This window comes from Furipterus horrens, unplaced genomic scaffold (assembly GCF_987537825.1).
Source record: "Furipterus horrens unplaced genomic scaffold, mFurHor1.1.pri manual_scaffold_1, whole genome shotgun sequence".
Classification (NCBI taxonomy): Eukaryota; Metazoa; Chordata; class Mammalia; order Chiroptera; family Furipteridae; genus Furipterus; species Furipterus horrens.
The window spans coordinates 89,673,880-89,745,968 of NW_028327171.1; the positions used below are offsets into that span (position 1 = coordinate 89,673,880).

At 36.8% G+C, this 72,089-nt stretch overlaps 1 pseudogene; it reads left to right on the forward strand.

The window, feature by feature from the left end:
* Positions 1-34,575: 34,575 nt before the first annotated feature.
* Positions 34,576-37,081, forward strand: LOC150021455 (sorting nexin-6-like; annotated as a pseudogene).
* The last annotated feature ends 35,008 nt before the right edge of the window (positions 37,082-72,089 follow it).

Here is a 72,089-nt window from a genome sequence, read left to right on the forward strand (position 1 = left end):
AGGACTATTGTTTAATTATTCTTAGCAAAGTTGAGTATCTGTAATAGTCAGAATAGGATGAGTTACACTGCCATCAGACATAACCCTATACCTCACTGCTTTAAAATAATAAAAATTTATTTCTTGATCAGGCTACTTGAAAATGCACATTGCTGGGTACTCATCATAGGTGTTCATCTTGAATCTTGCCTGTTGTGCCAGAGAGAAAAGACCACTCTGAAGCAGCCACTGTAGCCCAGAAGTGATTCCCTTCACTTTTATTCATACTTCGTTTGCCAGACCAGTTATATAGCTCCAGACAACCATAAGAGTTAGAAAGTCTCCTGGCCAAGATGGAGGCTTAGACGGACGCGCTAGATCTCCCTCTACAACTAGAGAGGAATACAACTACTTCAAAACAAAGGATAACTAGAAATTCCAGAAAATAAAACTACACGGAAGCCCAACATATGAAGTTATAAACCAGCGGCGCCCTTTGGGCAGGTAAAAGCGAAAGGGGGCGGAGCTGTTTGCGGTCGCACCTGGGACAGCGGCGGGGAGAACAACCCTGGCTGCAGTCGAACCCCGGCAGCTTGTGACCCCAACGCTGGGGAAAGCAGCCACCACATCGCCTTGAACGGTGAGGCCCAGGGGGGCGGGAGGACGGATCCCGGTCTCCTAGCGGAATAACTGTGTGAATCCATCTTGGACCCCCGCCCCCAAAGAAAGCGCCACAGGGCTGCGAAATAGGTCGCGGACAGGCACCGGTCGCTGGATTGTGACGACAAAGCACCACAGCACAGCAAGAAAGGCTGCCGAACGGCGCAGGTCGCTGGGTCATTACGAGTACACAGGCACTGCCCCCTACAGCCGGCCCAAGAAAACAAAACGCATCTGTCAAAATGAGGCAGACAACTATAGAAATCCCGGTGACACAGCTCACCAGGCAACAGATGGAGAACCTGACAGATGAACAGATAAGAAACCTGTCAGATGCTCAGTTCTGGGCCATTGTTATCAGGTGGCTTACAGAATTAACAAAAGATCTGGAAAAAGATGAGAAAGAAGCGAAAAACACTCATAATGAAAGGAACAAAACCACATACGAGACAGATGGTGAGGAAAAAAATCCAGAGTTCATTTCAACAAACTGGAATATGGAGAAGGAACAAGCAGTCAACCAATGCAGCGAGAGGAAATGGGAAGCAACGATGAGAGGATCAGAAACCTCTGGGACAGCTATAAAAGGCCCAACATAAGAATCATTGGTTTGCCAGAGGGCGAAGAAGATGAACTAGAAATTGAAAAATTAAGTGAAAATATAATAAAGCAGAACTTCCCAAACTTGGGGAAGGAAATGAACTTACAGGTCCAGGAAGCACCGAGAGTTCCAAAACAACTGGACCCAGGGAGAACCACTCCAAGACACATTATAATCAAAATGTCAAAAGTTAAAGATAAAGAGAGAATCTTAAAAGCAGCAAGAGAGAAGAAAAGAATTATGTACAAAGGGGTCCCAATTAGACTATCAGCTGACTTCTCAAGGGAGACCCTGCAGGCAAGAAGGGACTGGCAAGAAATATTCAAAGTATTGAAAATCCAAAACCTACAACCACGAATACTCTATCCAGCGAAATTGTCATTCAGAATAGAAGGACAGAGAAAGTGTTTCCAGGACAAAATAAAACTGAAAGAGTTCATTAGATCCAAACCACTGTTATATGAGATGTTAAAGGGACTGGTTTAGAAAAAGGAGGATCAAGACAATGAAATCTAAAATGAAAACTGCATCACAAGAAACAACAGAAGCTAGGGAATTGAAACAAAGGCAAACTAAACAGGCAACGAGAGTGGAAAAAGAACTATAGGTACGGGGAACATATTGGGGGGAGGTCAACAGGGAGGGGGAATGGGGAGAGGGAGGGAGATGATATAGGAATTAAGGATCATGGTAGGAGGGAATGGAATAGACAGAGAGAGGTTGAGAAGAACTGTATGCACAACTAATGGACATGATCTAAAAGGGGGGGACAACTGGAGGGAGGGGGGCCACCGGGTGGAGGGGAACAGAGGGAAGGGAAATTGGCACAAATGTAATATTATAATCAATAAAACACATTAAAAAAAAAAAGAGTTAGAAAGTGCAAACCTGCAATGAACTTGGGGCAAGGAGAGCCAGAACAGTGCTGCTCACAACCAAAGTATCTGTTCAGGAATTCTGTTAGACTTTCCTTAAGGCATTAATATTGTTTTCGAAAGATATCTGATGGATAGCTTTCAAATTTTTAGGCCTGATAAAATTTATTTCCTTTATATTCTTCTAAAGATCTTCTTGGAGCTATGCTTCCTTGCTTGATTCCCCCCACCCCCATTTCTCCATTTTCCTTCTCCCCTGTGTTGAGCAGGCATTCCAAGAATAACAAATTTCATGTGAAAGCATAAGCTGACTCTGTATAGGCAAAGGAAATGGTTCTCTTGGGGAAAGGTCAAGGGCTTAGAAAAGATGATTCTACAATATACTTAGTTGGAGGATAAAGAACATTGCTTAAATTTTAATTTTATTCTAGTTATTTAAGTACTTCAAGAATAATGAATTAAAATAAGTGGAAATAAAATGACTGTGGAGGAAAACGTGGCCTCCATTAGCCACTTAGCAATAGTTCAAGCAGGGATGTGGATATTAGAACCTGGCTTTGTAAATTGCACTATGAAATGCTACCCAGGCCACCTCAGTTATTTCAAAGTGCCATGGATCTCTTTGCTTCCATCTGATATCCAGATGGACAGGAAGGGCTGTAGAAATGGAGTGGTAAGAGAGGATTATTTTATAGTCTGTTTCTCAGGTTCTCAGGGGGATGGGGGTGGAAGAGACAGAGACCTAAGAAATATGATTTTGCCATAGATGCTAGAATGCCTAAATATCATAAAGCAAGCTAGACTGTGGACCTTTCACCTAAATGGAATTTTATTAATAATAGTTTTCTTATTAATATTATTGTTTAAAAAACCTTCAACTTAATATTATATCAAATTCATGAATTAACTTGTATTTATTAAGTATTTGTTACTTGTTTAGCACATTGCAATGGTCAAACATGTTTTAGCTTTGAGAACATAAAATCTAAGAATTTCACAGGAGTGCTGTAATGATCACCATATTTGGGAACTGCATTTGTTGTTTTAGTGTAACAAAGATAGAGACCAGGTGTATGCTTTCACTACCAAGAAAAAAAATGGGAGTTAAAAGAGTAATGTAAATCTATGCAAGAGGCAGGTTTAAAGTGAATGGCATGATTTTCCTAACAAGTCTTAAAAGCATTGAATTCTGAATGTTCAAATGATTTCCCTCAAATATGTACACCAGATGAAATCCTGAATTCCTGAACTCTGTCATGACTCAATCACATAGTATCTTTTAGACTTACACAGTATCTGTTAACTGAAAACTAAGAGCACATCCATTTTATTCATGTTTGCTTACAATATTCTCAAGAACCATGAAGGAGAAAATCTAATCTTCAAGTTAAAGACAGAGAAACTGAGACCAGATGAGAGATCATGAAAACACCACCTATCCTGAAATAGAATTAACTTCTGTCTTGCTAACAATTTTCCCTTAGATTACATTGTTCATATGGTTCCCGAGTGACTCACTTTGTTGATATACTGAAATAATGCTGAATCTCATATAATTATGCTAACCATGCAAGATTTAATGACTGTGTAATATCCACCCCTCCAGAGATGTGATGGATGTGTCATTATCATTCTTTAGCAAATTACGGAACTGCAACTCAAAAAACAATGTAACTCTAAATGCCATACTTTAAAACTGATACTGTGAATTCTGTAGTACAGTTTTCGCTTTCTCCTTCCTAAGAAGAAACTTGCCAAACCAGTCTGTAAGGGAATTTAGACATCAGTACTAATGAAAAAGATCTGAAATTAAAACTGACATTTAAAGTTAAAGTCAAACAAGTACTCAAGTCAATAAGTAAAAATGACTTTGAATTAATGTTGTTTATGATGTATACTGAATATTATACTCTTTATGAAGGGAGAAAATTAGTTTCCCTGGCTAGACTCCGAATTGCTTTTACACAAGCTACCTGTTTGATAATGAGAGGTTGATGTATTTGAACCTTTATCCACATGAAGTCACAGGAATCAATTCAGTGAGAGGCCTGACATTTCTTGGAGTGCACCTGATGATCAGATAACATGTGTAGATATTTGCATAGACTTAAATTATGAGAAGTGTGTGATTATGCAGTCAGATAAATCATAGTTAGAAGACATGAAATTCTACCATTCAATAGTGGTCTTAGTTCAATGGCACAAGTTGTTAAATTTGTAATGGTATCTGAAGGGTCTATATAGAAAAGAAGCATGTGTTATCACAAACATAAAATCCAGGTTTCAGCTCATGTCAGATGTATAATGGTGCACAAATAAATACTTTATTATTAAAAACCAGAAGTTGGTAAGTGCTTCACAATGTGAGTGACTTCTCTGAGCCTGGAGAAGGCAGCCTAAACTAGTAATTTTATATACTCATAAAGATTAAATATTACCCATGCACTTCTAATGGAAGAAAAATGATGAAAAACTGGCATGGTGCAACAGAAAGAATACTGAAATAGAAGACAGAAAACCTGAATTCCAGTTGGGAGGGGCATGTGGCTTTGGATTTCAATCATCATAGATATTTTCCTCATTTATATAATGGTGATAACTAGTATAACAATTCTAGTGAAAATAATAAATGTGTAAAAAGCTACACAAACATGCAACATGATCATATGTATTATAAAGTTTACCTGTGCTAATGGAATATTAACATGTAGTTTATAATTATCTAGATTAACATTTGTTTTTATTCGAATTATAATGACTATTTCTTTTCTGTTTTCAAAAACATTCTCCAAAAAAGAATTTTTCCAAGTTTTCCAATAGTGATACATTTATATCAAAATAGCTCAAAAGACCCCGTGTGAAAGATAGGAGTGTAGATGAGTTACTTGTAATTGGAAACATTTTCCAGGTAAGACAACAAGGTTTTACTATAAGCACAAGCACTAGCAAACTCTGGCAAACATACCAATTTGCTGTTTGGTGAGAAGTACTATTTAGCACAGGTAAAATTTTGCATTTTTTATACATATCATCTTACAGTGCTATGGGAATTCAGGACCTGTCATAATAAGTGTTTTTAAACTTTTAATTATAAGTAAAATTCTCTGACTGATGAAGCATGAGCATACAGTCATGTGATTTATGGGTCATGTCACTTATTCCTATATCTGGAAGTGACTGATTTATTCATCCAAGGAGTTGTTTCCAAGTCAGGCCACTGCTTTGAGGACATGACTGATTTATAATCTTAGGAAATGGTGAATGGCTCATATACTTGATTTATAAGATGCATTATTGACTTATAATTCCTCTAGCTGAGACAGAAGTCAGTGCTTTCTAGTTGGGATATAAATATCTGTTTTATTATTAAAATAAGACTGATTTATTTTACTTACTTGTGTATGCAGACTTTAAATTTTAGCTATAGTCATGCTCTAACTCCCTGATTCTCGAAGAAGCCTCTTCTCTAAGGTACAGATTGTGTAATTACAATTTAGTTTATGGAAACATCTACTGCAGTCTGCACAACATTCTTTCAGAACACGATCTAACCAAGATGAATTCTTTGCTTATTTCTTTTTCCTTTTAGGGCTGAATACACAAGTCTTTGCTTGTCTTGCCTGTCACCTCTTATTGTCTGTTCTCATCATTTTTTTTTTTTTAATGTATACAATCACAACTGACAGTTTGGGGCCTTAGCTGCCACATCTGGAGCCAAAGCCTGACTTCATGGTGGCCTTGTGAATGTTATTGCTTCTGGTTAGGTTGTCTTAGGAGGGAAGTGGTCCAGTGTCTTGGAGACACATGCTCGTAAGCAGTACAGAGCAAGCTGAAAATGAAGGGCTCAGGGACAGAGTACAGTGACTCACCTGTAGACACTCAACTTGAGGAGGGCAACAGGAGCCTGGGTCAAGTCTCCAAAATTCTTCTAACTGAAGACATCTAAATTCATGACTAAGGCACAGCATGTATAGCAGTTTGGGATTCATATGGAGATCAGTTAATTGGAAGCCAGGTTTTGGCAATTCTGAGAAATAGTGGTAGTGACTAATATTTATCAAGTGCTTATTATATGCCTAGTACTGTTCTAAGTGTTTTACTTATATAAGCTCAATCTTCATCACAGTCTTTTGAGGTGGATACTAATAAAACCATTTCTCAGAGAAGTGCAGAGACCCTGGAATGTTACACATCTTACCCAAGATCAGAGAAAGAGAAAGTGACAGAGCCAGTAATTAAATATAGGTCAGAGAAAGTGGGAAGTTGGTCTCAAGCCCAGAAAAGAGGAGTTAAAAGAATAAGTGTGAGACTCTCAAGATATCAGAATTTCAGCAAAGTGGGCTGCTGCTTAAGGTGAAAGTTAATTCTTTTGTGGGTAAAGAGCTTGACTGATGCTCAAGATAACCAATTAGAATGAAGACAACTGTATTCTGTTAACTGAAATGTGTGAGGTTGGAGGCAGGCTCTGTGTGACAGGGCTAAAGAAGCATTTGGGTGGCAGCATTCATTTGGAAGATCACTCAGCCCAGTAGTACTGTGTAGTCCCAAGAACTGTGCCTGGAACAGAGTTGACTCAATGAAATATTGCTGAAAGAAAAACACTTGGGGAGAAACATTACAATATATTCCAGGTATTTGAGGCCCCATTAACTTTGTGAATATAGGCTGTTTGTATATTTATGGATTGGCTGAGGAGCCAGGGAAGGTAGATAAAGTGAGTCATGGTAGATGTTTACCATAAAATATTTAAAAATAAATGTTATAATTTTTTAAATAAACTGATTAGATAAATTTAGTCTTTAAAATTGGTCATTAAAAATTTAAAATCAATTCATTACTATGGTAAAAATAAGTGTCAATTTTTAAAGGCAGGACTTTCCTCTTTTTACCATAAAATAGCTGGGCTTGGACATAACTGCTCATCATAAACAACTTAGAAAACTGAAAAAATAACATATAAAACATCTGTTTTCAGACACTGGACATCAGGGACCACAGATCTGCTGTTGTTGTAAGAAGGGAGACACATGAGGTCAGCTTTCTGTCTCAATGCTCCTTCTCAATCTCAAAAAAAACACAGTGGTTCTGTGAAATTGGAGATACAAAAATTAGAGGTAGAGGACACAGAGGTGACTTGAATTTGCAGGATACAGTTAGAGACAGGAGGGAGTGCAGCAGAGAAAATTATAGAAACTGCATAAGAGTCATCTTGAATCTTGGCCCAAATTCTCATCTGTTGCTTAACATTTGTAACCAAAAATCAAAACCAAATAAATCAAAATCAAGAACAGGTGAGGGTGGTCTCCTTAATAAAAGTTATGCTCGTTCACTTTCCCATACTTAGGCCAGCAATTGCTGGGTCTCTGGAAGAAGGACCTTGCAAGACCATGGAAGATTATACCAGCATGATAACCCTAATCCTCCCCCAAAAGGGCCTATGGCCACTTACTTGTGTGCATGTCCATTTTGGTGATGATTACAGGCATACCTCCGAGATAGTGTGGATTTGGTTCCAGACCACCAGTTAAGCAAGTATCTCAATAAACCAGGTTGTAATCCTTTTTGCTGATGGAGGATCCTACCTTTAATTTGTAAAAAATGCAGAATTTGTGAACAGTAACAAAATGAGGTACAATAAAATGAGGCATGCCTCTACTGAACACAGGGTCTGAGTTGACATTGATACCCTAAGCTTAAAAGCATCATTACCATAATCCTGCAGAGTGGGCATCTATGTGAGTCAGGTAATAGAATCCTAACTGAAGTCCAGCTCACAGTGGGTCACTTTAGGTAGTTCCCTAGCTCTGGAGTACACAGTTGGAATTCCTGTACTTGGCAGTGGAAGTAGTACTGACATCGAGTTCCTGGTCTCTGGGGTAAATTTTATCATAGTGTAGAAGGCATACCTCTGATCATGGCTACTTCAGGTTTAAGTAAGAATTAGTTTACAATCACTTTCCATCTATTTTCTGTAAGGGCCAGACTTTCAATTAAATAGAGATATGATAGGGACCACCATTCTTGGTCCTTTCATGGTTAATAGTGATATCAACCTCTGCCACAACCTCCACCCTCACTCGGATAATATTATTTTTGAGAACCACTGCCTTAGACTGACATTATGCTGACTGGATAGGGCAAGCAAGTGGTGATTAGTATGCTGCTGGCTTTGATGAGATGCTCTAGAGGGCGGGAAGTAAGTCCTACACAGACTTAGGGAATAGCACTCAATGATGGTTTAAAGGGTCTAGTGGTCAGGGCTATGCTAGAATATCCCTTCTAAAGTAAAAGACATTGTTGAGTCTTGCATTACTACAAAATAGCCTGGCAGGTTTCTTTGGTTTCTGAAGGCAACATAATCCATACCTAGAAATACTACTTCAACCCATATAGTAGGAGGCATGAAAAGCTTTTAGTTTTGTGGGGGGACCCCAAGCAGGTCCAAAATGCAGTGCAATCATCCTGCTGCTTGATCTATACAATCCTGCAGACCTTAAGTGTTAATGGTCAGAAAAGATGCAGCGCAGAAATGACAGCAAACTCCAGTGGGAGGGGCATAATGTTAGTCTCTGGGATTCTGAAGCTTTCCATGCTCTCTACAATGTTTATGTTTATAGAACCCTGGTAAGAGACAGATTATTTTATCAGGAAAAATCACGTGACATTGTTGAGGAGCAAGTCTCCCTGCTTCTCTCTCTTGCATTTTTGCATGTAAGAGCAGAGGCACTGACCACTGACTGTCTTTATTCTGGACCATTTTTTCAACAATATTTTTATAGCAAAGAGCCTTGCAAATAGAGATCACCTTATGCCCCCACCCCCTGGAGAGCAGTGATCAAAAGGCAAGTTTGTTAATTGTCTAGTATAATAAAGGTAATAGTTCCTTTCAAGGCAAATGTCAGGCAGGTTTACTACACATGAATACCTATTAAAAAGTAGATTCCTTAAGCTCAGAATCCCTCTCTTGAAATGCAACCCACTGCTATATGCTGGTATGACCCAGCCTTCTTTGTATTTTTCTATTCACAAAGTCAGCACAGAAGTTAAACTTTGGCTGCTGGTACTGCTGTGTGGAATAACATCATTTGTCTCTTACCCATGTGTAATATTGTAATTAAGAGTAAGAAATATATATTTGGTCTTCATTCCCCTTCTGGCACAGATCTCCTAAAACCCTTGGAATTTCCTAAGTGTTGAGAGTGAACAGGTTCTCTATGTTGATGGTGACTTTTAGAAAACCCCCAAGGTTAAGGGCTGAATTGCCAATGAGGTTAACCGTGTGATTAGAATGTTGGAACTTTCAGTCCCATTCCCCGACCTCCAAGGAGAGGAGATGGGCTGGAGGTTGAATCAATCATCAATGGCCAGTGATTTAATCAATTATGCCTCTGCAGTAAAATCTCCATAACACCCCGAAATGGGGTTGAGAGAGCTTCTGGGTTGGTGAGCACTTGGATATTTGGAGAGAATAGCCAGCTAGACAGGAGAGGGCATGGAAGCTATAAATCCTACATATCCATTCCATCAGGCTGTTCCTGAGTTATATCTGTTTATAATAAACCAGTGACCTAGAAGTAAAAGGTTTCTCTGAGTCCTGTCAGCCACTCTAGCTAATTAATTGAACCCAAGGAGGAGATTATGTGAACCTTTGATGTGTAGTGAGTTGGTCAGAAGCACAGACAACAGCCTAGGTTTTTGACTAGCATCTGATGTGCAAGGGTCGGGAAGCAGTCCTGTAGGATTGAACCCCTAACCTGTAGAATCTAAGCTATGTTCGAGTACCTAGGGTCAGAATTGAGTTGTGCTCTTTGACACCCTGCTGGTGTCTGAGAATTGTTTGTTGGAGGTGCGGAGAAGCCCTTCCCCTTTGGAAATTGAGTCTCTGAACACCAATTTACCAGAACAACTCGTGTATTCTGCCAGAAGCCAGGAGACTGTGGCAGTGTGACTTGTTAGCTTGCTTATAGGGTAAAATCTCCCTTCTCAATTTCTGAGAGCCTTGACACATAAGTTCTCATTTGTTGTTTATGCCTGAGTACATTATTTTATTTTGACTCATAATGTGTGTTTCAAGTTTTATGGATCTCTGTGGTTTTTGAGAAAAACAAATGTTCAACTAAGCCATCTTTTAGGACATGAGACCTTTAAACTCCTGTCATCTTGAGAGTAGAAATTTTGTTATCTTCTCACACATCTTTTGGTTACATTCTTTCCTCTCCCTGATAAGAATTGTGACAAGTAAGGTTTCACACCACATAGGTCATGAAAATGTGTCACTGCTACTCTAGAAAGCTCAGAGAATTTCATTTCTCTCATGCTGGGGCAGACCTTTTCTATTCATATCTTGCACAACCCAGAGTTTCATTTTTGTTCTGTGATTCCTCCAAATAAAGAAAAGTTCATGTAAAAGAAGAATTCATGTAATCACTGTCTCCTATGTTTGGATGTTGTTCTGAGGATTTTAGCAGTGCTATTTTGGTGAATACTCACTGGAAAAGAGTCAAGATTTTTCAACTACTTTCACTTTTAATGAATTTTACCCATATATTGGTATATGTGTTTTTAACCCTATTTTGTTTTAATAAGCATTGATACAAATAGGACCACAGATGTGAAAAATACTAAGGATAGAGAACACAGTTCTCTGGCAGAAAATAGTAGGATAAATATTTAAAAATTCAGTATTAAATATTTAAAACTGAAATTCCACTCTCTGTTACTTACCCAAAAGAAGTGAAAGCATATATCTTCAAAAAGACTTTATCTGAATGTTCAGAACTGCATTAGTCCTAATAGTTACAAATTAAAACCAACCAAATATCCATCAAAAGGTGAATGGGTCAACAAACATGGTATCTCCATACAACGGAATGGCACCAGCAACAATAAAAAATGAAATGCTCATACTTGCAAAAACATAAATGAATCTAAAAAATAATTACACTGAGTTAAATAAGGCAGGTTAAAAAGTGTGTCTATGGTATTATTCCATTCACGAGAATTTCTAGGACAGGCAGAAATAATCTATGATGATTGAAAGCAGACCAATAGTTGTGCATGTGGGGAAGTAACTACAAAGAGATGAGAGGAATTTCTGAGGTGACACAAATGTTCTAACACTTGATTGTGATGGTGGTCAAAAGTATATACATGTTTATCAAAAATCAACTAACTACATACTTGAAATAGATGTATTTCACTGTGTGTAAATTATACTTAAATAAAATTATTTTAAAAAGAAAAAAACTAGGATTATGAAAATTAATGATGTTAACTGCCTTTATTTTAAATGTTGTGTACTTAGAAATACATTTTTTATTGTGTAAAAGAAGATTCTGTGCTGGACAGAATTGTGGTAACTATAATGAAAATAAGGGATTAGTTCTACAGCATCTGAATTTCAAAGAATTAAAACACATGCTTAAGGACTCCAAATGTTTAGAGATAAAATGTACTTTTACATGATGAATTACTTTAACGTTGTAATTCTATATATTTTCTATTATAAAATTTGCTCTTACATTAAAAATACAAGTACCAGTATATCAGAAACAGTAGTGTCACATATAGTCACACAAGCTGTACACTGCACAACTCCACGGGGTACCATTAATGAACTCTACCATATAATTTTACCACAATTTTGCTTGGCATTAGAAGTTCTTTCTAAGTGACCTTAAAATAAGAGCTGTCCCCAATAATTCTTGGCTTTAGGACACATTGGAGTCAAATGCTTTTACAGGCTTTCTTAAAGTATGACCCTTGTCAGCTCGTGATGAAGTTGTTAGCTTACCATTTAACTGAGGAAAATTCCACTTGCTCTTCCAAATATCTGGTTCTTCTTTTCTTTGTCATTGCTCAACTGAAAAAAAAGGGGATGGATTACAAGAAAAGTTGTGTGGTTGATTTATTTCATACCTCCTGACTGCATTTTAAAAATTTTTTACAATAAGGAGGGAGAAATGTTTCTTCATTGCATGTGACTAGTTTATTTTAAAATCCTTCCTCTTTGCTGATTGTAACTCAGTTCTGCATAAAATGTTTAAATTCATTAAATACTAAGTAGCTGTAGGTTCTGTGAACCTTTGATAGCCAGGTCTTTGAGAGAGACCAGAGAATCAATGTTCTTAGAAAACCTTTTCTTAAAGGGTCAAATATAAGTGTTTTGAGCTTGTGGGCTCGATGGTCTCTGCTGCAACTGCTCGCCTCTGTTCCATGGGGGAAATCTGTCATGGACATGGCTTAAATGAATGGTGTCTGGCTTCCAATAAAACTTTACAAAAACAGCTGGTTGGCACATGGGCCACAGTTTGCAGGCCACTGCATTAAATAATAGTTAAATTCCCCTAATAGTCTAACATGTTATAACTCCACTTTAATGAAATATCAAATATTATAGAAAAATACTATGTGGTTAATAACAGAAGTACCTTGTCAGAAAACTGGAACTACAAGACTGTAAGCCAAAATTTTACATGACAGGACGTTTAGCAGTTAAGATTATGTTAGAAGCAAAAAATTCAATTTTTTATCTCTCTCAGTATGTGCAGTGAAATGTATTACACATATTTCTTTGATAGGAATTAAGAATGGTATATTCAGATTAAATGAGCTTGAAGTGCAAGGTGTATTTTAAGAAGGCTTATTAAGAGCCATGTTATATTATAAAGATAAGATGCTATCATGAGTAATTTATGGAACCAGAATTTAAAACTCAAGCATGTCAAATTAGTACATAACTCATTTGAAATTGTCACAGCATATAAGTGACCTTTCTGCGGTGGTATTTCCTTTATAAAGTATTTTGAAAACACATTGTTTTTTATAAAATGAAAATTTATTTCAAAGTATGTTAAACTTGAATAAATAAATGTTTAATAAAAGCAAGGGTTATTTTCAAATTCACTGTTCTCTGACAGATGCTAAACGGCTTCATTTTTCCATTACCTCTTTTTCATAAGGTCTCTGACTACTGTCCTAGGACTCTTAAATTCTGAGCAGCTTCTGGTATCTCTCATGTAGTCTGAAGAAGGAATTCATGAGCAACAAGCCTGTAAGTTACTTGCTCGACTCCTGTTAAGACAGCTCATCAGAGGTCACTCGTAAGCAGCTGTGCTCTACAAGTCAGAAATGATGGGTCATGTGTGGTGACTAAGTATGACTCTCAGTCAGTGTTCATGAAGAGCTACTTGCCAAGAGTGCTATTTTAACTCTATGAAAAGTTATTTTAAAGGCCTCTACATCACTGAGTAATCAAAACCCTTTATAGCACCTGCCAATTTCAAAAAATGACACACAGACAGGAGCTCATTTGCTCCTTTAAGTCACAGGAAGACCTGTAAACCAATTGAGGGCTCTGAGACCTTCAGGGACAGGGTTCATTTATCCCTTAAATCCTTTCCCTCTCTTCTTGAAGGCAATTTCCTTATGAATTTCATACAAAGTTCTAATAGCACCAGTAACAATAAGCAAAGGAGCATTCTCCATTCTCCATCCCACTCTTCAATAATGTTTGATTTAATGCAAGTAGACCCTGCCTGCCTGAAATTGTATCTCAGGAGACTTGGAGTTGGAACTTTAGATAACAACACAATGTAGCAAAATAATACTGTAAAACTGGTTTGGAGGTCTCAAAGGGGAACTCATTCACACTTATGACTCCTGCTACTTCCTGGTTCCAGTCAGGGCTGAAACACCCACAGACATAAAAACTTTTCCAACTGCGTTTTGGCACATGCTTTTCCAGTTCCTGCTGGCTTAAGGAAATGTGCCAGGAGAAAAAAAATGTATCATGAGCAAGATTTTCTTTCTTTGCTTTTTCTTCTCTTAAAAACCTCCAGGACACTGTTAATGCTATCAGAGTGGCACGATTGCTTTTTCTTGGAACACAGTAAATTTCTAGAATGCCACTATTAGTACCTTTGGTAAAACTCAGAGTCAGGATGATATATGGCTGTAGAATGTGTGTATGTTAAGTTTCTAGAATTACATTAAATTTCTAGAACTATACTCAGTATCTTTGGCAGAACTCAGAGTCAGAGTAGTATGTGGGGGTAGAATGTGTGTGTGTTAAATTTCTAGCATTACATTAAATTTCTAGAACTACACTCAGTACCTTTGGCATAACTCAGAGTCAAGGTGGTGGACAGAGGTAGAATGTATGTATGTGACAGAAATGCTGAGCCTTTGAGCCAGGAGTGGATGTTTGCAAATGGTAGTTGACAGGCAGTATTGTAACTCTTTGATCTTATCTTGACTTATGTCTTTAAATTATGAATGCAGGCCCAGAACAGAAGATACCAGGTACATACCTGTTTATTTCTTACCACTGTCATACCTTCTGCAGGACCCTAGCCTTGCCAATGGTTATCCAGGGAAAAAAGATGTTACTAACTTAAGAAAATAATATTGATGAAGAATTTCAGAAAATAGAATGGCAGTTCCATACTATTCTACTTATAGTAGAAAAGCTCTAATCTCTCTACATTTATATTAATACTGGCTCGTTGGCTGACGATAGCGAGATAGAGGGTGGGGGAATATTTTTGAGGGTGTGGGTCTCCTGCCTGGGCTGTGTGTCTATGTTTTTAACAGCATCTCCACAAAAGAACTCAAGACAAAGTGGATAGAGTGACTCTCAATCAACTAGCCAGAAGGAAGATCCTACCAAAGAGCATCAGAAATACAACCAGACAGCATAAACAAATGACATAAACGGTAACCCAAGAACATCAGGCTCAGGAGATCAAAGAGACTGCACCACTGAAACCCCCAGATCTCCTATAAAGAACCTTATACCACAAAGGTGGGAAGTCAAAGCAGACAAACCCAAAAAACAAAAACAAACAAGAAGAATCCGACATGGATTCTCAATGAAAAGAAAAGAGGAATCCCCAGAAAGAGAGGTAGATGAAATAGACATAGCCCAAATGTCAGACATGGAATTCAAAACAATGGTAGTGAAGAAGCTCAATATGCTCAACAACCTCAAAAACAACTATGACAACCTCCAAGGAAGTTATCAGCAGCTCCAAGAAAATTACAGGGAACTTGCAGAGAACTACACCAGCATAAAAAAAGACATAGAAACTATTAACAAGAACCAGGAAGAATTGAAGAATTCAATCTCTGAACTGAAAAACACAGTAGAATCAGTCAAAAGCAGGCTAAAAAAAGCAGAGGATTGGATTAGTGAGTTAGAAGATAATGTAGAAAAAAATTCCCAGACAATACAGCAAAATGAAAAAAGATTGAAAAAGTATGAAGAAGAAGTAAGGGAATTACAGGCTAGCATAAGAAAAAACAGCATCAGAGTCATTGGAATTAAAGAGGGATCAGAAGAACAAGGAATAGAAAACCTGATAGGAGAAATAGTGACAAAAAATTTTCCCAACCTGATGAGAGAAAAAGTTATGCAAGTTCAGGAAGCACAGAGAGTTCCAATGAAAAGGAACCCCCCAAAACCCACTCCAAGGCACACCATAATTAAAATGGCAACATTCCAAGACAAAGAGAGAATACTGAAAGCAGCAAGAGAAAAACAGAAAATAACATACAAGGGAGATCTGATAAGGCTATCGACCGATATCTCAATGGAAACACTACAAGCCAGAAGGGAATGATCAAAAATATTTCAAGCAATGAAAAACAAAGGCCTACAACCAAGAATACTTTACCAAGCAAGGCTCTCATTCAAAATGGAGGGTTAAATAAGGAGTTTCTCAGACAAAAGAAGACTAAAAGAATACATATCCACCAAACCAGCATTGCAAAAGATGCTAAAGGGAATGTTCTAAGAAAAAAGAAGAAAAAAAGAGTAGAGGAACAGAGGTACAAAGGGAAATGAATAAATACATGTCAATAATAACCTTAAATATAAATGGATTAAATGCTCCAATTAAAAGACATAGGGTAATGGAATGGATAAGAAAACAGGACCCACATATTTGCTGTCTACAAGAAACACACCTCAAAACAAAAGATTTACATAGACTGAAAGTAAAGGGTTATAAAAAAATATTCCAAGGAAAGGGACCTGAAAAAAAAGCTGGGGTAGCAGTCCTCATATCAGACAAAATGGATTTCAAAGCAAGGGCAATAAAAGGAGACAAAGAAGGACATTTCATAATACTTAAAGGAACAATCCATCAAGAAGGTGTAACACTGATAAACACATATGCACCCAATATAGGAGCACCCAAATACATAAAGAAAATACTAGAAGATCACAAGAAGGATATTAAAAACAACACACTCATAGTAGGGGACTTCAACACTTTATTATCAACAATATACAGATCATCCAAGCAAAGAAACACCAAGGATATACAGGCATTGAACAACACACTAAACCACATATACATAACTGATATATATAGAACTTTTCATCCCAAAGAAGCAAAATATACACTCTTTTCAAATGCGTATAGGACATTTTCAAAGATAGACCACATGATAGGACACAAAACAAGCCTCAACAATTTCAAGAAAATTGAAATCATATCAAGCATCTTTTCAGACCACAATGCCTTGAAACTAAAAATCAACTTCAGGGAAAAAAAATCAAAGATGCCCAAATTCATGGAGAATGAATAACATACTATTAAATAATGAATGGGTTAACAATGACATCAAAAAAGAAATCAAGAAGTTTCTGGAAACTAATGATAATGAAAACACAATAGCCCAAAACCTATGGGACACAGCAAAAGCAGTCCTGAGAGGGAAGTTCATAGCAATACAGGCATATCTGAAAAGGATAGAAGAATCTCAGATAAAAAATCTAACCCTAAAGCTACAAGAACTAGAACAACAACAACAAACAAAGCCCAGGGCAAGAATAAGGAAGGAAATCATCAAGATGAGAGCAGAATTAAATGACATAGAGACTAAACAAACAATTCAAAAGATCAACGAAACTAGGAGCTGGTTCTTCAAAAAAATAATATCGACAAGCCTCTAGCCAGGCTCATCAAGAAAAAAGGAGAGAAGACCCAAATAAACAAAATCAGAAATGAAAGAGGAGAAATCATGACTGATACCACAGAAATACAAAGGATAGTAAGAAATTACTACAAACAACTGTATGGCAAGAAATTTGACAACCTAGAAGAAATGAACAAATTTCTAGAAACATATCACCTTCCAAAATTGAATCAAGAAGAAGTAGAAAGTCTCATCAGACCAATAACAAAGAAGGAAATTGAAACAATAATCAAAAATCTCCCTGCACACAAAAGCCCTGGACAGGATGGCTTCACAGGTGAATTTTACAAAACATTTAGAGAAGAACTAACTCCTACCCTCCTCAAACTATTCCAAAAAATCCAAGAAGAAGAAAATATCCCAAACTCGTTCTATGAAGCCAGTATTACCGTAAACCCAAAATCAGGTCAAGACACAACAAAGAAAGAAAACTACAGGCCAATATCACTGATAAACATAGATGCTAAAATCCTTAATAAAATATTGGCAAACAGGATCCAGCAATACATCAAAAAGATCATACACCATGATCAAGTGGAATTCATCCCAAGGATGCAAAGATGGTTTAATATTCACAAATCAATAAATACATCACCTAAACAAAATGAAAGACAAAAATCACATGATCCTATCAATAGATGCAGAAAAAGCATTTGATAAAGTACAACGCCCATTTATGATGAAAACACTCAGCAAAATGGGAATAGAGGGAGCATACCTTAACATAATTAAGGCTATATATGAGAAGCCTGAAGCCAACATCATACTCAATGGACAAAAACTGAAAGCATTCTCCGTGAAATCAGGAACTAGACAAGGCTGTCCACTCTCTCCACTCCTATTCAACATAGTGCTGGAAGTCCTAGCCACAGCAATCAGACAAGAAAAAGAAATAAAAGGCATTCAAATCACGAAAGAAGAAGTAAAACTATCATTATATGCAGATGACATGACAGTATACCTAGAAAACCCTATAAACTCCACTAAAAGACTACTCAATATAATAAGTGAATTTGGCAAAATAGCAGGGTACAAAATAAATATACAGAAATCTAAGGCATTTCTGTACACCAACAATAAAATATCAGAGACAGAGACAAAAAAGAAAATACCATTTACTGTAGCAACAAGAAAAATAAAGTACCTAGGAATAAACTTAACCAAAGAGATAAAAGACCTGTACTCTGAAAATTACGTAACATTGAAGAAAGAAATTAAGGAAAATACGAATAAATGGAAGCAAATACCATGTTCTTGGATGGGAAGACTCAACATCATCAAATTGGCCATACTACCCAAAACAATTTACAGATTCAATGCAATTCCTATTAAAATACCAATGACATATTTCACAGACCTAGAACAAATACTTCAAAAATTCATATGGAACCCAAAAAGACCCCAAATAACAAAAGCAATCTTGAGACAGAAGAACACAGCAGGAGGAATCACAATACCAGACATCAAACAATACTACAAAGCCACTGTAATCAAAACAGTCTGGTACTGGCATAAGAACAGATAGACATATAGATCAGTGGAACAGAACAGAGAGTCCAGAAATAAACCCAGGCCTCTATGGTCAACTAATCTTTGATAAAGGAGGAAGGAACATAAAATGGAGTGAGAAGAGCCTCTTTAACAAATGGTGCTGGGAGAACTGGATAGGGACCTGCAAAAAAATGAAACTAGACCAACTTACACCACACACGAGAATAAACTCAAGATGGATCAAAGACTTAAATGTAAGCCATGACACCATAAAAGTCCTAGAGGAAAACATAGGCAGGAAAATTTTAGGTATCCCATGTAACAATATCTTCATGGATACATCTCCTAAAGCAAGAGAAATAAAGGAAAAAATAAACAAATGGACTACATCGAACTAAAGAGTTTCTGCTCAGCAAAAGAAAACATCGGCAAGATGAAAAGGAAACCAACCATATGGGAAAACATATTTGCCAATGACATCACAGACAGGGGACCGATCTCCAAAATATATAAAGAGCTTATACAACTCAACATCAAGAAAACAAACAACCCAATTAAAAAATGGGCAAAGGACCTGAACAAACACTTCTCCAAAGATGACATATAGAAGGTCCATAGACACATGAAAAAATGCTCAACATCATTAGCCATCAGGGAGATGCAAATAAAAACCACAATGAGATACCACCTTACACCTGTCAGAATGGCCATCATCAACAAATCAACAAACAACAAGTGCTGGCGAGGATGTGGAGAAACAGGAACCCTAGTGCACTGTTGGCGGGAATGCAGACTGGTGCAGCCACTGTGGAGAACAGTATGGAATTTCCTCAAAAAACTAAAAATGGAACTGCCTTTTGAACCAGCGATTCCACTGCTAGGATTATACCGAAATATCCTAAAACCCTAATTCAAAAGAACTTATGCACCCCCTATGTTCATAGCAACACTGTTTACAATATCTAAGTGCTGGAAACAGCCTAAATGCCCACCTGCAGTTGAGTGGATCAAAAAACTGTGGTACATTTACACAATGGAATACTATGTAGCAGAAAGAAAGAAGGAACTCCTGCTATTTGCAACAACATGGATGGAACTAGAGAGAATTATACTTGGTGAAATAAGCCAGGCAAAGGAAGAAAAATACCATATGATATCACCTAATAGAGGAAACTAAAGAACACAAACAAACGAACTAAATAGGACAAAGAGCAGAATATAACAGTCAATAGGGGGTGGGGGGAGGGAGAGAAGAGGGATAAGTAAGGGAAGGGTTTAGTCAAGGAACCTGTATAAATGACTCATGGACATGGACAACGGGGAGGGATATGATTGTGGGAGAAGGGGTGGGCGGGGTGGGGGAGAGCAATGGGGGAAAATGGAACAACTGTAATTGAAAAGCAAACAAAAAAAAATTGCTAGATGCTCGATGAAATTAGCAAGGTTAGCATCTATATCAATAAAAGGTGTGTAAGCATCAGATCAAACTACTTTTACATTTTTAATGTCTTTTGTCCTAGGTCTCTTGTGAGGAACACTAATCTAAGACATGTTTTGTCTCGGTTTGTTCTGTACTTCTTTCTTGCTCCCCAAAAGAGGACTGGAAATCTCTCCAGGTATCTTCCCTGAGCTTTGGGGATGATTCTATGCCTGAGTAAATCTCAGTGTTAATGGTCTTCAAAACCTTTACTCTTCAAGCATCAGACCCAGGAAGTACAGGAGAGGGTACAGCTTATATAACAATGAATTAAGAGTTTGAGGTCAAAGTCAGAAACAGTTTTCAAAGAATTAAAATCAACATCAGATCCCAAAGCACTAACCATGCAGAAAAACAAATCTCTGAATGGTCCTAAGATGAGTTTGCTATGATTTTCTGAATAATAATTTCTGATTTCTCCTAGTATATTAAGGATTTTTCCATAAAAACCATGACTCTGGGATCCTACTCATACCATCCTCTCAGTGAAGTTGCCTTACCTAGTTGCTCAAAATGAAAAAACGACCACACTGTGTGAACATTAAAAATGCAATCACTATATAAATACATAATGATACTGCTGCCTGTCTAGGCCTTGAGTGAGGGAGGGGTTGCAGAAAATGCCAGAGGTGGTGGAACTGAAACTGCACACAGCTAGCATGGCACATGATAGATTGCCCTACCCCTGGGTAAAGGGTAAACAAGCCAGCAAGGCAGCATCGTGTTGCCCAAGCAACGAAGCTAGCATGGCCCATGGCAGCAAGAGGAGACTGCATGGAGTCTGCACAAGGATGGCAAGGGTGACCGACACAGTAAAAACACCTCCTACTCCTTTTTGAAATATGGCAGCAGGGGGAGATACAGACCTGCCAGTCTAGCCTGGTAAAAAGGCAAATTGGGTAGGGAAGTTGGGTGCCTCCAGAGTACATGGAATTTGGGGCCAGGATGTTTAAATGGGGGGAGGGCAGATTCTTGCTCCTTCTCCTTCCCCTTGCTTGCTTGGTTTAGGGCTGGCTTGTGCTGAGGTCAAGTCCTGCGTGCCGGGCCATGCCCTGGGGACACATGCCCAGGAGGTGGCCCATGGGACGCTTTAACTCTGTGCTACACAAATGGTCCTAGACTTCACCCCAAAGGCTCTGGCAGCCCTGGCTGCTGGGCCTGCGGATGGAGCCCCGCAGGAATGGCTGCAGGGGTCAGCAGCGGCCCCAAACCCCTGAGTGGGAAGCAGCTACCGCATGGAAATGGCGTCGCAGGCCTCATATGTGCGCATTCAAGGGAGGGAGCCTGAAGCCAGAGAACTGTCTGCTTAGCAGCCTTGTGCTCCGAAGGACAGATAAGAATGGAGGGGATCTCTGGGCTTGGCTTTGGGTTTCAGAACTTTTGGGAACAAGTGTGTTTTTTCTTTGCTGGCAGAAGAGAGGAGCCTGGAGCTAGTCCTCTGCTCACCAAAATTGTGCAACATTTTAATAAAGACTTTTCCTTTCCCCATTAATCTTTGTTTTATGACTGTGTTCTGTGGTGGGCGCTTTTGTTCAGTAACAGTTTGGCAACATCTAGATGGGCTGCGAACCTTAGTCAGGTCCTAGCTGCCTGTGGCAGGCTGACCCCGAGAGTGCCACAGTGAGGGTTTCCCCGTCTCAGAGAAAGTCCCTGCACCCCTACCCAAGGTGTCGGTTGCCAGAACTGCCAGGATGGTGAAAGGAGACAGGTCTAGGAAGTAAAGTGACTCCAAGACTGGGGGATCTGAACAAGCATGTATAATGGGAGCTGGACACTGTGCTATTTGGATCCACTTAGAGCCATTTGGGGTACCACTTGATGGGTCACAACTGCCATTCTGGCTATAGGCCACTTGGATGCCTGCCATTAGAGCTATGTGCCACGTGGGCATTGCACCGTTCAAGTTTCTATGCAACGGGGATTTGATGGGGACAGCTCCAGTTCTGGTGGCTAATAATTGGGCTCCAAGGGGGATCCTTTGAGCACTCAACTGGGATCTGATGGAAGCCATGAACAGGGGTCTGGGCAAGGTCTCTCCGGGTTCTAGGGGGCCACTTAAAAAACGGGTATGGGAAGAAGACATATTTTAAAAAGGGGTGAGGATTGCCCGAATTTGGGGGACTACTACTTATTCCTCTGGCCCCACACTTGGGTCCGCAGAAAGGCCACTTGACTAAGAGTGGGTGAGGAGCATCCAATTTTTGGGTGGCCATGATTTTGGGGGCCACAATTTGCAGTACTGTTTGGCAAATGATAAGATACTAAAATCTGCTTGTGAGATGGAGTTGTGGGTTCAAGTTTTGCTTATATGTTCCCAGTTTGCCCACATTTTTCTAGTCATAATTTTGATTCTATACATTCAGGACATCAGGGGCTGTTCTGTTTAAGCTACCGGAGTGAGCCCGCTGGACAGAATTTTAGTGGACTGGTATATGTACAGCTATTATCCAATGTTGAAGAAGGAATTTGTTTTCTATTGTAACACTGCTTGGCTTATGTATATTTTGGACTATGGGGAAAATGGCCTATAAATAGTTTCCTAAATTGCTATACCATCATGAAGTTGGAACTGTATTGCCAACAGTTGGAGAAGTGGAACAAGTTCCCATATGTTCAGGCATTCAGGTCATTGCACAGTAGGATTTTTGCAAGGCCTGCGTTTCAAGAAGTTATGAAACGTGTTTGAAAATCTAAGGACTTTTAGCTGCCTGATACAGAGCTGGAGTATGGTCCTTTCCATCATTAAAAGGACAAGGATTGAAAGTGAATTAGGCTAAAATGATTATTTTTGAATAGGTAAGATGTTTGTGAAAGTTTTAACTTGAAAAGAGAGAAATCTCAGTTCTTGGGTACAGTTATTGTTTTCTTGCTTTTTTATCTTATGCGGACTTGGTTTGAACTTTGCTGTTTTGTGTACACTGGGATCCTCTGTCTCTGCCATTTGGTATTTCATGCCATTTTGGTACCAGTTGATGTACCGACTGGTATGAGAGCATATCTCTGCTGTTGAGGTTTTTGTGCCATTTGTGCCTAGGAAAGGTTGTTTGGCATCAGCTGGAATATCTATTGGTGAGAGATCATGTCTCTGTGGTTGGACTGGTTAGTGTCATGGCTGGCAAGAGAATGCCTCTGCTGTTTGGGACTTTGGGCCATTTGGATCTAGTAAAAGTCATCTGGGCTACTGGTTGGTGTACCGGTTGGTATGATATAAGATTCCCACTTCCTTCTTTTTAGAAGCTTTAGTTTGAGAATATTTGCTTGAAAACTTTGTGTTTGCTTTAGGTTTTGTTTTTTTCCTATTTTGAAAAGGAATTGAAGTTTCTAAGACTTAAAAATTCACATTAAGTTGGAAAAAAATTGTATAGTTTTAATAACAGGCAAAAGGCATGAAGATGCCATCTTGGTGGATATTTGAAGGACAAGGATTTTCCTTTTTGCTTTGTATTTTTCTCCCTACCTGATCTCTCCAGATTTGGGCATTCTAAGTGAGTGAGTGATTACCTAAAGTTTCTTTGCATAAATCCGATAAAACCAGTTTCTAATTGTGGTTTTAATAACCAAGACTTTGACTGGAAAGTCATGCCTGAAGCAGGCATGTCTGGACTCTGGATGTCACCGGAGATCCTTGAGGAACTGAGACTGAATTTTGAAGCTAATGCAAGGCCACTGGAGAAATGGTCCACTACCCTATTTGGTTGTGTAGTTCATGCCAGTCTTTCCAGGTAAGGAGCCAAGGTTGCTTTCCTGAAAGATGGCAAGGAGGAAACTTAAGACACTTTGGGACCCTCAAGGCCTTGAAGAATGGATGAACTGTAGGTCAAGTCTGATGGCTGGTGTATGGCTTGGCTTCTGTGCCCTGAAGGGCTGACTAAAGCTCGTTCTAAAGGTTCCTTGTATAAGTTCAAGCAAATCAGATTTCACGAGCCTGTGTGATTAATTCTGTTCTTATTGTGTTTATGCAAATAATCAGGCAAAACTAAAACATGACTTAATGTAGCCCCTTTGATGACAATGAGGGTGATCTTAAGGAGAAAAATAGTGCTTCAAGAAAATCATAACACTCAGTTGTGGATATTGGACTCTAGTGTAGCTAACTGTCCTCAAAGTTTTGTTTTTACTTGAAAGTTGAAAAGTCTCTGTTATGCTATACAGATTTCATGTCAGCACATGATGACATCCTGGGAGGTATTAAATTTATAGGCAAGAAGAATCTGTTGATTTGTCACTGTTTAATAACATTCCAGCAAAGACTTTGCAACTGGGAGTCTTCTTAAATAACAGTATTGCAGACTCAGAGACTGGTTTATGATTTGTTGTGTTAATTAACCTTTGTGTTTTTTCTTGTTTTCATAGGGTGTATGCCTATGATCTCATTTACTTGGTTGCTTGTTTACACAGTATAGGTCTCACTTTAGAAGCCCATCAGCATCACTCCCTATGAAATAAGACTCAATGGTTTGGCTGGACTAGATGATAGGATTGGTGAAGTATGAGGTGGTGTATTGGCTTTGTGTAAAACTGCTTTCCTTTTCTGCCCTAATAGTTCAGACAGAAAGGCCCATAATTCTTCATAGGCAGGGGAAATCTTAGGATTTTCCCCATAGCCTAATCCAAGTTAAGTATAGTGGACAAAAGGGCTTCTGACAACTTCCTGGAAGAAAGCCACTCTTTTTAAATCTGGGACACTGGTGAATTAGTCCCTATCTTTGTTATGGTTCTAACTATGCCTTCTAACCTCCTGGCCAAATTTGTCACCTCCAGAATACAACAGGATGCCAACTTATCCAGCAATGCCATCCTTTGGACATCGCACACACTGCTTCCCAGAGACAGACAAATGACTTGGACTTTGCAAGATCCTACTCCCTTACATAAAGGATGCCCTCCTTTCCAGGCTCCCTTTTTTTGTTCCTGTACCCAGGGATAGGTAAAACTATTTCCTTGGCCAGCTAGAAATAGTTTTAGAAAATGAGATCTTCACCCATTTGCCTTTGTAAAATTACAAATGTCCAAAAGCATTAAAGGGGAGGATTGATACTAGTGCCTGCCCAGGCCTTGGCATGAGTGAGGAGTCACAGGAAATGCTGGAGATGGTGGGGCTGAAGTTGCTTGCTGCTAGCATGGTACTGGATAGATTTCCCTACCCCTGGGTGAAAGGGTAAACAAACCCATGCAGCCATGTCACGTTGCCCCGGCAACTGAACTAGCATGGCGCATACAGCATGAGGAGGCTTTGTACAGGCTGCACGTGGATGGTGAGGGTGACTGATGAAGGAAAATAAAACTACTCCCTTCCAGATCATGGCAGCAGGGGGAGGTGCAGATGCCAGTCTAGCCTGGCTAAAGGACAGATTGGTTAGGGAAGTTGGATGCTTCTGGAGCACATGGAATTTTGGGCCCAGGGATTTAAACAGAGGGAGGGTAGAGATGTTCCCCTTCTTCCCTTCACTCACCTGGTCAAGGGCTGGCTGGCGCTGAGGCCAGCTCTGGGCTGAACAATGGTCCTGGACCCCACTTTTATTTGGTAAAAATAATGACAAGGCAAGTCCAAATTTTACTCCAGTTTGTCAAATGTTGACCTATAAATTAGACTTTTGATATATCATGTTATCACCTTCTAATTCATGTTTATTTTAGCCTTAGTCCTTACAAAGCTCTCTTAGGTCTGGTATAAACTTTTTATTTTTAAACTTTTGCTTCAATTCACTCTTAATTACAGGCTACATTGTTTTATTTTCACAGACTTCTGAATACTTGGTTCCCAATTTAGTATGTATTTTAGTTCAGTTCCCTAAAGGTGAGTTCATCTCAACAAAACCATTCTGAATACCAGCCATGACTTTGGAGTTAAGAGACTACAGATATGACTGATCCTCAATGCCTTTTGTTGGGGAAGATTATTTTTTCTCTACCTTTTTTGTCCATGTCTTGGGTACTCACAAATTAAACTGACAAAAGACATATTAGTAAGAAAAAAGACAGATTTTTATTCACTAAGTATGTATGAAAGTTCCCAGAAAAATGTGACTCAAGGAGATGTTTAGAGTTTGGGGCATAAATCTTATCAGGAGGAGAGAAAAAAGAAGAAAGCTCTTATGGGAAAATTAATGACATCTAGGAAAGATAAATGGGAATTTAGGCAAATAGATGGGCGATATCATTTTGTGACAATGTCTGTTTAGGTGTGATGTGGGAAATTATCATCTCCAGTGATAACAGTTAATCTTCTCTGGTTGCTACCAAAGCAGGGGATTTCTCCCAATTAAATTCTTTTGAAATGCTCTACTCTTAGGTAGATAAGCAATTTCAGGAATTTAAATGTCTTCTACTCACAATAATTTTTATGCCACAGTGACATATTTTAGACTCCTTCACTTCAATCTAGTGGGAGAGGAAAAAATAGAAATGATGAGCAAGCCACAAATGCAATATGAGAACAGAGGAGGAAAAGATGAGTTCTGACAGAAAAATGTTTGGAATATCTTATAAGCGCCATGGATTACTAAACAGCCGCTAAAGTACAGGGTAGGATGGAAGAAGTTGGGGATGTGAGTCAAAAAGAGAAATGGGAGGGAAAGGAGCCTGGTGACTTCCTTGGAATAAGAATTCATTTGAAATATACCATCTTCTTTAAATAATTTTTTACCTAATTCTTAGTTTTACTTATCTATATTTGCTTTTGTTGTTTTGTCTGGATTTTAATTTATATTTTATTGAATCCAATTTTCTTTTTTGTAGTAACTACAGACCTATCTGCCACTTTGTTGCTCTGGGAACTTAAGCAACAATCTAAAAATTGTAGATAAACTAATAGCATAGTGCCTCACACATAGTGATAGGAGAACTCAAGAGTTTAAGATTTTAGCTTCAGTCATATTTGATAGGCTTAAGGGATTAATGCATGTGGAAAGTTGTTATTCTAAGAACTTGAATGCATTACCATGTGACTCCAGGAGGTTGACAAGCAATTGAATCATTATACCCTAGGGTATTTGCAAGCAATGAAGATGGTATCTGATCCAATATGTTCTAGGGAGGGAACTTCCATGTTGCAGATAAAGAATTATTGATCAACAGATAAAGAAGTACTTGGAAAATCACCACTGGACTGCAACTCTTATTTGATTAACCTGTTTTTCAAACCCCTTATCTACCCTTTCGTCTCCTTATAAAAATGTTGGCTTGAGATGAGATATTAAGATGCTTTTTGAGGGTACATAACCTGCTGTCTTCTCAGAGTGTATGCATCTGAATAAAGTGTCCATAAATATTCAATCCTTGTCTCTACTTATTGGTTCTGGCAGTGGCAGGCATCATGAATTCCAACTTTTCAGGTTTCAGTAGGACACAATATATGATAACATTCACTCACTGTTACTCATAGATCAATGTTTAAATGTTTGGTCACTTTGTAATCATCTATATATCTAATAGTATTTCCTTTATATGATGGTTTTGTTCAGATTCTAATTGATTTCAATATACTTATGTATTATAAAATATGAGCTTTTATTGCCAGCCAAGTAGGATAAAAAACCAGAATAATCAAGGTGATTAAATCTAAATTATTAGTGCTAAAGGGAATGGCAGACTGGTTAGAAAATACGTAAAGTGCTGAAGGTACTTTTGAAAGTGGCCCTTAAGGCTGTCTCCATTTTTAGAAGTTGATTAGTAGCCTGAGTGTTGTATGGAAATGGTCTAAACCTATAAACAACAGACTATTCTAACCCAGGCTTCAAACTGCAATGAAATACTCTAGCACATAGGGATTTACAGTTTGGAAAATCACTGCAGTTTTACCATACTCTTAATTTTCCCAGTCTATTCTCTCTGTGAGTTTGGCTTCAACTTAGAATTGGAAAGTCTGAAGTCTTAAAATAATCCTGATCAGAAGAAATTCTACATATGATTCAGAGAAAATAATTATTTAGCGCCTAGACAATACTTAGCTATTTCTTATGCAGAATACTGTAGTTGCCTTTACGCAGTTCTTAAAACACACACACATACACCCCTAAGATTTCTCTTCCAGATTAGGAGAGTTTGTTCCAGAATAGCCTTTCACTTCAGAGGCAGGGTGCCCCTACCTGCATGGTTGTCAATAGAATGAAGAAATGAGTATAATTGGCATTGTGCTGCATTTTGGTTACTTTAACACACCCTATCGAAATGATATTCATATACTAGCAATGTCTGCTCAAAGACAACTTTCATGAGGTAAAATGTAGCTTCACAAATCAATTAAAATGTTTAATGTACCATTCTCCCCTTTAGTCCATATTCAAGACATTTAATGACTGTAATCTGAATTTACCAATGTTCTATTTTAATATGCCTAAAGATTTAGATATTGAACTATAGGAAAATGACAAATGGTAGACCTTTTCATTGTTCCCCCACTCAAAGTTAATTGATACCACTAAGCATTCTTTATGCATGTTAATATCCACTAAGAAAAACAGTGTATATAAATTAGAGCAACAAAATGATTGTGGATAGGGACAGGAGTTTAGGGATAGTTGAATGAGCATTAGGTATCAAGACTGTATACCCTTCATGCTTCTTTGTGATACAGCTGGGTAGGATCTTAGCACCATCTACTCCAAATAGTTAGTGCAAATTCAGGCCATTAGTTGGTGACAGTTCTTCATCCAAAATGCTTACTAATCTGCCCACTTGCATTATCCTCTCTTTTCATTTTGGTAACCAATACGCAATTCTTTCCATACACATTATTTTTAGCTGAACAGAGGTTGTCTGGAGCTAATGAGTTGTAGACATACGCAGAACTGGGACCTGATATGACCCCTTAGTCAAAATAATGAAAGAAGTTTATCCTTTCATTAAAAAGAAATGGTTTTATTCATTAAGAAAATAATTTATTTTCCTGATATGGCTTTCTCATATTAATATTATTTGTGCTAATTAACTAAAAAAAATTTTGAAAAGTAAAAGAGAGACTAATATGAAGAATCTGACAATATGCATGTTGTATTGTGGGTGTGCAATGTACACACACAAGTGTATGTGTATATGTGTAGGGAGGCTATAATTAGAGCTCCTATTCTTTTCTATGATATAAAACAGAGAAAACAGATTGTTGTCTTTTCCCATTTTAACAACAAATATTAATAGAAGAACTTGTACATTATACTATAAAAGTAATGCTGAAACATTGTAATCATGAAAATAATATATTAAATAAAAACTGGAATAAACATCATGGTTAAGGCTCAAACATTAGTTTAGATCCAGCCTCTACCATCAATTTCCTGTGGTAGGGCGGAGAGATCATTTTATTCTTTTGACTCTCAGCTTTGTATTTGTATAAGGGAAGTAATACCAATAACAGCTATTTCTTAGAGTATTTATGAGATTAAATGTGATAATGCATGGAAGGCACATAGCATAGTTCCAGAACATCGTTAAGGCCTCAATAAATGTTAGACTAATTTTTTTGTGTGTGAGATTAGGCAAATTAATTATCTTTGGTCTTCATTTCATTTTCATGATTTGCCTACTTCTCTGGTGCTGAGGAAGCCCTGAATACTTTTCAGATACTTGAACATCAGGAATATCATTGATATTAATAGTTTTCCAAGAAACTTTTTTAAATTTTTTTTTAAAATACATTTTCATGACTATTACTTGGCCTACAGTCAGGGCTGACTTATACATTAGGTATAGTAAGCTCAGTAAATAGTCTAATTTCTTTCTTTTTTTAAAATTATATTTTATTGGTTATATTGTTACAATAATTCCATTTTTTTCTCCTAATAGCCTAATTTCTTTTAAAATCAGAAGCAAAAATAAACTTTTATGTAAAAAGTGTTTCAATATATAATATGAACATATTCATCTTTAAATGATTGCAGTTGTAAAATAACATTCAAATAAGTTTTTTTTTTTAATGGATAAAGAGACTTAAGAAGGAAGAATTGCCAAAGGCCTGTGAAAGTCATAACGCAGCCCTGCTTGAAATGTCTGAGTAATAGAATTTTCCCAAGGAGACATAGTGAGTCAGTTGAAAAAGCTAATAGTAGAATTTCATTTGTTATTTTCCTGCTCGATTGTTGGTGGAGGGATGAGGGGAATGATAGTGGCTAGGGGATGTGGTGCTCTTGTCTTGTTAGAATGCACTAGGCATATTTTTCCCAGACTGATATTGACACATATCATCATAGTAACATTGACATATGGAAGGACACAGTAGAAAGAAATGCAGGTGAATAAGGCCAGAGTGAGTAATTCAGATAATAAGAAAAGGGTAATAAAGATGAGGAACAGTATGAGAATCAGTATCTCATTTAATATTATAAAAATAAGTTTTAAAACCCACCAGAGATCTGAAATATAAAGTCATAGAAATATGTGCTGCTATAGATATTACAGTGGCCTCTTTGCTCAAGAGGAATTAAGCTATATTTAAAACATGCTGACATGTAAGTGCAAAGCCTAACAAAAAGAATCTGAACTTGTTGTTAAGGCAAGCCTTGGGCTTAATTCTTTGGTGTAGTTATGTGAGCTCAGTATCTGATGTCTCATAAGATAATTCTGGACATATCAGGACATGTTATACTTAACCAAGAATAAGGAAGAGTCTTTCCTCTCTTGATGCTTGGTTTTGTGGTACTATACAAAATTATATTTACAAATTGCTTTCATTAATAGTTTGGAGTTATATAACAAGTTGTGAAATGATAGAAATTTTCAAAAGATGTAAAACATAATTTCTCAAGGGCAGAGATTTCAAAATAATTGATTTTTACTATATGACAAAAATGTATATTTTAATTATGGTTTATAGCATGAACCATTAAACAATCTTGAGAACACTATTTTGAATATATTGTATCACCTGCAATTCAGTGAATCTTATAGCCTGTAATAAAAATTTAAATACCTGTAGTTGTAGATTACACTGTGTTAGGCACCAGAAATTTTGATCAACTCTGCTAATTTCAGTATAGATGAAGGAGCTAAAATTAACTCAAGAAAAAACATTTCAAGCCTCTTAACCTCAGTTTCCTTATCTGTATAGTCAAGGTAATTCCTACTTTATACATTTATTGTGAAGCCAAAGCCAGACAATGCCAATACAAGTACTCTGGAAATTGCAAGGAATAATGAAAATATAAGATGGTTATTACTGTCCTTTGGCTCAGTTTTGATAACATGGCAATTAATTGTGATTATTTCATGAGCAATATGAAATGTGAGGCTAATTTGTGGGCTTAAATTATCTGTATGTGTAATTTGATTTATTTCTATGGCAATGCCCCAGGTTATATCTTTCATAGGACCACTAAAAGCAAACATATTTAGCTAGCAACAAACTCAGTTGCCCTTTGCTGCCTATTTAGGCATTCTGCAAAGTGATTTGTTTTGCCTTTTGCAAATGTGTTATAGAGTCTCCACTGAAAATTAATTGTCAATGAAAATAATAAATGTGCAATGACAGCAAATTTATTCAGAATCTTTGGCTTCAGTAGTTAATTCAAGCCTATTCAATTTGAATGTTTTCCTTTGAGGCCATGATTATAAGATTTTTTTATAACTAAAGGACATCCCTAAAGTTAATAACCAGATGTCTAATTTTGTAGTATTAGGACCTAGATTATTTATGCAGATTATCTTTATGAATTTGTGACTGACAAAGGCAAAACTAAGTAGATGACTTTGAAAAATTCTTTGGAGCTCCAAGTTTCACCTGTAACTGTGCTAGAAGGACAGACTCTTTACTGCTTTCATATAAAGCTTGTATTTAGATTTATAACTGATTCTAATTGCATTTGTTCATATAAAAAGTCACCTGCAAGGAGACTTCCGGCCAAGATGGAGACCTAGACTGACGCACTCCATCTCCCGCCACAACTAAGAAGGAATACAACTACCGCAAAACCGGAAATAACCAGAAGTTCCAGAAAATAAATGGAAGTCCAATGTATGAAGTTATAAAGAAGTGGTGCTCATCTGGACGAGTAGGAGGCGTGAAGCCAGGACAGAGGGTCAAGCTGTGCTGGCGACGGCTGTGGGACAGTGGTAAGCAGAGACACCCATATCAAAGGGGAGGTGAGAACTGCCTGGGGAGCACCCCCGGCTGCAGACCAGATCTGTCAGCTTGTGATTCCAATGGTGGGGAAGGCAGATCTCCATTGCCTTGGACTATGAGGCCCGGAGGGGGTGGGGATGGAGGAGGAGGCTCCCGGTCTCTCAGCAGGGAGTGAATAGCAGGACTCCATCTTGGACTCCCACCCCCACACAAAACATCACAGTGTGGTGAGAAGGGTCGCCCAGTAGTGAAAAGTGCACAGGGCTCTGCCCCATATAGTGTAGGAGGTGTGACATCCCCGCCCAGGAGGCAAAGGTAAACACAAAACTGTCAGGATGGCACAGATCATGATAGAGATCCCGGTGATGCAGCTGACCAGACAGCAAATATCTAATCTAACGAAGCAGCAGATAGGAAATCTTTCTGAGGCACAGTTCAGAACTTTGGTTATAAAAATGCTTACAGACCTAACAACAGATCTAAAAACAAGACAGGGAAGGAATGAAGGCTAGACCTGCTGAAATGAATGAAAACACATATGAAACTAGTGGTGAGGGAAAGAAAACCAGGGATCAAATCAACAAATCAGAACATAGAGAAGGAACAAACAGTCAGCCAGTGCAGAAAGAGAAAATGAAAAGTGATAAAAATGAGGAGAGGCTCAGAAACCTATGGGGCAGCTATAAGCGGGCCAACATCTGAATCATAGGGTTGCCAGAAGGTGAAGAAGAACAAAAAATTGAAAAATTATGTGAACAAATAATGAAGCAGAACTTCCCTAACTTGGAGAAGGAAATAGACTTACAAGTCCAGGAAGCACAGAGAGTTCCAAAAAAACTGGGCCCAGGGAGAACCACTCCAAGACACATTATAATCAAAATGTCAAAAAGTAAGGATAAAGAGACAATCTTAAAAGCAGCAAGAGAGAGAAGAGAATTACATACAAAGGGGTCCCAATAAGACTATAAGCTGATTTCTCAAAAGAAACTCTGCAGGCAAGAAGGGACTGGCAAGAAATATTCAAAGTAATGAAAAGCAAAAATCTACAACCACAATTACTCTATCCAGTGAAGCTGTCATTCAGAACATAAGGGCAGAGAAAGTGCTTCCAGGACAAAGTAAAACCAAAGAAGTTCATCAGTTCCAAACTATTGTTATATGAAGTGTTAAAGGGACTTATTTAGGAGAAAGAGGATCAAAACTATGAACATTAAAATGAAAACTGTATCACAACAACTAACAACAGAAGCTAGGAAATTGAAACAAAGGCAGACTAAGTAGGCAACGAGAGTGGGAAAAGAATTATAGGTATGGGGAACATTTTGGGGGGGAGGTCAGTGGGGAGGGGGAAGGGGGGAAGGGATGGAGATGGTACAGGAATTAAGAAGCATAGTAGGAGGGAGTGGAGTAGACAGGAGGGTGTCGAGAAGAACTATATGTACAATTAGTGGACATGGACTAAGGAGGGGGACAACTTGGGGGAGGGGTCACTGGGTGGAGGGGAACAAAGGAAAAATAAATTGAGACAACTCTATCAGCATAAAAAAACAAACAAACAAACAAAAAAACCTGTCAGCTGCAATGAGATTGCTATTCAAGTTGGCACTGGCTCTTGTATAGAATATTTCCCCTGCTCCTCCTCCAAAAATCACGACAAAGGTAGATAATATATTACATATTTATTACAACACATGGCTACAACGAAAAGCAGGATAAACATCTCTAAAGACCAAAAGAAGAATAAAAACACTGATACTAAATGTGGCTTCATTCATGGGTCTTTTGAGTTCCAGAACAAGAAACAAGCAGAAGTGGCCTTGTATTCAACTCCTAAGGAAAAATGTGGGTGGAAGAACAGAACTAGGTTCAGTGTGTAAAAAAGGAAACCAGGCCAGGGCACTTCTGGTACCAGGCAAATATCAAGTTGTTTCCTACAGGGTTCAGAGGAAGCACAAATTGTTGCTCCCTCAAAGCTGGGCCAAAGCCCCAACTAGTTGAGTAATATTTTCTTAATATCCTTCATATTCTTGCATTATGAGAGGTCTGGTTACTAGTAAAAGGGCAAGACAGGCAAAGACAACTGTAAAACATATGGAGAAGTGAGAAAGGAGGGATTAAGCAAAATAAACACATAAATGAGGGAAGACCCATTGAAGAATGCAAACTAAAATTTCAAAGCATACAAAGAGAGCAAAACTAATAATGAAAGATAGTCATCAAACAGATTAATATGGTAGCATAATTATATTTGAGTAATTTGAAAAAAAACTTAATATATATTTTTAAAATCTTAAAATATAGAAAAGAAGGAAAGAACAAATGATTATAATACTAAAAAGACTATTAAGAAATAAAAAAATATGTGGCTATATAAAAGTACTGGGAAGAAATCCTAGAAAGAAAAACGTAGCCCTTGACATTATACAACAATAACCAAAAACCCTGCATAAACTGGATGGATGAACATCAGGCTGGAAGAACTGAAGAGAAGATAAATGAATTAGAAAGAGTACTGAGGCTTTGAGGTAGAAGATATAGAAGAAAGATACAGAAAGGGAGACTAAGGGATTAAAGTTATAATAGACTTGCAGAATGGTCTGACTTAAATTTCTTTTCCCATTAAATTTTCAGAAGAAGTGAAGATGTCAATATTTGATAACCAGACTGAAGTACTGAATCTTTAGAAAATATATATATACAAAGCTAAGCAAGATAAAGGTAAACAATTCTGCACCTTGACAAACACAGTACAACTGTGAAATGTCAAAGCTAAAGAGAAAATCTTGAAACTTTCCTGGGAGAAAAGCAAATTATCTGATAATTAGAATGAGAAGCAATAGAGGTCAGAAGACAGTGGAGTGATTGCTTCGAAGTGTTGGGGAAAAGACACCAAACTACAGTTATATGCAACCTAAACTATCATTCAAAAGTACGAATGCTAGGAATATACAAGGATGGAGTCTCAATTGCTCTCCCTCCAACCTGTCTCCTAGTCCACACTTCTTGTCTCCTTCCGTGGTGTCCTTGCCAAGCTCCCCAGTCTTGCTGGAGTCCAAACTGAATTTCTGGACTTGCACACATTACAGACCGTGGCCGATTTGTACCTACTACCCTCACTTCCAAACATGGATGTATTGCTGCGCTGTTGGGTTATACATCTTGGAGCTGTGGGTTCCATTCTTCATTCTATGAACCTTGGCCAATGGGAAATGGGAGATGAGAGAAAGTTGGGCACATACATTTTTCTTTTTCTCCCCCTTTCATGGACTGCTCCGATGTATGTTTTCTCTTTGCAAACTTTCCAGAGAAGCCTCACATAATGAGTGAATCTACTGCTGAATGGCCTACATTGTCTCTTTATAAAGCGTACTGCCGAGCGGGGCCGAGCCCAGGGCGCGGGGCAGGCATGGGGGACCTGCCAGCCTAGCACTAATGTGTCACTTTGTGTCTTCCTCACTCCGTCCCCGGTGACCCTGCAGGAAGGCCTGGACAACAGCCCCTACTTCCTCCCTCCCAGAGGAGGGCTGTGGACTTAAAACAATACATGCAGAACTTCAAAGTGATGCTGCTTTGCAGGTGGACATTTCTGATGCTCAGTGAAAGAGATAAAGTAAAATTCACTATTCACAAGAAGAGTTCATTGCCAAATTTTAAACAAAGTGAGTTTTTCATATATTGACAACATGAGGAACTTATCTGGCTTCATGATTCCTTTGTTGAAAATGAAGACTGCTGATTACAATCCCTTCAGCACCACGAAGACCTGATTTTGATGCGTCAAGGGAAAAACTACAGAAGCTTGGAGAAGGAGGAGGGTCCATGACGAAGGAGGAATTCACAAAGATGAAACAGGAACTGGAAGCTGAATATTTGGCAATATTCAAGAAGATTGTTGCAAGGCATGAAGTATTCCTGTGTCATGTGACAGCATATCCTATTTTGAGAAAAGATTTAAATTTCCATGTCTTCTTGGAATATAATCAAGATTGGAGTGTGCAAGAAAAACATAAAAGAGAAACGTGAAGATTTCTTTAAGAAGATGGTTAAAGCAGCGGGTGGAGTAATTGTTTCAGGAGTAAAGGATGTAGATGATTTCTTTGAGAATGAATGAAGATCCCTTTCAGAATATCATAACTGAGTTAAGGATGCATCTCTTAAATCTGATAGGATGACAAGATCCCACAAAAGTGCTGCAGACGATTACAATAGAATTGGTTTTTTATTATATGCTTTAGGAACTCAGGATTCTACAGCTACGTGCAAGTTTTTTCTCAAAATTTCAGAACGGTTTGATAAAATGAGAAAATAGAAAAAAGAGTGTCTGCTGATGAGGACCTCAAACTTTCTGACCTTTTAAAATATAACTTAAGAGAATCTCAAGCTGCTGAGGATCTCCTCTATTGAAGATCTAGGTCACTGGTGGATTATGAAAATGCTAATAACACACTGGATAAACAAGAGCAAAAAATAAAGATGTTCTATAGGTTGAAATGTTCCAAAAATTGTATTATCAGAAATTTGAAAAAATATTGGAATCTTCAAAACAATAACTCATAGATTTTAAGACAAAAAGAGCTGACACAGTCAGAAGAAAGTGGAACTAGCAGAGTTTAAAACGGAAGCATGCAAAGGGTAACGTACAGTTGCTGCAGAACTGCCTGGCAGTGTTCAATGGAGACACAGAAGCCACACTCCATCCTCCGTTGAAAAAGGGCTGCCTTCCTTCAGACTTTATTTCTGTTTTCCTAAAGATGTTAGGCATTTACTCTTCACTGGAAGAAAAAGAAACAGCTGACAAAGTGCATCTCCTCTCCTGCCTGAGAAAGTGTGGGGTGCTGCCGTCCACAGGGCCTGTGGTCAACGCTGCGCGCCTGCACCTGCTGTTACCCGGGGCAGTCGTCACCCCTGTGCGCCTCCTTTCCAAAAGCCCGAAGTTCAGTTTTTTTTATAGTAGCCTCTAGATCTGTGTTTATTTTATGAATAGTATTCTTTATGGCTCCCAATCTTGTTTACCTTTAAGTGATTTCTGAAGTTTAATCCTTTCAGAACATATTCTTCAAACAAGATAAAGATTGCCATTTCCTTCTGTTCATTCATGTATTCAGGTAAAGCATCTTAATCAGACTTATTTTTAATTAATGAATATTTCTTAGAAGTTTTGGGACCAACTTTATGTAATCTCTCTAAGTATGATTTCTGAAGAAAAGCAAATGCATAACTATGTTTGCCTTCAATTTGTAGATGAAACCAGCTGTTGTCAAATAAACAGCGATAACAGTAAAAAAAAAAAAAGTGTAGTGCTTAGCACTGTTTCTTATTACATTATTTGCATCTTTCTTTGCCTCATCTCTCTTAATGTTTTCATCTTCACTGCCTTGGACTTGCACCTTCTAATAAAGCATAAATACTTTAATCCCTTCTCAGGCTTTATTTTCTGGAAGTTTGAAACAAAGACAAATAGTTAATAACTGTGAATATATACTGTGGAGACCAAAGGGAAATCAATATGAAACTTCTAAGGTAAAATAAAGAAGACACTGTATTCTATTCTGGTGAACCCTTCATTTCTGAATATGTGCTTAAGAAAAATGATGTACAATCAATGCTTAATGAGCCACAAGATAATATCTTTTTTCTGCTTCCTTTACTAGTGGATGCTCTTTGATATTTTTTATCTGCAATTACATTTTTTTTACATCTTTAAAAAGTTACCTTTATTTTCTCAGCTTTCAAGTTTAGGCAAATGAAAGGGGCATAATTTCTATATTTAAAAAATAACTTTTAAAATGAAGTAATTGGTCAATGATCACCAATAATTTTTATCATTTTAAAACAAAAAAAGTAATCTGCAAGCAAAGTATATGATTTATTATAGAATCTTCTGGTATTTTACTGGCTATGTGTGATATGTGTGAAGTATGCAAATATAGTCTGGTACATTTATTTATAAAATATACTAATAATTATATAAATTACATGATTCCATCACAATATGCATCTAAAATACTACTTTCCATCAATACAGTACCTTCCTTCCTTCCCAAAATTTGTAATTTAAAAGGCTTGAAATATATGAACATACTAAATACAAGAATGCAGGTATTTAGTATGTTCCTAGCATTTATCAATATACTAAAAATTTTAATATTAAGATCTCACACCATTTTCTACAGAAGTACACAGTTACAATTACAAGTTGAGTTTACTAGCAACCAGATGAAAGTGTTATACAACAAACATAGTGATCCAGTACTTTATAGTAACAAAAAGTATGGAACTACATTACAAATCTTAGTATTCTCATTTCCATGTACTAGTTTTATAGTTTAATGTAATTGTGGTTTTGGAGGTCATTTGGATTCCTTTTTCTTTTTGCTGTTCTGATTGGGTGTCTTTTGCTTCCTTATATTCCAAATTGCTGATTTCATTCTTGGCTTCCTCTACTCTACTGTTGATTCCCTATAAATTATTCTTCATTTTAATTAGTGTATGCTTCACTTCTGACTGATTATTTTTTATGCTGTTGAGGTCCTCAAAGTTCATTGAGCATCCTAATAACTGGTATTTTGAACTCTGCATATAGTAGATTGCTTGACTCCATTTTCTTTAGTTTTTTTTTTTTTTTTTCCTAGAGTTTTGTTCTGTTCTTTCATTTGGGACATGTTTCTTTGTGTCCACATTATGGCAGTTTCCCCGTGTACTAGAGCTGCTATGTCTCCCAGGTTGGTAGAGTGGTCTAATGTAGTAGGTGTTCTGGAGGGTCCAGTGGCATAGTGTCTTGGATCATCCAAGCTGGGCACTTGAGGTGCACCCCCTGTGTGGGCTGAGTACACCCTCCTTTTGTATTTGAGCCTTGATTGTGGTTGGCACATCAATGGGAGGGATTTACCCCCCAGGCTGATCAGCTGCAAGACTGATGTGAGCACTGACCACAAATCTCTGACCAATCATGAATCATCAGCTGTGCAGGCACCCACCCTACAGAGCAGGACTTACTTCAGCAGGGCTCTGGTGTCCTCTCAGTCCACCCCTTGAGTGTGTCAGTTGTGGAGGTGATTGGGTGGTGCTTCAACATTGTCTGAAGCTGTCCCCTGGATGTGCTGGCTCTAAGGCCTCTTGGGAGGTGCAGTCCAAGGTAGTCACTGCCTGTGTTCTGCCTGGGGGCACCCAGCATAAGCTTCAAAGCAATTTGCAGATGGCTTCTACTTGTACCAGACTTGGAGGTGCCCAGGGGAGGCCAAACTGTGAACCAAGGCTGGCCGCTACTATTGCCAGGCCTGGGGTTGCTTAGTGAGAGGTATGGGGCTTGATGAGGCCAGATGTTGCTTGTTTGAGAGAATTTATGAAAATCTGAAGCATGAGTCAAGACAAGTCATTTCGATGGAAAAGCCATGAAAACCGCTTGGGTGAGCCCAAAAGCTGGGTGGGAAGGGGCCTCAGGGAATCACCAGGGTGAGACAAATAGTGTGAGCCAGGCTGATGGAGTCTCAGCTGACACCTGCCTTCTAACTCTGTGTGGGGAGGGCTCCTCAAAGGGACAATGGCCACTGCCAGCATTTTTGTCTAGGAGAAAGTCCCTCCCCATTTATCTCTGGTGCTTTTCAAGCTGCTGCCCCAGTGCTGGAGCTGAGATGGAGTGACTTCAAGTAAGTCTGTGCTTAGGCCCTTTAAGGGGATCTGTCTGGGACTCCAGAAACCCTCCATTTCCCTCAACCTCAATCTCTACTAATTTTTACAACCAGAAGTTACGGGGACTTATCTTACTGGCACTAGAACTTTGGGCTGGGGGAGTCTGGTGTGGGCTTGGGATTCCTTTATCCTCAGGTATGGAACCTCCACAGCTGATATATCCATCCTGATTTTTATCTGATATACGTGGGCGTGGGACCAGCTATTCAGTGTCTCCATCCCTACTTTCAGTCTTGATGTGGTTTCTTCTTTAATTCTATAGTTGTAAGACTTCTATTCAGCAAGATTTCAGTTGACTCTGAATGATGGTTGTTCTGTAGAGTAGTTGTAATTTTGATGTGGTTGTGGGAGGAGGCAAGTGCCATGCTTATCTATGGCATTATCTTGACTGGAAGTCGGGAGTTATTACCACTATTATTATTATTACTATTATTATTTTTACTATTTATGCAACCTGATGTTATTTTACATTCAATGAGATTTGTCTATTAAATATACTATAATATAAAGGCTTAACATAGAAGTAGAAAGTAGACTTTTTAAATTCAATTTATTGGGGTGACATTGTTAATAAAAGCATATAGGTTTCAAGTGTATGCTTCTATAACACATCATCTGCATACTGCACCATGTGCTCACCACTCAAAGCCAAGTCTCCTTCCATCACCATTTATTTCCCCTTTGCCCTTTTGCACCTCTCCCCAACCCCCTTTCCCTCTGGCAACTACCATACTCTTGTCTGTGTCTGTTTTTTGTTTTTGTTTTCTTAATCCCTTCACCATTATTTGTTGTTTTTCTTAATAAAGTATAGTAAGAGTTTCACATAAAATGATCAATGCAAGGTTAGTCACTGGGGCCCTCTTCTCCCAGCTGCCAAACCAGCATAGATTTTGATATAGTCATTTGATGATTGAAGTTTTCATTTTCTTTGAGTCACACAAGCCAGTCAACTTTAACTACTTTGACCAGTACTATCCAGTAGAAATTTTGTTGGTGATGGATACAGTCTGTGCTGTTCAGTATAGAAGCCATTGCTACATATTGCTGTTGAACACTTGAAATGTGGCTAGTGAAACTTAAAAAATTTATTTCAAATGTAAATAAACCACATTTACCTAGTGGCTACCATATTGAACTGTACAGTACTAAACTGGCAGAAATAGTGTTTTTGTAAACTATTAAACCCAGCCTGAAGTTATTTATTCCAAGACCAGTTCTGAAGAGAGCCTCTTTTCTGCCATTTTTAGCATAAAACATGTCCTGAACTACAATTGAATGATGAGAAAAATCCCATATAGGTGGAAAAAAGTGATTGTGATAAAGCTCTATAAGCCTGACCCTTAGAATAAAATAATACTATTTGGTGGACATTTTCTTTTTAAAAACTTGCTGAAAAATTTTGTTGAGTACCTTTAGTTTATTACTGCGCTATCTGGTTCACTAAACTCTACTACACAAATTAAAATAATACAACTGACTAATCAAAACCTCCTAATCAATAGTTAATTATTTGTATATCTCAACAACAGTGTTAAAGTCATGTTTTAGGAAAGTCTTATATGGAATCTCCTTCCTCTTCCTTTTGCTCAAGGATCCTTTTATAAATACATTTTTAGTGTCATGCTCATTTCACTCAATTCACTTTTCTTTTCATATTTATACATTCACTAATGTGATTATTTGATTAAAATCTTGTCTCTTCTACCAGATTCCAGGCTCTGTATATCTAGAAGCATGACTCTTCTACTCAGCTGACACAGTGTCTGACATTTAATACGTGATCAATAAAGTATTGAATGTGTCAGCTAAGCTTACTCACAGTTTGTGGAAGAAAATTGCAATATATCTTGTTTCCTGGTATGTAAAATAATCTGAATGTTCCCCAAAGGTTCTTTGCAATAATAATACTTTGTCAGTTGACTATATTTTCATTTGCACCACTTTTCCTTTTACCTTATATAATAGGTAAACCAACTCTCTTCAAATCCACTGATAATTAATGAGAAATTTAAGGAATATAATCGAGATTAATTGGAAGATTTAATTAATTGGAAGGCATTTGGAAAACCGAATGCCTATTAAGCATTAGCTTTATAAAAGTTGGCCAAATAATTAGCTTCAGAACTTTGAAGTTTAGTAGTCATTTCTTGGTGGTGTTATTCTTCTGACCGTACTCTACCCACTCATGCTAGGAAGGGACCACAGACAAGGTTAATATTTTGTGAACTTTCCCTTTACCCATTTATACTTCCATGTTTTATCCTATTACATAGTGTTTTATCATTGAAATATTTTAAAGAACGAATACAGTTCTTTCCAAAAAGGTTTCTAAAATCTGTTGGAGTGAGTTACTGACTTTATATACTTTCATAGTTGAAGTCTCTCATTTCTTTTTCTTCTTCTAATATTTTTCATAATCATCTCAGTGGCTGAATGTACCTAAATATACTTCAAATCAATAAAATTAAGATTAGCTATGAATCTAAACATTTCAGGGTTATAATTTTACAAATATTTAAAAATGAGGCAAAATTGGCTACTTAGGTTAATATCTAAAATATTTTCTTTTCAAGTGTTGGTTGCCAGTAAGTCTCTTGAAATAACTTGCTGCAATCTATATTCAGATATTTCTCAACTATCTAAAAAGCTATTCTTCAATAAAGTTTCAATGAACAACATAGGGCTTGGGTATTAGGTAATCCTTAATAAGCTCAAAACATATTAAGGAAGATGTCATAAACTGTTAGGGGTCAACCCAGTATCAATTTTGCCTTTTTTTGATAATAATAGAGTAATCCTTTAAATAATAAATTATCTAGCAAAAGACTATATTTCTGTCCTTACTTCTAGCTAAGTGTGGTCATGGGTTTTTTTTCTTTTTGCCAATGATATGTATGCAGAAATATCTTGTGGGACTATCTGGAATGCTCTGTAAAAACATTGGAAGATGCATCCTTTACCATGATCATTCTCTCTCTTCCTGCAACCTGAAAATCAGGCATAATCAATAGCACTCCAGCTGGATTGCTTTACCCAGAAAAGCTATCATTTAGAGTTGAGAGGCAGATAAAGAGCTTCCCAGACAAGAAAAAACTAATGGAGCCCATCATCACCAAACCATTATTATATGAAATGGTAAAGAGACTTATTTAAGGGAAAAAATCAGAATTATAAACAACAAAATCGCAATATACATATCTAATGAAAGTTAAATCAAAAAGAAAACTAAGCTAACAAGAAGAACAGACACAATATCATGGATACAGAGAGCATTTTGATGTTTGCCAGTTTGGGGGGGGGGATAGGTGAAGAGGTGAGGGGATTAAGAAGTACAAATAGGTAGTTACAGAATAGCTATGAGGATGTAAAGTACTGTGTAGGAAATGGAGTAGCCAAAGAACTTATATGCATGACCCATGGACATGAACAATGGTGTGGCGATTGCCTGAGGGGACTGGTGGGTGCTGGGTGTAGGGGGGAAAGAGGGAAAAGTCAGGACAACTATAATAGCAAAATCAATAAAATATAATTTAAAGAAATAAGTAACATTTATAAACATAATATTGAGGCAAAAAGGCAGAAAAGAATAACTTTTGTATGACTGCATTTATACATGATTCAAAAACAGCCTAAACAAGTGTTTTGTGTGAGATATCCGAATAGTGTTTATATTTAGGGCAACATAGTAACAGCAAGAAGACAAAGGAAAAAAAAAAAGGTCATCTAAGGCTGTGGTAGTATTCTATTTTTGATTTGTGGTCTGGCTAAATAAGTATATTCACATTGTGAAAATTCTTTGAACTTTACACTTATGGTCTTTATTTAAGAGAAAAAAATATTCCACTTAATTTGATGTCTCTGAAATTAATGTTTCTTTTAGGTTAAACTGATTTGGCAACAAAAGTAAAATGTAACCAAGATATAAACAATTTAAGAATTAATATGGGACAAATAATTTTAAATTGCTTTGGGTTCTTAGATACATAATTATATTTTTTTCCCTCAAATTTGCTAGACTCAGGAGTGCCACATTGTTGAACACAATAATGATACCATTTTATTTCTTTTTCTAGACAAACATAAAAGCACTGTTGAATACAAGGGTATTAAATATTGTAATGGTTGTTTCAATGTAGCAAAGGGTTAGTTTTCCACTCATACTTTATCACTTCTCTAATTTAAGAAATAAGGCAAGGGAAATAATATAAGTGCAAATTTTCTAATGGCATCATAGTATTTTCAAAAACAAGTATTTGAGTAAGTACAGCATTCAGTGTCCTGTATTGGCCACATTTTATGTTAAATTACTAATCATTAGGTTGTTAAATAGATATATTTTTAGAAGCACTAAATTCCAAATCTTATGAATCTGGGCAGATAACACTTTTCTTATTCATGTCCTTCTTTATGGAATTGCCCTGTTATTAGTGATTTTACTTCCTTGGTTCACAAGAACTCTTATTGAACATTAAGTCACCAGAAAAATATTCTTAATCAATGCATGAGAGTGTGTGTGTGTTGGGAGGGGGGAAAGGAATTACTTTCTGCACAGTATATAAAAAAATGTTGCCTCCCAGCTATTACAATGACTGGGATGTATTAATCTTTGATTAAACCTGTACAAATAGACACAGACTAAGACCCCTGTGGAAAATAACTATAAAGCCAGACCATACAAAAAAGCAACTCTGGGATGACATAACTCTCTAAAGAAGAGTGCACAGAAATAAACATACCATGCTGCAGAGTGCATGCTCACAGGGAAGCTGGAGGTCTAAATTAGGTTTTTCTCTCTATGGCTTTTAGTCTGGTGCTAAGTGCAGCCTATGTGGTGAGCAGAGCTGTGGCAGAGCACACATGAAAAAACCAATAATCTTTATGGTTGGGGAATCAGAAACCTGAAGCCTGGAAATTATGAATGCTGAAGAGAGTAGGGGAATCCCAGAGGTAGTGAGTCAAACAATACATTCCTAAGTTCAGCTTACCCCATTCCTTTGACCCCTGAACTATGCATGTGGCACAAAGGCTAAGCAGTTGCACTAAATAATATATCCGAACAGAAAGAAGCTACTGCTCCAGAAACAGAAGAGGTAGTTTAGGCCAAGTCAAGAATACAGGAGTGGGCAAAAGTAGGTTAATAATAATAAATAAACAATATTACAAAAGTAAACTGTTCTTTGTTCTCAGAACTGTAAATGTACCTTTGCCCACCCCTGTAAAATAACAAAATTCAAAATATCTAGAATTTAACCTTGACAATGCAAAATTATCAGAGAAGCAAAACCAAAAAAAAAAAAAAAAAAAGCTTCAAGAAAAAAAATACATAAATGAGATGAGTACCAATCTCAAAATGCTCAAAATGAAACAGATGTTGGATCTAACAAAGATTTTAAAATGACTTTTATAACTGTCATTAATAAACTCAAAACTAAAAATGTTTACGATGAAGCAAAATACCTAAAATAAAATTTTAGAACTAAAAAAATATATTTTCTGAAATATATGGTTGGACATAGCAAAATGGATATACCAGACAAAAGAGTAAATGAACGTGGAGCCTGTCAAGATGAAGAGACAACTTCCAGCCAAGATGGAGACCTAGACTGACACACTCCGTCTCCCTCCACAACTAAAAAGGAATACAACTACCACCAAACCAGAAATAGCCAGAAGTTCCAGAAAATAAAGCTACATGGAAGTCCAACCTATGAAGTTATAAACAAGTGGTGCTTGTCTGGATGGGTAGGAGAGGAGAAGCCGGGTCAGAGAGGTCAAGCTGTACTGGCAGCAGCAGCTGCGGCGAAGGCAGTGGGACGGCAGTAAGCACAGGCACCCGTATTTAAGGGGAGGCGAGAAGCGCCTGGGAATCGCCCTTGGCTGCAGACCAAACCCCTTAACTTGTGATTCCAATGCTGGGGAAGGCTGACCCCCATTGCCTTGGACTGTGGGGCCCAGAGGGGGTGGGGATGGAGGAGGAGGCTTTTGGTCTCTCAGTGGAGTGAAAGGCAGGAATCCATCTTGGACCCCTGTCCCCACGCAAAACACCACAACGTGGTGAGAAGGGTCGCCAAGTTGTGACAAATGCATGGGACTCTGCCCCCTATAGCATAGGAGGTATGACAGCCCTGCCCAGGAAGCAAAGGTAAACACAAAACTGTCAGGATGGCACAGATCATGATAGAGATCCCAGTGACGCAGCTAACCAGACAGCAAATATCTAATCTAACGAAGCAGCAGATAGGAAATCTTTCTGAGGCACAGTTCAGAACTTTGGTTATAAAAATGTTTACAGACCTAACAGCAGATCTAAAAATAAGACAGGGAAGAAATGAAGGCTAGTCCTGCTGAAATGAATGAAAACACATACGAAACTAGTGGTGAGGGAAAGAAAACCAGGGATCAAATCAACAAATCAGAACATAGGGAAGGAATAAACAGTCAGCCAGTGCAGAAAGAGAAAACGAAAAGTGAGGAAAATGAGGAGAAGCTCAGAAACCTATGGGACAGCTATAAGCAGGCCAACATCTGAATCATAGGGCTGCCAGAAGGTGAAGAAGAACAAAAAATTGAAAAATTATGTGAACAAATAATGAAGCAGAACTTCCCTAACTTGGAGAAGGAAATAGACTTATAGGTCCAGGAAGCACAGAGAGTTCCAAAAAACTGGGCCCAGGGAGAACCACTCCAAGACACATTATAATCAAAATGTCAAAAGGTAAGGATAAAGAGACAATCTTAAAAGCAGCAAGAGAGAAGAAAAGAATTACATACAAAGGGATCCCAATAAGATTATCATCTGATTTCTCAAAAGAAACTCTGCAGGCAAGAAGGGACTGGCAAGAAATATTCAAAGTAATGAAAAGCAAAAACCTACAACCACAATTATTCTATCCAGTGAAGCTTTCATTCAGAATAGTAGGGCAGAGAAAGTGCTTCCAGGACAAAGCAAAACTAAAGAAGTTCATCAGTTCCAAACCATTGTTATATGAAGTGTTAAAGGGACTTGTTTAGGAGAAAGAGGATCAAAACTATGAACATTAAAAGGAAAACTGTACCACAACAACCAACAACAGAAGCTAGGTAATCAAAACAAAGGCAAACTAGGCAATGAGAGTGGGAAATGAATTATAGGTATGGGGAACATTTCTGGGGAGGTCAGCAGGGAGGGAGATGGTACAGGAATTAAGAAGCATAGTAGGAGGGAGAGGAGTAGACAGGAAGATGTTGAGAAGAACTATACGCACAACCAATGAACATGGACTAAGTGGGGGGGCCACTGGAGGGAAGGGGGTCACTGGGTGGAGGGGAAAAAAGGGAAAATAAATTGGGACAACTGTAACATCATAATCAATAAAGCATACTAAAAAAAGTATAAATGAACTTGAAAAAACAATAAAAATCAACTAAGGTAAAATATCAACAACAATGACAACAAATAGTCTTAATGACCTGTTTTCAGAAATCAGCAAACTATGGCCCATGGGCCAAATCAGCGTGCAAGTTTAAAATGTTTTGTACATTTTCAAAATATGGTTTAAGAGAAAAATAAAAAGCACTCATTTTCATAGTAACATTATTCATAATATCTGAAAGGTGGAAGCAACCCAAGTGTCCATGAATGGATGAATGAATAAACAAAGTATAATGCATGCATACAATGAAATAGCATTCTACCTTAAAAAGGAAGAAAATTCTGATAAATACTAAAACATCTTTGAAGCTTGAGGACATTACGTTAAGTGAAAAGGCAAATACTGTATGATTTTATTTAAATGAGGTACCTAGAGTAGTGAAATTTATAAAGACAAAAAGAATGGTGGTTGCTAGGGGCTAGGGGAAGGGGGAATATATGCACTTTAATGTGGCTCTATTTACTTTTTACACTACTTTCTGGTACTAAAATTTGTATTAACTTTCTGTTGCAGTCATCGAAAGTTACTGCAAACTTTGTGGCTTTAAATAACACAAGTTTATTATCTTATAGTTCTCTGTAGGTCAGAAATATGGCACGTGGCTCATTGAAATGAACTCAAGGTATCAACAAGGTGTATTTTTTTCTGAAACCTCTAGAAGAGAATCTCTTTCCTGATCATTTGGGTTGGTGGCAGAAATCAGTTCCTTGAGGTTGTGAGATTGAGCTCTCTGTTTTCTTTCTGGAGGCAAACTGAGGGCTGTTCCCAGAACTAGATGCCACCAGCTTTTGGCTCCTTTCCTTGAGCTTCAAACTCAACAATAGTGAGTTGTCTTTCTCATGTTGCATCTCTCTGACCCCTCCACTGTGGTTAGATCTCTTTCTCACACTTAGAGAGGTTCTCTGCTTTGAAGGATTTATGAGATGAGAATGGGCCCACCCAAATAATTCAGGATGATCACCCAGTCACATCTTCAAAGTCCTTTCAGCCATGCAAGATAACATATTCACTGGTTCTGAAAATTAGAAAATGGATATCTTTAAGGACCATTTTTCTGCCTACTGCATCAACCATTTCAATGATTATATTGATCATGAATGACCAAAACACTCCAATTAAAAGACAGAGATATGAATAAATATAAAACCCAATTATATATTGACTCTATGAGGAACACTTTAAATAAAAAAAAAAACACAAAGATATTTTGTATTTTGAATGTAAATAGAGATAAAAATGATATACCATGCAAACGTTAAGAATAAGAAGGCTGCCCTGACCAGTGTGGCTTGATTGGGTGTCTTCCTTCAAACTGAAAGGTCACCAGTTTGATTCCTAGTCAGGGCACATTCCTGGGTTGCAGGTTTGGTATTTGTTGGGGGTGAGTATGAGAGGCAATGTTTTCATGTTTCTCACACAAATTATTCTCTCTCTCTCTTTCTCTTTTCTTTCCCCTCACCCTTAAAATAAGTAAATTATACCTTAAAAAAAAAGAATGAGGAGGTTGGAGTGGCTATATTTATGCCAAATAAAATAGATTACAAACAAAAAATATTACAAGAGATAAAGATAAATCCTTCATGAAGATAAATTAGTCAAGTCATCAGGAAGATATAGTAATTGCAAATAGAGTTTTAAGTGATATGAAGCAAAAATTTACATAATTAATAGACAATTACACAGTCATCATTAGAGATTTAAAAACAACTTTCTCAGCATTTAATAGGACTAGAAGGAAAAAATATCAATATAGACAGAAGATCTGAACAGTACTATGAAGCATCTTGACTTAATTTATATTTAATAAATCAGACAACTGCAGAATACATTATTTTCAAGTGCAATGATACTTTTAGCAGAATAGACCATATTCTGGGCTATAAAAGAGTCTCAATAAATTTTTACAACACCTGTACAGATTATTTTTAACAAAAAGTAATAAAGGAAAAAAATAAGAAAGCAGTGGCACATGAGTTATCAAGAAAAAGAGCCACCACTATCTTCTTTTCGGTAACAGTAGGGTTCTTTTGTGTGTGTGTGTGTGTGTGTGTGTGTGTGTGTGTGTGTGTTTCCACAAGAAGCAGTGCATTTTTTTTAATCAACAAAACTCTACAGTGAAGAAAGCTACAGGTGGGATATATGGGGTGGGAATGGGGGAAGCAAAGTATCTAACAGTAAACTGGATAATTTTGAATACATAGATTTACTTCTCTGTGTAAAATATTGAAGCCAATAAAAACTTTATTTTTGTAAAACATTGAAGCCAATAAAAACTTTTTTAAGTGCTTTTTTTTAAAAATAAAAATGCCTCAGAAGTTTTGACTTTTTAGCTGTAATACTCAAATAAAACTTTGACTTCTTAAAGACTACCACAATCAGTATCTCTCAATAGCTTTAAATTATTGGAAAAAACACCCAAATATCATCCAGAAATATTAAATCAAGACCTCTGTATTCCCATGTTTTCTGTGGTTAGTTGATAAGCTTATTTTCAATAAAAAAGGTTTTTAATGTATATATTTCTCAGTGCTGAAACATCTCATTGAAAACCAGTAACCTAAAATAAAATAATATAGATAGGAATATTTTGTGGAAATAAAATTGTTATATATTCTATTAATAAAGAGCAATATGCCATAACTTTTTTATAAATTCAATTCTAATACCTGTTTCTCTAGGATTTTAATCCAATATAATAACTAATAATTTCTCCTAAAAATGGAAGCAAACATTGCATTTCTGAAGGCACACATATTATATACTTTAATGGCACAATTTAATTATAAGGAAGTAGTAATTTAGTATTCTATTTATGAGATACCATCCTTCAGTGCTTAGGCTAGGATTCTCTTCCTCCAGAAATCCTTCTTAATTTCACCCAATATGATGGTTAATTTTATGTGTCAACTTAACTTGGCCACAGGTTGCCCAGACATTTGGTCAAATATTCTGGATGTGTTTGTGAGGGTGTTTCTGGATGAGATTAATATTTGAATGAGTAGAGCAGAATACAGCAGATTCTTGTCCAGATTGTGGGTAGGTCTCACCCAATCAATTTAAGACCTAAGTAGGACAAAAAAGTTGGGTAAGAAAGAACTTCTTCAGCCTGATTGATTGAATTGAGACATTGATCTTTTCCTGCCCTTGGACTGGAATTGCACCATTGGCTCTCCTGGATTCTAGCTTGCCAACTTCAGATTTTTGGACTTCTCAATCTCCATAACGATTTGAGTCAATTTCTTATTCATTCTCCACCTCTCTCCCTCTCTCACCCCCCACCCTCTCTCCTCTCTCTGTCTTTCTCCCCCTCCTTCCTATATCTATCTATCTATCTATCTATCTATCTATCTATCTATCATCTATTTATCTAGTGTTCTATTAATATTGTTTCTTTGAAGAACCCTAATATACCCACTATTTCTAGGTAGCTTCATCTATGAATTTATGCCCTTAGCTTCCTCTCCATCTCTCCATAGATTATATCCCTCTACATTACAATTGTATCTCAGTTTTAAATTCTGAGAAAGCAGGAGTAATGCCTCTCTTTGATATCATTTATCTATAATCCTTAGTTCAATGCCTGACCTAGTATACAATAAATAATATTTAATGAACAAATAAAAAAATAGAACAAGTTTCCAATGAGAGACATATATAGATTGCTTTCATAATGTAAGTCATTTCTTTGTGTATTTTAGCTATAATTGGCCCATAGGTAAGTTAAACCTAGGTTTGATTCTTAAGTCATTTAATCCTTCTGTTTACCTATGCAGCAATTTCTTATTTTCTGTTTACCTATTCAGTTTATAAATTTCTGAAGGAAAATAGCTTTTTAATACATATTACTCCTGGGGAAAAAAAAAAGGCATTCCAATGGATTTGAGCATTTTCATTTCCAGTTTAATATTTAAGCATTCAGGGCCTGAGTATGGAAAACAACCATCATGTAGAAGGGAAATGCTTCTTCTTTTATTCTATTCAGCCACTTGTTCAAACTGAGACAATCATATTCCCATAATATTAAAGGCAGAGATGGCTATAGGTAAATAATTATCATCGTTGAAAATTTCTGATCTCAATTCCAATTAGATCTCTTTCATAATTGCATTCATTGTCCTGGTGGAAATAATGAAATTTAACTTAGAAAATGTTTTGGGATATAGACATACATCAGTATTTTTTTTTCTTTTGTTGAGGTATGTGTACTAAGAAGAGAATGGAACTTTTATAAAGTAGGTCAACAATAGTTAAAATTACTGTTTTCTTCCTGTAAAAATGTTTTTAAAACAACACTTAAAGCCCAATGTCTTGGTTTTGAACACATCAATAGAAAATACAAACAAGAAACAGAAAGAATGGAGGGACTACAATTGATACCTCTTTACACAAAAGGGGTTATTTTTTTTTATATTGGCTTTAAAAAGTGGTACTCCCCCTCCCCTTACCCTTCAATGAAGAAGCCAATAATTCATTGTGTGTGAGCTGGAGCTGCAAGGAATTACTGAAAAAGAATTACACATGTATGTACATATATATATGAAAGTTTTATACCAAAAGAGAGAACACATTTCAAGTCAGACTTATCTGTATGCTTGGATTTAGGCACATGCATCTTTTACTGTGTACTGAATGAATGACAGTGAATACAATCCTGCATTGATGGTACCTTGCACCCAACCACATTATGAAAATATTTTTTGTATAGAAGTTGCTCAGTGTTCCATTCCTTTTATTCTCTACATTGTTGTATATAAATACCTAGTTTATAGGTATTTACAGCATGCCATTTTAGTAAGCCTCTGGAAAGTTGCTCATTTATGCACATGCTGTAGCAAGGGGAACAACCTGACATCCATTATGTTCCTCCATGCCAACAATGACATATCCCTATCAAAAGCTGATATGTCTGATTCTAAATTTTAAACTAAAGTTGTATGAAATAAGCTGTTCTTTTTTCCCAAAGACTGGAGACAATGTTTCCAGTTTGCATATAAAATTATCATTGATGCATTTTTAAAAGTTTCTTATGTAATACAATTTTTTTAAAAGCTCAATATTCACAACTAGTAGTTTTAAAAATGTTTTCTTCATTGTCCTTTTAAAAAGAGATGGCTTTATAGTCAGCTTTCTTCACTTAATACAGTATCATGAACAGTTTACCTTCTTGTTACATGCTTTTCTTTAATATCCTATTATAAGCATGAGCATACTTACCATAATCATTCCAGCTATTTACATTTTTCTTTCATAAAACACACTGTATAATAAGCTTATTTGTGTATATAAGTTAAGAAAGATACATTCTTAGGAATACAATGCTCTTTTAGTGACCTTCTTTCCTGAGTGTAAGAAATCAATTGTGTAGCCCAATTAAGTCACTTTCTTCCCAGGGCAGATAAATAAGAATGCAAGCCTTTCACACAACTACAAAACAGATTAATAACTCAGACTTGAGGTCAGTAAGCCCAGGTCTCAATTCTATTTCCAATACCTGTATGATCTTTGGGAAGTGATTTACCACCTACAGTTCTTAGTTTCCTCATCTTAAAACAGGAACAGTGACTTCTGGTTTCTGACCCAGCATGTAAGAAGCTTAGACACTGCTGCCCCATTCCAACACCAAGTAAAAAGCTGAAGAAGGTGAAAAATGAATCACTCTTCTTAGATCCATAAAAAAACTGATGTCACAGGGCAACTTGGAGAGTCTCACAGGAGGGCATGGAGAATCACCACTTAGCAGAGCAGACACCAAGGGACCCGGTGCCGCGCAGGAAAACCTGAACTGAGGAATTTCAGGATTCTCAGTGTGGGCAAGGCAGAGAGTTAAAAACTCCAGGAGATGCTGTAACTGTGGGGGGGGGGTACATTTCTGTGAGTTTACCTTCAGGAGCTCTTCCAGGTCAATCCAGAAAAATTCCCTCAAGCTTCTGGCAGGGAGAGGTAGAAAGGAACCATTTTGAAATACAATCAAACAGGACATTCTGTTCTTAACAAGCCATGCCTCCTAGAGAAATTATTTTACTAGAGCCTAATCTGCTTGAGTGTTATCAGAGCCTAATTTGCTTGGTGGAAGGGAAATACTCAACTGCATTTACGTTACCCACAAAAGGCCCAGGTCCTGGGGGTGGCTGGTAGAAAAGACAAAGATGTCTGCTATCCTAGGGTTGAATGGCTCTTTAATGGAAACAGTTTGGGGAAGACAGATGTAAGTTGTTTTGAAAAAATTTACATCGGTTAAAGATTAAGGGAATGGGAGAAGGTGAAGGGGGGCTAGTTGGACAAGTGCAGAATCCGTGAGGAAGAAGTGTTTGCTCTTCTGGATTGGTGGTGAGCAGCAGCGCAGGAAATTCATGTGTGAACCAGAAGCGAAGGTGTCTCATGGTATGTGGCACCTTGCTGCTCTCTGATAATCACAGAAATTGCCACCTGAAAGTTAATTCAAAGTTCCAGCATACATGCAGGAATGTAAGCTGTCTTTCGTTGGTTTTGCCCTGCAATGATTAACTGATTAATCTTATTTCTTTCTTTACCCTCTGGCCTGATGTAATTTAATTTAGGGCATCTCAGTTTTTGGGGGGGTATGAGAGTGCGGTCATTGTTCAAGGAGGAAGGGAAACAACTCCAACATCTTCAACCGTTCTGTCCCAATGCGGACAGGAGAACCTGAGAATCACTGGTGAAGTTGCCAGCCCAGCGGCACAGCCTCACCAAAAGGCTGAGGCTGAAGCACACCTTCCCACTGCATTACTAAATGCTTGTTTACTAGTTCTTTTTACCCGGGACATCATGACTTCTAAGGACAGAGGATTTTTAGGACAGTGAGACTTCTGTATAGTACTGCAATGGTGGTTATCCATTTGTGAAAACCCATAGAATGTACAACACCAAGAGTGAACCTTAGTGAAAACTATGGACTTTAGATAATAATGGCATGTCAATGTAAGTTCCATTATAACGAATGCATTGCTCTGGTGCACGATGTTGATAATGGAGGAGGTTGTGCATATGTGCAAAGGGGATACATGGGGAATCTCTGCTCAATTTTGCTGTGAACTTAAAATGCTCTAAGAAATAAAGTTTATTAATTATTAAAGAATTAAGTATAGTAATTGGCCCTGGCTGGTTTAGCTCAGTGGATTGAGTGTCGGCCTGCGAGCTAAGTGTCGCTGGTTCAATCTTCCAGTCAGGGTACATCAGAGAAGGAAAACTCTGACTCCAAAAAACCTCCGCTGCCTTGCGGCATACCTCTTCAGGGGAAAGGCTAAGGGAGTAAACCCTGACAGAAAATCCGGAGCCGGAGTCCCTAAGGCGGTTTGACGTTGTAGTCAACACCGGCAACTCCTGCAGCGCACCTGAAGCCAAGCTGTATTGACTCCGTCTTTCCCTTGGACCCTTCAGCTGCGAAGAGAGGGGGGGTCTGCTGCATGGGCAACAGCAGACCCTCCATATCACCCTGCCCAGGCTCTGTAGCTTCAGCGTCATCGCAAGATGTCGATTCAACACGGGAGGAGACAGATACCGTGTCACTCCCGAGTCGGACTGCACAACCATTCTCGACGGTGCAGATAGACTCTTGAGAAGCTACACCATCGTCTCTCGAGACGGACGGCTGCCGACGACGACGAAGTATAGTAATGCTTATTTGTTCATACCAGTGATTTTGCACATTAGAAAATGTGAGATCGATACTAATATAAATTGTATATTGCTATATAGTCAAGATAACTTGGATATTTGACAAATTAGCAAACACTTGGATAATGTGAAAATAAAGACATGCATAACATAAGAGAATATTAATGCGACTCGATTTTATTTGAAATTAGCTTAAAATGAGATGATCATGTGCTGGTGATAGCTATATAGCTGAAAAACAAAACCAGAGTTTTTATGAAATATTTCCGAGTTTTGGAAAATTGATGCTTCCAATTTGGAAAAAGAGCTACTACTAGAAAAAGATGTCAATAGAGAAACAAACAACTCACGGATCTTTAAAGTATGTTTTGCAGCCACCCTTGGGCAATAATTTTGGAACCTTTTCTTTATGAATTTTGAATACATCTGGTAGAACAAAGAATCAGAAGCATTTTAGGGAGGTATAAGATTGCAGCCTTTACCCTCAAGGCATATGTCTCTTTTAATTATGTCTGACTTTGCCATTCTCCTCTATCTGAAATACAGCCACTTCTCAATTCTTAAGATAAGTACACAGTTCTATTTGCTGTAAGACTATGCTAAGTACAATGATTTTCCAGTAAAATCTTGTACTGGAATTTTCCCCAATTTTAATTGTTCAACTCTTTTATTTTAAATAAGTTTTATATTGAGAATTAGCAATTCACAAGTCATCATTTCTTTTATGATATTTAAACATTCTACAGCTATGATGTGATATTTATATCATTGTGCATTTCCACATGAAATTCATGTTCCTATTTTATTTTTGGAAATAACTGCTTATTTTAACTTAAAAATCTTGACTTCATGACATGTTGCCAAGCAAGGTATTGAGCTGAGATGGGGAGGGAGGGTTTGGGTGATAAGCGGTATAGCCTGGACATAGCACTTTGTTGGACTAAGAGCTATTTAACTTTGGTTTTTATTCTGGCAAACAACACTAACTAATTCTCACTGTTAAAAGATAAACTGAGGCATATCAACATTTTTTAAAAATTATTTGAGCAAAAATTGATTCAAAACTAGCAGCATAAAATAGGAATTGGTTAGGAGCACTCCAGTGACAGGAGCTGTGGAGAGACTTTTATAGAGAAAAGGTGGAGGCAAAGCAAGGGAATGATTGATTGGCTGTAGTTTAAAGACAGGTGGCTGCTTGTGATGAGCTAGTTGTTATTAAGTGTTGATTTTGTAACTTTGAGGCATTTACAAGCTTAGATTTTGGGTTAGTAATATAGGCCACCATGACATTAGAGCCACCGCAGTTTAATGGTCTCCTTGTATAATTAATTTAACAACACTATTATCAGTCATGTCAGGCTGTTGGCTATTTTCAGTTTTAGGTTTTTGAATCTGAGAAGTCAAGAGATAACTTTAGAATTTAACAGAGTCCCTCTGTTGTTTACACATAGTCTGAAATAAGAAAAATTAGTAAAAAGATGAAAAATAGTCTGAATATAGAGCTATATTTGAGAAAAAACAACAGATAAGTAAAAAATGATTGTCAATTTTAGCCAGAAGAGTATGTAATACTAGGATTATCACTTCAACAAAAGGCAATGTGTAAGAAACTGAAGAAGATTGCTGCCTCATTGGTTATGTCTCTGTCTATAGGTAATCCTATTAATAAGGACTAAAAATTTCTGGAGACTAAAATGAACACCACTGTGGGTTGTAGGATATGCCCACTTAGGAATTCTGAGATGATGACAGATTACCCAGAGCCCTGTTTTCAGGAATAACTCATTGACTTCCTGGGAATAAGGACAGGAGATTTGGCACCAAATAATCGGGCCCCTCAGGACATAAGAGAAAGAAGAAATGACTGGGATGAGGTTATGCAAAAGCATGGGAGTGGTGTGGGAATTTTTTGGTCTGTTTTTGGCCTGGCACACAAGCGCTGTGATCAATAAGGAAAATATGCAGTGTTGGGTCATAGCCTCTAATTCTCTTTGATCTTATTTCTAGAGAACTTCTTTTAGTACTTAATGAGCAAAACTATAAAACTAAAACTTTAGGTGGCAATTTGGGAACCTAAAGAGCTATAAGGGCTGATAGGAAAAAAAAAAAAAGTCTACTTTGTGGCAGTAGAGCTAGCCTAAGAAATGAGAAGAGCAAGGTGGGGAAGCACCTACGTATTGAGAGCAGCCAGAGGACAAGTGAACACGTATTGGGGGTGGTGAGCCTGAGAAACATTCACAGGCATTAAAACAATTTCTATGAAGGTTAGAATTGGTTTTGTAGCTTTAGATTGGATATGTTTAGCAATTTATTGTCCCACAGTGCCTTAACTTATCCTTTACCTTTAGAAGTGAACATTTAATACATCAGCAGGTTTAAAGGGTTTTGGGGATTAGCATAGCCTCGCCTGGTTGGCTCCTCATGTCCCCATCAGTTGATATCTTCCAACTCATTTCTGAGGAACATAGTTTATACTGTAGTGCCCTAAGAAAGGGAAGAGACTTATATATTCTATGCACTATACTAATAAAGCTCCTCAAACTCATATCATCTTTAGAAGCCTTTTCCTCCAGTAAAAGGGTGTAGAGGGTCATTTTCATTGTCTTGAACAGTCCGCTCTGACAATGGTGAACCAGCAATGACTTTCCTACCTGATAATCACCCAAAGACACAATGTTATGATTGTTTTCTGGGCTTCATTGTGAACAGTTCTTTACAAAGGGACAAGTAATATTATTCTTAGATGATTTCTTGCTAACCTGCATAGGAATTTATAATTTTAAATTTGAACATATCTACCTTGAAATTTTAGCAGTGTTTTTCTCTAAAAACTGTTGGCAAACAAGTAAACGAAAAACTCTACTAATACCTTCTATCTCTTACTAACTTAACATTTATGATGAATAGTATCAGATGCCATATGCTTAGGATTGTTTTTACTAAATCAATTTCCATTATTAGGTTCTCTGAATATGAAAATACAAAGTGTTGTTAGCAAAGGGAGTGTGCTTGATCATTAAAACTGAAAGGGAGCCTAATAAAGGAATGTCACCAGCTCATCAACATGTGAAGCTCTCAGTTTCTTCCTACAAGATTTACTTTTCACACAAGAACAAAGGCTTGGATGAAAAGAGGAAAGGTTTATCTCAAGTTGCCCAGGTATGCATTATTTAGAAAGGCTCTGTAGTCTTCTTTGCATGAGGAGGTGAAGGGGGATGGTTGTGAGTGTGATGATCTTTAAAACAAACTGAACTGTGTTTTAAACATATTGCCACAAAGAGATTAAATAGGCTGTTGTCAGAGGGAACAGTCAGCAGGAAGGGTGAAGTTGCAGACCTCTCACTTCAAGGCATCTCATCTAATCAGAGTTGCAGCAAAGCAGTCAAATCAGATCTGAGGCTTGCCATGCAGAGGGGCTCTTCAAAGTCTTGCCTTCAACCACTGGGACTCCTCAGATCATTTTCTCCCTGAGTGACTTCACACAATTCTGCAGTGGTATGGGAACAATAGAAAAAAACAGACTCTCTAGAACAGCATTTTTTTTAACTGGTGTGCCACAAGAATTTTTAAAACATATAAAATGTGACTATTTAGTCAGGGGTACTGACCTCTTTTTTCTTAGATTGACCAATAAAAAAATGACAACAGCCAACACAACAATAGTTGTCCCATGTGGATGAATCCAATTTATACCTACTTTTTTGTCAGATTGGCAAAAAAAAATTTTTTGGTGTGCCTCAGAATTTTAATAATTAGTTTATGCATGCCATGAGATGAAAAGGGTTGAAAATAGCTTCTCTAGAAGAACAGCCTCCTGATTCAAAAAAGCAGAATCACAATACATGTAAAACACATATTTAGCTCCCCTCCCCAGCTTTCCTGAGATATAATTAACATTTGGCACTGTGTAAGTGTAAGGTGTAAATAGTATTAATTCGATGCACTTCTGTATTATAAAATGATTGCCATCATAGCATTGGCTAACATTTCACATCATTACCATTTCGTTTTCATGGCCATAACATTTCAGATTTCTCTTAGCAATCATCAAATATATAAAAGTGTTATCATCTATAATCCCAATGCTATACATTAGACTCCCAGAACTTAATCATTAACTGGAAATGTGTACTATTTGACCAACATCTCCACATTTCCCCCAAAACCAACCCCTGATTACTTTTAACCTAGTCTGTTTCTATTGGATTGGCCAAAAAATATGCTTAGCTTTTTTCATAAAATAAATGACACATTTTTCATTTTCATCAAGAACTTTATTGATTTGGATATTTTGAGTATGTTGACTATCTCCTGCTATTGGCTTTTAGTGGATAGAGGCCAGGGGTGTTGCCAAACATCTTCCAATGCATGAGACAGCCCCACAGCAAAGGATTGTTTGGTCAAAATGTCAATAGTACCAAGAAACTTGGCAAACCACTTTTGAGATGTTCAGTCAATCATAGCACCTTCTCTATACACTGCACAAATCGTTTTTTGTGTTTTAGTTGTGTTTTTACCTTTCTTAAAACAACAAAGCACAATACGCTGAAAATGTTGTATATTTTCTTCCATCTTAAATAGTAAAACGGCTACACAAAAATTCACCAATTATGTTTTTTTGTTTGTTTGTTTAAATGCACACTGATATGACAGCTGTCACAATACAATTTAACAAAATTGTTTCAAAAGAAGTTAAAAACAACTAAACACTACTAGAGCCATCCTATGGAAAAAACCAAACAAACTTTTTGGCCAACCCAATATGAGTTTGTATTTTTAATTTAATTTAATTTAATTTAATTTAATTTGTTTATTTTTGTATATTCTAATATAGTTGTCCCAATTTTCCCCTTTGCCCTCCTCCACCCAGCCCACACTCCTCTCCCACTGTGAATCCCCACCCTGTTGTCCATGTCCATGGGTCATTTATACATGTTCTTTGACTAGTCCCTTCCCCTTCTTTTCACCATTATCCCCCTCTCCGATCCCCTCTGACAGCTGTCAGTCTGATCCATGTTTTCATGTCTCTGGTTCTGTTTTGCTCATTAGTTTATTTTGTTCATTAGATTCCTCTTATAAGTGAGATTATATGATATTTGTTTTTCACCGAATGGCTTATTTCACTTAGCATAATACTGTCCAGTTCCATCCATGCTGTCACAAAATGTAGGAGTTCCTTTTTTCTTTCTGCTGAATAGTATTCCATTGTGTAAATGTACCACAGTTTTTCATCCACTAATCTACTGATGGGCACTTAGGCTGTTTCCAGCACTTGGCTATTGTAAATAGCACTGCTATGAATATAGGGGTGCATAAGTTCTTTGGAATTGATGTTTCAGGATTCTTACGGTATATTCCCAGCAATGGAATCCCTGAATTAAAAGGCAGTTCTATTTTTAATTTTTTGAGGAAACTCCATACTGTTTTCCACAGGGACTGCACCAGTCTGCATTCCTACCAATAGTGCTCGAGGGTTCTGTTTTCTCCACATCTTCACCAGCACTTGTTTGCTGATTTTTAATGATGGCCATTCTGACAGGTGTGAGGTGATATCTCATTGTGGTTTTAATTTGGATCTCTGATAGCTTGTGATGTTGAGCATTGTTTCATATGCCTATGGGCCATCTAGATGTCTTCCATGGAGAAGTGCTTGTTTAGGCCTTTGCCCATTTTTTAGTTGGATTATTTGTCTTCCTGGTGCTGAGTCATATGAGTTCTTTATATATTTTGAAAATTAAACCTTTGTCTGATGTATCATTAGCAAATACATTCTCCCATACAGTGGGTTCCCTTTTCATTTTGATGATGGCTTATTTATTTATTTATTTTTAAAGATTTTATTTATTTATTTTTAAAGTAGGGGAAGGGGAGGAGAAAGAGAGGGAGAGAAACATGTGCAAGAGAAACATCTATCAGGTGCCTGTCACACACTCCCAAGTGGGGACCTGGCCCACAGCCTAGGCATGTACCCTGACTGGGAATCAAACCTGTGAACTTCCAGTTTGTAGACTGGCACTCAATTCACTGAGTCATGCCAGCTGGGCCCTTGATGAAGGTTTCTTTAACTGTGCAGAAGCTTTTTAATTTGATGAAGTCCGATTTGTTTATTCTTTATTTCCCTTGCCATAGGAGATAGGTTGGCAAAAATATTGCTACATGGGAGATCTGAAATTTTACTGCCTATGTTTTCCACTAGGACTTTTATATTTAAGTGTTTTATTACCATTTTGAGTTTATTCTGGTGTATGGTGTAGTTGGTTGTCTAGTTTCATCTTTTTACATGTATCAGTCCAGTTTTTCCAATACCAGTTATTGAGGAGACTATTTTTACTCCACTGTATGCTTGTGTCCTCTTTCATCAAATATTAATTGACCATAGAGACATAGGTTTATTTCTGGGCTCTTCATTCTGTTCCATTGATCTCTATGTCAGATTCCACATACAAGTAATACCAAATAGTATTTGTCTTTCTCTGTTTGACTTATTTCATTTAGTGTAATATCTTTTAGGTCCGTCCATATTGTTGCAAATGTCTTTCTCATGACCTAGCAATATTCTATTGTATATATTTGCCATATCTTTCTATTTATCTATTGATAGACACTTAGGTTGTTTCTATATCCTAGATACTGTGAATAATGCTGCAGTGAACATGGCAGTATAATTATCTCTCTAATATCTTGCCTTAATTTCCTTTGGATAAATACCAAGAAGTGGGATTGCTGAATCATATGCTAGTTCTGTTGTTAACTTTTTGCAGAATTGCTATACTGTTTTTGTAGTAGCCATACCAATTTACATTCCCACTAACTGCAGACAGATTCCCTTTTCTCCGCATCCTTGACAACTCTTGTTATTGCTTGTCTTTTTGATGATAACCAGCCTAACAAGTGTGAATGTGTGGTAATATCTCATTATGGTTTTAATTTGCATTTTCCAAATGATTAGTCATTTTGAGCACCTTTCCATGCACCTATTAGTTATTTGCATATCTTCTTTGAAAAAATAATTATTCAGTTCCTCTGCATATTTTTATCGAGATTTTTTGTTTTATTTTATTTATTATTGATTTATATGAGTTCTTTATGTATTTTGGATATTGACCTTTTATCAGAAGTATGATTTGCAAATATTTTCTCCCATTTGTAAGGTGGCTTTTCATTTTGTTAATAATTTCATTCACTGTACAGAAGCTTTTTAGTCTGATGTTGTCCCACTTGTTTGTTTTTACTTTTATTGCCTTTGCTTTTGGTGTCAAATCTGAAAAAAAAATTATTGCCAAGACCAATGTCAAGGGGCTTATGGCCTACATTTTTATCCAGGAGTTTTAGAGTTTTAGGTCTTACATTCAAGTCTTTAATCCACTTAAAATTGATTTTTATGTATAGTGTAAGATAAGGGTCCAGTTTTATTTTTTGCATGTGGCTATCCAGTTTTCCCAACACCATTTATTGAAAAGACTGCTATTTCTCTATTGTATATTTTTGGTTCCTTTGTCATAAATTAATTAACCATACATGTATGGGTTTATTTCTGGGTTATCTATGCTGTTCCAATGATCTGTGTCTGTGTTTATACCAGTACTATACTGTTTTGGTTTCTATAGTTTCTAATATAGTTTGAAACCAGAAAGCATGATGCCTTCAGCTTTGTTCTTCATCAAGATTGCTTTGGCTATCCATATTTTTTTGTGGTTGTATATAAATTCTATTGTTATTTTTCTATTTCTGTGAAAAACGCCATCAGAATTGTGATAGGATTGCATCAAATCTGTAGTTTTCTTTAGGCAGTATGTACATTTAAACAGTATTTATTCTTCCAATGCATAAGCACAAAATATATTTTCATCTTCTTGAATTTCTTTCATTAATATCACAGATCTTTCACTTCCTTGGTTAAATTTATTCCTGAATATTTTCTCCTTTTTTGCTTCTATTTTAAATGGGGTTTTAAAATGGAATTTCTTATTCTGATAGTTTATTTTTAGTGTATAGAAGTGAAACTAATTTTTGTGTATTGACTTTTACTTGCAACTTTACTGAATTTGCTTATTAGTTCTATAGCTTTTTGGTGGAATCTTTAGGAGATTTTAGTGTTTTCTGTAGACAATATCATATATGCAAATAAATAATTTTATACCTTCCTTTTTTATTTAGTTGCCTTTAATTTCTTTTTCTTGCCTAATTTCTCTGGCTAGGATTTTTAGTAATGATGAATAATAATGAGTGTAGACATCCTTCTCTTGTTCCTGATCTTAAAGGAAAAGCTTTTAAATTTACATCATTAGGTAAAATGTTAGTTGTGGGTTTGACATACATAGCCTTTACTGTGTTGAGGTATGCTCCCTCTGTACTGCTGAGAGCTTTTATCATGAACGAATGTTGAATTTCATCAAATGCCTTTTCTCTATCTATTGAGATAATATTATGATTTATTCTTCATTTTTATTAATGTTGATACAGGGAGATCTGATTAATATCACTGGGAAGAAGTAGGAGTGGCTGTCAGAGGAGTTTGCCAAGGCAATGGTAAGCAGTCTTGGACGTGACTGGCTGAGAAGCTGAATGCCCCCAGAACCGATGGAAATAAAGAGGTCTGGCACTTTGCCTTATGAGCTTTTCTGGTTCCTGAGCTGACTCTCTCTCATGCTCTGGCTCTGGCTCATGCTCTCTGGCTCTCAGGCTCTTCTTCCTCAAGGATGCCTGGATGATTGTGCTGCAGCTGCCTGCATTTTCCAATGGATGGTATTTTGGAGGGGAAGGAACTCCAGGCACAGCCTAGGATCGGGCTGACTTGGCAGAGGTTGGCAAGTTTATTGTTTGGCTGTTCTAGAGGGAACAGGCTTTGAGGCAGAGGCTTGCAATTCTTCCAGAATTGTGTAACTTTTGTGTATTATGTTCTTTTAGTTCCTAAACTAACCCTATAGAAACTAACAGGAGGAAAGACAGGAGAACCCATGTGTTAGAGGTTAGCCTTAATTGATAGGCTTAAGTAATTAAAACTGTCACTTGATAGGCTTAAGTGTCTACTTTTGAATAAAGACTCCTTTCCTTTATCACCAAACCTTTGCTTACCAGGTGGCATAGGGCAGCAGGACACCAACTTGCTGTTACGTAACAATGTGGTATAATACATTGATTGATTTGCAGATGTTGAACCATTTTTTGCATCTCTGTTGCATTCTGTTTGCCAATATTTGTTGAGGATTTTTTTTGTCTATGTTTAACAGAGATACTGGTTTGTAATTTTTTTTTCTTACTATGTCCTTGCATGGTTTTGGTATAAGGGTAATGCTGGCCTCATAAAATGAGTTTGGAGGTGTTTTTGCCTCTCCCCCCCCCTTTTTTTTAAAGAATTAATAAAGATGATCAATACAAATTTATCTCTAAATGTTTGGTAGAATTCACCAGTGAAACCATCTGGTTCTAGACTTTTGTTTGTTAGGAGGCTTTTGATAACTGATTTAATCTCCTTACTAGCAATTGGTTTGTTCAAATTTTCTATTTATTAATGATTCAGTCTTGATAGGTTGTATGTTTCTAGAAATTTAACTATTTTTTCTAGGTTGTCCAATTTATTGCCATGTAATTGTTCATAGTTGTATCTTATGACTATTTTTATTTGTGGGGTATCAGTTTTAATTTCTCTCTCATTTATAGTTTTATTTACTTGAGTCCCCCCCCTCTGTCTTTCTCTCTGATTCCATCCCTTCTCTCCCTCTCATTAGTCTAAAGGGTTGTATACTTTGTTTATGTGTTCAAAGAAACCTCTTATTTCCACTGATCTCTCATATAGTATTAATTTTTATTTGTTTTATTTGTCTCCAATCTAACCTTTATTACTTTTCTACTAACTATGGGCTTTCTTTGTTCTTTTTCTAGTTTGTTGATGTGTGAAGTCAGGTTGTTTATTTAAAGTTGTTTTTTGCCTTAATGTAAATGATTATTTACATTAGCACACTTTTAGCTTTGTCATGTTTTCAGTTTCTCCCTAATAGGCACCCGTCAATCATCCAGTAATGGAGAGCTCCTAGACTTAAGAGAAAACAAACCTTGATTTTTAAAAATTGCTGAACATGTTCCCAGATATTGAAATTAAGTTTCTTTCTAAACTTTCTTACATCAGTTTATGCTTTAAAGTTGCCAATTGTAAAGCAATCCTGTTACTACTTTTAGTAGAGCTATCATCTAGAAAGTATTTTAAGACAGCTCTCACTATTTTCAATTTCAGGATTAACATTCTTGTTTCTTTAGATATTTCTTAGAGAATATGGCAAGGTCCATTTTGTATACCAGCTACTACTCTCAAAACTTTCGACAGTGCATTTCAAAACACTGTAATCACATGTAAATAGTATACACTACATGCAGTCACACCAACACCGTACAGTGGTCTGAGTTTGACCTTCCTTCTTCTCTTACTATGTATTAGAATTTTAAGAGCATTTTTGGCAACTTATTACACATGTCAGCTTATATTAAGTTTCAGTTAACTAAAGTGCTTGTGTCCTTTTCCAAGTAAACTGTTTAATTTACTTACTTAATGAGTATTGCAGACTTTTTGATTTCTCCTTATTAAATTTTACCTTGATCCTTATGATTCTGGATGATTCTTTATCATTTCTGTATATAGATGATAATGGGAATAAAAAAAGGTCAAATAGAAAATCTTTTGCTGTCCCGTTAGAAAATGACCTATAGGTTGTTGTTAATCATTTTTACATAAGATTATTCAACTATCTACAAACATGTGTAAATAACTGCATGTATTTTGGCTTATCTTCAGGTGAGAATTTTCTAAATGCCTGTTGAAAGGACTGTTGTGTTTAGTGAATTCATTCTGCCCTTTGGTGAGCACCAACTTCCTCTGTTAAATATTAATAAGACATTTAAAATTCTACCCTAAATATTCTCAGGTTTATATGTCATATTTTTGGATTCTTCAGCTGAATTCAAATTTATCATTAAGATAATTTATATATATATATATTTTTTTGAGACCAAAAATAATTTTCACCAATCTATCGTTAATGGCTTTTCCACAATGATGTTTGTAATTCCTTTCATTTTCTGGGATATAGTTTCACATAAATTTCATGAGGCTTCCCGAATTTGTATTTTAATATAAGAGTTTAAATTTGACTGGGGTCACTTAGAATGTGTGCGGTCTTAAATTATTTACAAGTATATACTTGGAGCCTTGGTTTGTGAAGTTGATGGATATAAAATGCTGGTAACTATAACCATCAATATTGAATTCAAACACTTGTTTACAACATATAATATTGCCATTTTCATGTTTTAAAAAATTCTCCCAGATAATTTATAGATATTGCTGGTTAACATATTTCTGCCATCCCTCCTTCTCTGTAATCTTGGGAATATCTACTATTAGCTCCACACCTAAAATATTTAATTAAAGAAAAATACTACTTAAATTCTCAAAAATTAACAGCACCCTCTATACATTGACTCAAAATTCCTGTAAAAACTTAATCTATAGGTCAATAACTGTTACTGAAATCAGTGGTTTATATTTTTTTCCTCAGGTAATTTAGTAAGGCTTGATATACCTTCCCTTCTCTATTTGGTTCTTCAGCATTTCTCAAAATTTTACTTCATGTGCTAAACCCAGGAATTTTCTTTTGAATTCACCTCAGTTGAATACAGTTCTTTTGTCTTTTGGCAATGGTCGAGGTCATTTTTTTCTTAGATAGTCATTCCTTCCCTTGCCAAAGGTCACCCATTATGGCTATCTATGCCAATTCAATGCCATCAATAATTTGTCTACGAATGTCCTTTCTAAGTCACTAGAAAGAATAGGCCTTAATTCCTTTCAATGTCAGCTGCCATCATCTTTCTGATATTCCCAAATCCATTTCTACTGAGAGCAGAAGAAAGCAGTCCTTTAAAACAGCATTCTAGAGTTTAGTTACAAATTTTTATCTAACTGCCCATCACTTTAGAATTTAGTTTTATGTTTTGGTAGAGTTTCGAAAGAAGGAAGCATAGCTGGTGTTAAGATTAGTGAAACTATGGACAATATAGCTGTAAGAAATTCTTCCAAGAACATCCTGTACCATGAGGATAATACCTCATGTCATTTTTTCCTAAGCCATGAGTTTCACAACTTTGGTAACTTTCTATTTTGACATCTTCAGGCACTTAGTTGCAACACACAGGAAGACTGTATTTTGAAGGACAAAAAGCCATATTCAGCTCACAGTTTTGGCTTCCTTTTCCTGCTATTTTTGCTGAGAATTGTGCAATCTTGGGTTGTTCCAGAAGATACGAAAATTATCATCATAAGTATGGGGCCCCGTTCAACATGCTTCAAGATTTTGAATAACAATCCCTATCTTATTTCGAATTTTGCATTCAACTTTCACCAGAGAAAGATGTAGATACTGAAGGAAGTCAGTGGTCTTCTCTGAAATCAGAAAGACAAAAACTTGTCTTTCTTTTCCCCAAAGTGGAAATTCTTTCAATAATTTGATTATTGTATTATGAGGAATATTATAAAATGTGTGTCTTTGATACAAACCTAAATTCTTTTAATAAAAAAGGAAATTCTGAGTTTCATGTGTTTTAAATAAATGATTGCCTTCACCCTCCCATTCTTCTGCCTCCCATTTGCCACGCTTGATAATACTTGGGTCTTTGCCTCTTCTGGAGCATAAAGTTATGCCTGAAATTATCAAACACATGCAACAGGGCCATTAAGTTTTAGAAACTAAATTGTGTTATCCCAGATGATGATGATGGTCAAGCAAGCATGTTCAGTTGGTGATGGCTTTTGAACTCCATTAAGAATTCCAAATGTATGTCTTTCTTGTATAAATGTGGAAATTAAAAAAAAAAAGACAATTAGACTTCATAAAGTAGTGGAGTTTTATTAACACAGAAAATCAGTGTCATTATGATTATTACAATTTTTTTTAAAGGCAATATCAAAATCAGGAGCAAACAGGGACTTCTGATTTTGAGAATGGAAACCCATATGGCAATGGACAAGGCCTCTAGAGACAGTGAATGTAGATTAAAACAGTGAGAATGGAATTTTCCAGAGTTTCATTTCTATAAATAATTAACTGAATGTCATTATAAAAATAAATACTTTCCTCTGGGAATTACAACATCATTAGGAATTTCTGAGTACTGATTCTGGTTTTGGCATCTCTTCCCCATTGCCATGTTCTAGCTTCATTCAGTCTGCTTGTCTTTTAAGAAGAAATCTCCTATTTTCTGAAGGGAACAAAAGATGAAGACTTGCATAATAATAGCCCAAACTAATGTGCATTATAAAGAGCAAAATGAAATTAATGTAAGGGGAGGTGTAACAAAGGGCTGGAAATAATAGTTTTTACCATTAAAAATCTGTAAGCTTCCAGAATTTCAATCCATAAAGAGTCCCACTATCTGTTTTTTACATTGGGCCTTTATTTCCTTTTTTATTTTTTCTTGGTAAAGGAATGTCATTGAACTGGTAGCAGTGGATTACATTAGCCATATTTATTTAATTTTTCTTTTTAACATTATAGAGAAGACCATTGGGAGTTATCCTACAGCCTGACTATCAAGCAATTAAAGAAGACAAGTATTCAAAGCTCATTTCTGAAGTCATGACAGCCTTTCTTTTTATCTCAATATGACTCAAAGAAAAGAAAAGAATGATTGTTAAACACCTATTTTCTTAAACAATGCACTTGCTAGTGGTAGATAAACAAAATAAGCAGGAAGGAAGGCATCTAAATTAGGTAATTGTGATGTAGTCATGCACAAGCAGATTTTCGCTTATCATATGTTACAGAGTGGGGACCCCCAAGGAGATGGGAGGGGCTTTAACCGTAAAATGGTGACAAAAATCTTATGGGGCCTACGTAAAATTCTATAAGTGACTGCAATTAGTCACCCTACCCACTCCCTCACAGGACTCAGTAAGGGATTTAAAATAAGGCTGCAAACATTTTGACAAACGGAGAGTACCAAGAGGCTTTGAAAGGGAAGGGAAAACTTCATGCGGTTTATAAGGAGGCTGGGAACTCCACGTGGTTCTGCATAGCTGGAGAGCACCACAACACAGACAAAACCTCCCCAATCAGGCTTGAATGATTGGGAGCTGCTGGTAAACTGAACTGTGTTGGGAAGTAGGAAAACTATATCTCTGACTTTTCTCAAACTAGCCTGGTTTGGCAGGGGCGGGGCAGAACCATGTGTTTGTGGGTGTTTAAAAGAAAATAAGACTTAATGGCAGAAATCTGCCAGTAATCTAAATCTGTATAACCTTTAAATAAACAATTCTTTTTCTTTTCACCAAACTCTGGTATTAAGAGTTATGATTCTGGTGGCAGACAATTGGGTCCCTCATAACTGAACAGCCCGTGAATTCCATTTCAGTTGAGAAAGCCCATGGGTTCTGTTACAAGTACTTCATAACCAATACATGAGAACTGTCTAGAAAGTATCCATCCATGTAATATGAAAAATAGAGACATTTACTGAAGAAGATAAAAGATACAAGAAACACTGTAGAGAGGACAATGACTCTTCAGTCCCTTCAAAGTAGGCACCTTGGGACCTCATATAGTTCTCCCAATCACCATCAGCTGCATCACTGTATTTTCCTGAATCTCATCGATAGTGTGAAACCTCTTCCCTTTCAAAGGTGATTTTAGTTTTGGGACAAGCCAGAAGTTTCAGGGTGCCAAATCTGGGCTGTAGTTGGGCTGAGTCACCTGGGTGATTTGACATTTTGCCAAAAAACTCTGCACAAGAGGTGTTGTTTGTGGGGGCACATTGTTGTGATGAAGCTGCCAATCACCAGTTGCCCATAGCTGTGGCCTTCTGAATCATCCCATTAGTTTCCATGGAGAAATGTTCAAGCTTAATGCAATATTTGATGCAGATTCATTGCTCTACCCACTCAGTCTTTTTGCATGAGATGACCACACAGTACACATGCTCATTCAACAGTGTCTACTGCTCCCAGACTAGTACAGTGAAGTTGTAATTGTTCACACATGCAAATTCCAGTTCATTCTCCTTGGCTGCCAGGTTGCATTGATGTTGCACAGACTGTTCTCATTATATTAATGATGGCTGGAATTTTTCTGGACAGGCCTTGTATATCTAAATCACTTGTATAAATCAATTTCATAACTTCATCAAGGGAGCTGTTTATAAAGGGTGCTGTGTAAATTCTTTCACAATGTGAGTAATCACCTCTTTATTGATCAGTCCTAGAAGTCAGAATTTAGTAGGTCACATATTCTTAAATCAGGGAATTACCTACATTGTAAAAGAATAACTTTTTTTTTTCTCCTGAACTTTCAATACCCCGGTCTGCAAAGGGAAGGTAACCCCATGGACTCATCAAAAGCTTCCTTACCCTTTGGCTTCTTGTTGATGGCAATAGGAGATCAGCAAGTGGGAGGAAAGATGTTTTATTTTGCCAGGACCCTCCTTTTCAGGTTGTCTTTGTGTGAGAACTTCACAACAGGTCCCAGTTCCTGTCAAGCTACACATCAGCACTGATGGTCCTGCAAAACTGACTTGCTTCCCAGAAACATGAAGATTATACTGTAGCTGGTTTTGGAGATGGAATTTACTTACTCTTGCTAAATCCAAAATAATAATGATAAAATAGTAGATAAAAAATGCAGGGTTGCAACATTTTTGATGTTTAATTTTTCAACTCTAGAAATGTGTATAGCGATGTCTTTACCTCTTCTTCTTTTCCACACCTATTTAATCTCTTTTGTGAGGTGCAAGCTAATGATAGAGGAGGTAAAATAAAGGAGGTATATTAGTGTAGGAACCTCACTTTACCCTTTGAGGTTTTCTTGTTTTGGCCATGGGATATAAAACTGCTTTGCTGCTTAAAGCATAGCAAACAAATACTCTACAAATATTGGCTGCTGTATTTTTAAAAATACGTATTTAATGAATTTTAAAAGGATTTTCTACATTATTTGGTATATAATCGAATTCAATATATTGAATTTCCTAACTTCCCAATTTAACCATGCATGCTACTCTCATGCTAAAGAATGAAGCTGGGTAGCAAAATTCTAACAAGGTAAGTATAGGGTCAGACCAAAGACACAACTGGGAAACAGTTATTTCCTACTTTTTTTTTGGCATAGCCTGTCTTCCATCCAAACTTACTCGCTTTTCTACTGCTGCCTGTTTGTTATGGTGCCAATTATATGCACAAATACAATCTAGGCTTCAAAAATTGGTTTAAAGCTTTCTTGGTTATTTATTTTTTAAATAATTTTTTATTTTTCAATTACAGTTGAGTATTTAATAATTTTACATTATGTTATCTGTGTGTGTATGTATGTGTGCTTCCTCTCATAATATGCTATGAGTTCCCTAAGGATAGGATATCTCTCTGGTTCTCCTTTGCATCCATAAACATGTAACCAAATATATAAGAGTATGTCACATTTTAGATGCTCAAATGAGTTTGAATATATTAAAGAGTGGATAGATGTGATATATCCTAGGCTCTAGTTTAGATTCTTCTGATTTATTTAAGAATTACTTTATTATTTTAATCAAATAATGACTTTTAAAATGTCATTAAATTCTAAAACAAGGAATATATCAAATTATTATTAATAAAATTTTTTCCAAAAAACAGAACAACCTCAAATTCTATTCACCATCCCAACATCCAAAAGTATTTGAAGAGAGAGCATGACAAATTAAATCCTAACAAAAATTTCAGTGTTTAGTCAAGATTATCTAGCAACTTTTATTTTTAACTACTTTTAGGTATTCTTCTCTTGCCACTTTAATATTTGATGAAACAAATCAGATTTTTCTTTTTTGTCAGAAGCTTTCATGAAATGTTTAATAACTAAAGAAATAAAAGTGTTAATAACATAGTAAAGAGGGATTTAATTTATTTCTATTCTTTCTAGTACACGTTTATAAGTCACATATGCAAATAATTAATTTTTTTGTCTAAAAATGGATCCACACAACTGGAAAATATAAAAGTTGTGATTCTGAAACATCTCTGAATCCAAAAACCATGAGTTTTGAATTTTGTTGCCTTTCTCAAATCATTTATCTTCTCTGAGTCTCTCCCTTCAAATTACTCATAAGTTGGATAAGTAATTTCCAAAGTTTGTTTAACTCTAACATTCGTATTTCCATTTTTAATCCTGAAATGAAGAAAAATGGTTTAAAAAATTACCCTTTTGTGTAAATCCTTCCACAC